This window comes from Gossypium arboreum, chromosome 10, assembly GCF_025698485.1.
Source record: "Gossypium arboreum isolate Shixiya-1 chromosome 10, ASM2569848v2, whole genome shotgun sequence".
NCBI classification, from domain to species: domain Eukaryota; kingdom Viridiplantae; phylum Streptophyta; class Magnoliopsida; order Malvales; family Malvaceae; genus Gossypium; species Gossypium arboreum.
This window is the reverse complement of record NC_069079.1, coordinates 115,029,661-115,099,866: the sequence shown is the minus strand read 5'-3', so window position 1 is coordinate 115,099,866 and position 70,206 is coordinate 115,029,661. Positions and strand designations below refer to the sequence as shown.

Here is a 70,206-nt window from a genome sequence, read left to right as displayed (position 1 = left end):
TATAGGTTATTTCTAAACCTCTGTGGGATAATTTTGAACCAATGCTTGAATTTTTATTATTTTTATTGTTTTATTTTAGATGAACCTTTTCTCACTTTCATTCAAAGTATTAATTCAATGAAAATATATGTTTCATAATTTTATAATCCAATTTTTTCAATTTACTTCATAATTTAATTGGTCATTAAATTTAAATCACAAAATGTAAATCTTTTAGTGAAAAGTAAAGGACTAATCATTTTAGTGAAAAGTAAAGGACTAATTATTTTGAGAAATAAAGTTTTTGTTGAAAATATAAATCAAATCAAAAGTTACTTGAACTCTAATAAATTAATAAAATGAATCATACTTTTATTATAAAATTATATCAATTACAATATAATTGTTGTATATAAAGAGGCTCTAAGTTGAGTAAAGAAATTGGAAGTAACTAAGATATGATCACAAGAAAGAAGCATCCTAAAATGAGAGTATATATAATAAAATAAGATACACAAACAAATTAAGAAATAATCTAAATGGCATCACAAGATCACAATAAGTGGTCACATTTTATGACTTAACACCTTATCTTTTTATACTTTAATATAATTGTTGAGCCCACATCTTAATCAATAAATAATATTTCATTTAATTTTATTTATATTTAAAATAACTTTCTCAAATTTGAAACCATTTCTATTTACCATGCATTTTAGGTTTTTCTTAAAATAAGAAATTTTATTTATGATTAAAATTACCTATAAACTTTTTATTAAGATAAAAACTTGTATTTTAAAAACTTTTAGCTACTCTAATTAACTTGTTTCTCAAATATGTAATTTCACACAATTTAATTAGAATAGGTCATATTCATAACTTATTTTTATAAATTGTTACAAAACTTTTAAATTATTAAAATAAATTAAATACATTGTACAAGCCCAATTTTGGGCCCAAAACCCAAGCCCACTAAATACCCACTACACCCAAAACAAATAACCTACCCAAATCACCCCAAAGACCCAAACCTACCCATGCCCACACACACAACAAAAGAAAAAGCTAAGGAAACCCTAGCCGTTCAGCACCTGCTCCCCATCCCATCCACCACCGACGTCTGCAAGCACTACCATTGTGCCACCACTCCACTTACACCTGCAAAAGGAAGAGAAAAGATAGATAATGTAAAATAAAGCATGTAACAAGGCTATAAAAGCATCAAAACACAATGTAGAAGGGACTTTTTTTTTCATCAATAAAAAGAATAGATTTAAACACAAGAAAGAGATAAAAATACGGGCATTAAATCGCAGCAAAAAAACAAAGAAGAGTTCAAAGGCTTCAATAAAAGGTTTATTATCTTCGTTTTTGTTATTTCATTTTATTTTTTTTAGAACCTATTTCCCTTTTACTAATTACATATATATACATATTTTAAAAAAAAATTACCTTTCGGAGTTCCGGCCACCGTGCGCGGTGGGCGACAGTGGGCGACGGCCGTGGACGGAGCTGGATCCATGGCCGGAATGAGGGCTGAAGAAGAGGGGGAGAGAGAGCTTCTTGAAGTTTTTTTTTAAAACAAGGGATGAAATGATTTTTTTCCAAAAAAATTGACTTATATAGGCCCCCAAAACGACGTCATTTTGGGGCTGGCCTCAAATGCCCAAAACGACATCGTTTTGCTCTTGGACCGACCCGACCCGACCCGTCCGGCTTTAGATCCGCGTGTTTTTTAAGCGGAGGGGTTATTTGCGCTTTTGGCCCCTCCGTTTTTTCATCATTTTTCAATTAAATTTGTTATGCTTTTAAATTCGCCCCTTTAATTTTATTTCGTTTACATTTTGGTCCCGATTAAAGTGTACCGTTTTGGGAAAAGGAAAAATTTCCTTTTTAGTCCCCCATGTTATTCGCGCACTCCAAACTGGTCCTTCCACTTATTTTTATTTTTTTTGATCCGGCCCCGAACTTTTACTCTAGGTTTAATTTAGTCCTCTTTCTTATTTTTGATATTTTAATTAAATTAATGAATTAAATATATTATTATTATTATTATTATTATTATTATTATTATTATTCTTGTTGTTATCTTTATTACTATTACTATTGTTATTACTACTTCCATTATTTTTATTTCTAACTATTATTTTTATGTATATATTATTATTTATATTATCGTTATTATTACTATTATTAAATATCTTTATTATTACTATTATTTTTGTTCCTTTTATTATTGTTTATCATCATTATATTATTATTATTACTCCTATTATTATTATCATTACTTCTTTTTGTACTACCATTATTGTTCACACATATACGTTATTGTTTATTATTATTACTATATTTTTATATTCTTTCTATTATGTATTACCCATATATTATAACTACTATTGTCATTATTTTACAATTGTATTTTAATGTACTATTAATATTACTCTTATTTTCATTATTATTATTACTACCATTATTCTTTATTGCCATGGTTCTTATTTTTATTTTTATAGCTATTTTTTTTCATTTTTATTAACGATATCACTATTGTTATATTTAGTATTATTCTTACTTTTATTATGACTACTACTATTATTATTATGGTTTCTCTTTTATACACTTACGTTTTATATATAATACTTTGATTTTATTATGTATTCGTTTATACTTTCACGTAATTTGAACTTTGAAAATTTTTTATTTTGTATCATTATTTTGTTTCATATAATACTTATTTATATTTATACCACTATTATTATTTTATCATTTTTAAGTTTGTTTATTTTCTCATATGTTTATTTGCTTATCCTCGATTTAAAATCAAATTTACACTACAATTTGTTTTGTTATTTCATTTATCATCATATTTATTTCATTTTATTTCGTTTTGTTCTCATTATCATTATTTCATTATATTTATTCGTTTATTCATACATGTATCTATATATCTGCAAGTTTATGTTACTCGTCATTATTATTGTGTTTATATCATCACCTTTGTTATTATTATTATGCATGTTAATGCTGCGATTTGTTTCTCATTTCACCATGTGATTCTGATGACGTTGGTCCTTTACTCGACGCATATAATTGTGCTTTCTAAAACAAAACAAGTTTCGTATTTAGACAATTTGAGAAAATTGTGCCCTAACTTACTGGGTTTCGATTTTTTCTCATTTAATTTAAATAACGGAACACTCTTTTAAATCGCTATACGAGTTTTTTTTTAAAAAAAATAATACTTATTTTCGGAAGTACGAGGTGTTGTGCCCTAACTTACTGGGTATGACACTTTGTCACCTCGAAGTAAGAATTTGTTTTAAAATAAAGGCAATATTTGGTATTAGGAAATTCGAGAAAACGTGCCCTAACTTACTAGGTTTCGACTTTTCTTGTTTATCCTAAATAACCGAACAACCTTTAAAAAAATTTAGAATATATGAATTTTAAATAAAGGCAAGCTCATTCTCGAAGTTTGAGATATAGTGCCCTAACTTACTGGGCATGACATTTTATTACTTCGAGATGAGAAAGTCTTTAACATTTGTTTTAATTTATTTGGTCATTTTCAAATTAGCGTTTTTACGAAGAAGGATTGTATTTCAGTGTCTTTCAAGCTTTCAATTTTTGACACTAAGACATTAATTAATCAACTAGGTACCAATTTTTGGGCGTTACGAGGGTGCTAATCCTTCCTCGTGCGTAATCGACTCCCGAACCTGTTTTCTTGATTTACGTGGACCAAAATCGTTGTTTAAATAAATCAAACCATTTATTAAAAACAACCACTTTTACAAGGTGATCCAATCACACCTAAAAAGATTGGTGGCGACTCCCAATTTTCGTTTCCATTTTCAAAACCAAAGTCGATCCTCGTTTTTTTCAAAAAAATGGTTACGACATACATTATAGTTAACTAGAAATTCTATCAGATGTTTATGCGTGTAGAAATTACATATTTAAAATATAGGTGTATGTTTGCAAATAACATACTACAAATAATGAAATATAAAATTGGAAACTAATAATAATAATAACACGTATAAAATATGTACTAAATTAAAATAAAAATAATTTAAATGGAGAAGTGGCAAAATATTTGTGTTTAAGGATATATTTATTTCATTGAAAACAACTTTCAAAAATGATTTTTGAAATATAAATTGATTTTTCTAAAATAAAATTATATTTTATGGTGTTTGGATGCTTCTCGTAAACTATTTTCCATTGTTTGATAAGTTTTCTTGAATTTAATTTCCAAGGCTCAAACTTGGTCCAACCTAATTTTTAAACTTGTAATGTCTTATATTATGTAATTTATAACACATAAAAATTAAATCTATAGTGATATTTAATGCTACTATAATGTAAACATTAAAAAATTAATATGACTATATATAAAACCATAAAATATATAAAATTTGTAAATAGTATACTAAAATAAATATAAATATATATTTTTTTAAAAATAATAATATGGGTGGCATAAAAATGGGCTTGGGCTAGCCATTTACAAATATAAGCGAGCTTGAGTAAAATTTAAAACTCATTTTTTGGATCAGATTAGGCTTGGGAAATCATAAAGCGTGTTAATATCATGCTTAAGTTCAATCTAGACTTGACCCATGAACACCTTTATGTTTGTGTATCATATATACACATTTAATATTTTTATATATTCTTTATATAGGTGCTCATGGGTTAGGCCGGGTCGGGCCTAAACATGATATTAACATACTTTACGTTTGCCCAAGCTCAGCTCGACTCAAAATATGAGCCTAAATTTTTGTCCAAATCTGGTAATATTTGCAAGAAACTAACCCAAGTATATTTTAGGCTCATCCATGTTATTTTAAAATTTTTTAACCAATGCCCGAGTTGCAGCGTAACTTGAAGTTAATTTTTGACTTGGCAGAGCTTGATACTTAGAAGATTGAGGAAGAGAACTTGTCTGGTAAATTGACCTTGGAGTCCCTTGCAAATAGTTTTAGGGATTTGCAGAAAAATTATGTTGATGATTATAGATTGTCTAACTTGTCCTGCATTGCATGTTCATTAGCTTTGCCTCTGTTTATAAGAATGTTTCAGGGTTGGGATCCTCTTGTGAATCCAACTTACAAGATGAAGGGGATATCAGCATGGAAGGATTTATTTCAAATAGAAGGTAGTTATGACATTTGGGAGGATACAACAACACCATATTGTTAGTTGATCTAGGAAGTTGTTTTACTAGCTATAAAGATATCTGGCATAAACACATGGGAGCCTAAGAACCCTAAACCAATGCTTGGATTTTTGGAATCATGGGAAAAGTTGCTTCCTTCACCTATTCTTCAAACTATATTGGATACTGTGGTAATGCAGAAATTGTCAAGAAAAGTTTACTTATGGAATCCCTGTAAGGAAACTGTTCCAATCCATGTCTGGGTTCATCCATGGTTGCCAAAGTTGGGGCCAAAGTTGGAGGGTTTGTATCAAACCATACGTATGAAGTTGAGTGATGTTCTTGATGCTTGGCACCCAAGTGATCCATCTGCTTATGCTATACTATCACCATGGAAGATTGAATTTGATTCAGTGAGTTGGGAACAACTTATGCGCCAGTATATAGTCCCCAAGTTGCAGATTGCTCTGCTGGAGTTCCAAATAAACCCTGCAGATTAGAAGCTTGACCAGTTTTATTGGGTTTCGTCTTGGGCCTTTGCAATTCCCATTCATCTCATGGCTGATTTGATGGAGAAATTTTTCTTTGTAAAGTGGCTGCAGGTTTTGTATCATTGGTTGTGTTCAAAACCCAACTTTGAGGAGATAAAAAATTGGTACATGGGTTGAAAGGGACTTCTGCCACAGGAGCTTTTAGCTGATGAAAGCATCTATAATCAACTTCACTGTAGTCTTAAGATGATGGCTCACGCTGCTGAACATGTACCAGTAGTGCAGCCTAGTTTGAGAGAGAATGTTACATATCTTTAAGGTGTGTGAGCAGAGGTAGTTTGAGGCTCAGCAGAGAGCAGACACACATGTACAACAGCCAGCTGCAGCCCCAATGAATGGTATTCCTGAGATGATTTTGAAGAAAGGTAATTGATAAACCATAAAAGTAACATATTTCAATCCCATGCTTAGTGTGTTTTTGGATGATTTATTATATAATTTAGTGAATTTGATGCTCCTAATCCTTTAATTTCATGTTTCTATACTTAGGTGAGCATAGGGGAATAAAAAGAGCGAAAAATGGGCCAAAAACGGACAAAATGGGCTGATTTTAGAATCCAAACGACCAAGACCATTCCCACACAGGCTAACCACACGCCTGTGTGATCCACATGGGCTGGCCACATGCCCATATGGCATCCAGTGTCAATATCGCTCCCTGTTTCCCAAACATGCAAAAAAAGCCAATTTTTAAGGTTTTTAAGCATTCTAAATTCTATAAATACACACTAGAAGAGGACCTAAGAGGACACGTAGAGTAGAACACAGAAAAGACTCGAAGAACGCCAATAGATTCAACTCAGAAGTAGGATCTCCTTCAAGACTGAAGATCTCCATTTAATTTCTCTCAAAGTTTTTGGGTTCTTTATGTTTTGTTATTTTCCTAATTTTGAGATGTTTCCCCTAAGAGAATGAACTAAATTCCCTAGATACCTAGGGAGGATGAAATCTAATACAGATCTTATTATTTGATTTTTCTGAATTACATGATAAATATTTGTTCTTGATCTCAATTATGTGTTCTTACTTCATGTTTTAATGTTTTCAGGATATTAATTCATGATTGATGTGCTTATTCAGTGGAGCAAAAGTCCTTGTTTAAAAGTAGATCTGGAATAATTGAGTGGAGTTGCATGCAATCCTAAAAATAGGATGACATAAATCTACAGGATTAAAGTCAAATCTAATAGGGGAATCCATAGATCGAGTTAATGCGACAATAGGGGTTTTAATTAGAAAGAGATTTCAATTAATCAACCTAAAGTCTGTTATTTTTATTTTCGAAAAACATATTAACATAAATTAGGGATTTCTACAGATCAAGACAAGTGAATAAATCGTTTAATTCAAATTTAGAAGAATAAATGAAGTCTAGGTGGATTCTTTCCTGGGTATTGTCATCTCTCATCGGTTTTCTTCAATATTTTCTACTTTATTCTCTGTTTCGTCTTAGTAATTAGATTAGTTAAGATTAGGTTAAAATAAATCCCTTCAATTTATTCGGCTAAATAATAAAAAGATAGTAACTACTAGTATCTTTAGTCCTCGTTGATACGATATTCTCGACTCACTATAGCTATACTACCATTCGATAAGTACGCTTGCCTTTGTCGTATTTTAGTTAGTTCATGACGTTATCAAGTTTTTGGCACCGTTACCAGGGATTAAAATATTAGGAACACTTAATTTTTATTATTTTAGCCATTTTTATTTTTATTGCATTTTATTTTTTTTATTTTAAATTACTAACTTTTCTTTTATTAGCTTCTAGCAAGTTCCTTTAGTTTATGACTAAAAGAAACCCATCAGGACCTCTAGTATTCGATAGTGAGATCGAAAGTACAGGTCACAAAGACCATAGAGAAGTGAGACAAAGTCGACAAAGTACAATAGAAGAGCAATAGGATATTGTTATTAATACTAAGGAGCTGGCAGAAAATCTTAATAATCAGCTACCTCATGTGGTTGCTGCAAATCCTGTAAATCTGAATCCTGCTCCTCGTACTATGTATGATTACGCCAAGCCGAATTTAATTGGGGCTGAATTGAGTATTGTTAGACCTGCTATTGTTGCCAATCATTTTAAACTGAAACCTAACATTATTCAAATGATTCAACAGTTTGTTCAGTTTGATGGTTTGCAAGAGAAGACCCAAATACTTATTTAGCTAATTTCTTGGAATTCTACGACACTTTTAAAATTAATGGCATTTCTGATGATGCTATTCGCCTTCGGTTGTTTCCATTCTCATTATGGAATTAGGCTAAACAGTGGTTAAACTCCCTACCACGAGGTTCTATCACTATATGGGAACAAATAACCGAGAAATTTTTGTTAAAGTATTTTCCACCGGCTAAGACAGCCAAGCTGAGGAATGATATCTCTTACTTCGTACAGATGGATTTGGAAACCCTATATGATGCATGAGAGAGATATAAGGATTTATTGAAAAGGTGCCTTCACCATGGGTTACCTCTATGGCTATAGTTCCAAACTTTTTACAATGGTTTGAACCCCTCAACTAGGCAATTGATCGATGCATCCGCTAGTGGAACCTTGAATAATAAAACATTTTTAGAGGCTTATGAGTTTATAGAAGAAATGTCACTAAATAATTATCAGTGGCAAGTCATGATGACAAAGCCATGAAAATAACTGGTGTTTTTAACATGATGTTGTCACCATGTTATCAAATCAGGTAGAACTTTTGAATAAAAGGATTGATGGTTTATATGGTTCTACACACGTACATTCGGTGATGTAATATGATGCAAATGGATGAAGAAACTATCCAAAAAGTCGATCTTACAACCCTAGCACAGAAGACGAAAAAGTTAACTATATAGGTAATAATTCTAGACCTTAGAATAATCTCTATAGTGATACTTACAATGTAGGTTGGAGGAACCATCCCAACTTCTCTTTGGGTAGTCAAGGAAATCAGAGACCACAACCCCCTCCAGGCTTTCAACCACCTTACCAGCAGGATAAAAAACTGAACCTTGAAGAGATGTTGACAAAGTTTATTTCAATGTCAGAAACTCTTTTTCAAAACACTGAGACAGCACTTAAAATTCAACAAGCATCGATTCAAGGGCTCGAGAATCAAATGCGTTAGCTGGCTAAGTTGATTTCAAAAAGACCAGAAGGTAGCTTACCGAGTAATACTGAAACTAACCCAAGGGAGCAGCTTCATGCAATTACTGTGAGAGATGAAGAAATGTTAGTTGAACCTGAACCGGAACCAAAGAAAGAAAGTGTGTTAAGTAAAGGTAAGGTTGAGGTAAGCCAAAATAGGCGAGAATTGATCGATAAAGTGTATAAACCTCGAGTTTCATATCCCAATGCGACTAAGAAAGACCACACCAATGAACAATTTGGTAAATTCCTTAAACTTTTGAAAAAATTACATATTAACTTACCGTATATTAAAGCTCTTTCGCAGATGCCCAATTCTGTAAAAATTTTAAAGGAGCTTTTAGCAAACAAGCGGAAGTTAGATGATTCGTCGCACGTGAAGCTCAATGCAGTTTGCTCAGCCATTTTGCAAACTAAACTACCCAACAAATTGAAAGATCTAGGGAGTTTCACTATTCCTTGTGTAATTGGTAGTTTAAATGTTAACAATACTTTAGCTGATTTAGGGGCGAGTATTAATGTCATGCCCTATAAAATGTTTAAACAACTAGGTCTTGAGAAACCCAAAAAAACTAGGATGAGCATTCAATTGGCAGATAAAACTATTAGATTTCCTAAGGGTATTGTTGAAGATGTGCTTGTAAAGATTGATATATTTATATTTCCAGTTGACTTTGTTGTTTTAGACATGAATGAGGACAGTGACGTAACTTTAGTTTTAGAATGACGCTTTTTAGCAACTACTAGAACTATCATAGATGTAGGTAAAAATGAGTTAATACTTTGTCTCGGTGATGACACGATTAAACTCCAAGCTCGTGATTTTGTTAGGATATCTAGTGATCGAGATGATATTACTATTTTTTTTATGTGAGTAACCTTGCAACTCAACCTTCTTTGCAGGAAATTCCTCAAAAAAAGATGATAGAGCCCTGGTCTAGCTCAAGTGATAAAAACAGAATGACTAATAAAGAACGAAGGCTTCAGATCGATGAACTAGACGAATGACGGACGCATGTCAAGGAGAAACAAAAAATACACGATGTAGAACCGAAACAAAGTTATGACGAGTATAAGGATAGAACACACCAAATTAAAGTTGGGGATAAGGTACTACTTGATGAAACATATCCTCAAATTGCTGATTCAGAGCTTACTCCAAACTGAGCAACTTCTTTCACAGTACTGAATGTTTTTTCATACGGCACAGTCGAGGTAAATCATTTTAAATTCGACACTTTTAAAGTAAATACTACTCGGCTCAAACCATGTGTTGATAATAGAATTGATAGTGAGGAGGAGGAGTCTCGACTCCACAAACCACTGTAACCATGCAAATACGAGGTAAGTCAAGCTTGGACTTTAAATAAGCGCTTTTCGAGAGGCAACCCGAGCATTAACATTGCTAATTTATTAATTTTATCTCATTATATTTTTAAAATTAATTAATAAAAAAAATTTAAAAATCCACACGGCCTGGACGCATGGGAGTGTCTCTGACCATGTGACTCATTTGACTTAGTTTTTAAAATTTGAAAAAATTGACAATGAGTTACACGACCTAGTGACATGGCTATGTAACCCACACGGCCTTGACACACAGGCATGTCCTTGGCCGTGTGGATCCTGGGACTTAATTTTTCCAAAAATCGACAGAGACACAGCCTAACAGAGTCTGCACAAGCGTGTGACACAGTCGTGTGGACCACACTGTCTGGACACACGGGCATGTCCTAGGCCATGTGAAAACTGGAGCTAAATTTTTCAATTTTAAAATAAGTCAGAGAGTTACACGGGTAAGACACATGGCCGTGTGCTAGACATGGCCTGGCCATACAAGCGTGTGGGAAGTCGCATAGGCGTGGGAGAAATGAACGAGATTGCACATGGTCGTGCGACATGACCGTGTAAACCACATGGCCTGAACACACGGGCGTGTCCGAGGCTGTGTGAAGACTGGGCTTGTTTTTAACGCACACGGGCTAAAACAGAGGCGTGTCCGAGGCCGTATGAAGACTGGGCTTGAATTTTTAACGGACACGGGCTAAAACAGAGCCACACTGCCGTGTGACACAACCGTGTCACCCAACACAAGCCTCACACGACCATGTCACCCATTAAAAACCCTAACCCTTTTTTTTTCTTCTTCTTTGTCTTTTTTTTCCCCATCCTTACCTTAGCCACCGCAAGCTCTTGTCACCCTATTTCGGCCACCACCTTCCTTCTCCGTCGGCCCCAACTTCCAAGCCACAACCTCTCTTCCCATCTCCTTTCGCACCATCCCCAACCTATACGCACAACTCCTCTTTCTCCTCTCTTTCCTCCCTTTCTTCTCCCTCATCTAACTGAATAGTACCCCAAATAACCGACCACACCACCCCCTCCATCATCTCTTCCCCTTCTTCCCCAAGCTACACGAACCTTCCCTTCCCTCCATCGGTCCTCCCTTATTCTCCCTAGTTTTCCTCTATCTAGCCGCCCTCTTCTCATCAACTCCCAACGAGCCCCAGCCCAACCGCACGACCCCTATTCCACCACCGACCACAAGACCCTTCGACCACCGCCATATCGACGTCGGTTATCCCTTTTCTATTTTTTCCCTTCTCTTTTCTTTATTTTATTAATTATTTATTTATTATAATTAGTGTTAGTTTTATTATTTCTTTATTAATATTGTTTTATTGTTATTTTTGTTATATTATTTCTTTATTATTATCATTAGTATTATCATTAATAAATAATCATTTTCTAGTCTTCATTGTTAGTGTTTATAATAAGTATTAGTTCTTTTCTGGTTATATTTTAAATAGTTATTGATATTCTTTAATTAAATTACTTGCTCACTGTTTCTATTACTATTTGTCATTTGTCTTGGCATTAGATTTGTTTCTTTATCTATTTATTTCGCCATCGCTTCTTCCATCAAATATGATTAGTCTATGTTAATTCCTATATATTTTAGTATTCTTAGTTACTATTGTTAATATTTTTAGTATTCCCTAATTTTTCTTTTAGTCATGATTCTTTTTTGGTACTGATTCTTTTCTTTTATTTATTATTCTTTCTTTGATCACTTTGATTCATACTCAGTTTCACTATATGGTTTTGGCATGCTTGAGTTTTTGTCCATATTATTTTAGGAGTAATTTATTATTTAGGATTACTTATATTTTTTCTTGCAGATTTGGTGATTATTTTATTTATTAAAGTCTCTTACTTGTAGACACATTATGACAAACATACGAGGCAAGGCAAAAATCATCGTTCTTGCTTCAAAAAAGCAGAAGGGTCCCGGCTCGACTTCTTCCTCAAGTGCATCCGCCAAGGCTTGCCATCCTTATCTTCGATTTGCAGCGGGCCTCCAGGAGGATCTATACCAGCTTCATCGTGTACAACCACTCAATCCAAGACGCTGCATTGATTGGGTTGTGTTAGAGCACGGTCGACTCATTGATGATGTGTGCTCCATTATTACCACAGCTCAATGGGATAGGTTCTTCGACATCATCGAGCCCACCTACACGAAGCTTACCTTGAATTCTGTGCTATATTTTCGGTCTAGCAAGTCATGACAATCCCTGATGACCTAGCACCATCACTTTTCGCCTCGGTGGTTTGGTGCGACATATGAGTGTCCCAGAGTTTGGTGCTGCTATAGGACTTTACATAGAGGAGTTCATGAGCGCCGATGAATTTCTTCAGCTTCATTAGCACACCCATTGCTTACTTTCGTGTTGTTTGATCGATCTTACCAATTTTCAGACACCATATGACGCGAGTCGCTCGAAGGTGACTTCTCTCTCTGTGGCCTTACGATACACCCACGCACTCCTCGCTCACACTTTGACAAGATGGAGAGAGAGCACCAGCGTCGTCAGCACTCATGACGCCTATTATCTCTAGAGCATGACCCACTTCTATATTATTGATTTGGCGTACTTCATCATGCTATCTTTCCGCCATCAGGCCACCACTACAGGAGGGGCCCCATCTGTTTAGGCCCTTATGTGACTCTCCTCACTCCACACTTGGGTCTTCTTGATACACTGGAGCAGTCCTCCACACTCACCCTAGTCAGCCAGATGTCCCCTCAAAGAGTAAATCCTCCTCAGTACAGATTGTTTCATTCTGACGCTCAAAATGACCTCAAGGACTTCACTGATGATGTTCCTCCCTATCATGAAGATCCACCACAGCCTCCACTTTCAAGTCACCGCCCTGTTTATTCTACTGCTAGCTTCCGAGGAGTATCTTCCGAGGAGTTCACTAGCTTTCGTCAGTATTGCGTTTAGCAGTTTGACAGTACTGATACAAGTTTGCAACAAATCTGTCAGCATCTCCATATTGCTCCTCTAGTGCCACCAGCTCACGACATTGATGAGTCTGATGATGAGGACCATTGAGTCCTTTTGTCTTTCTTTTTATTTTTTTATTTTTTATGTTTATGTTTATGTTTATTTTGTTTTTATATTTTGAACTATATTTTTATTTCTAATAATTGTTCCTAATCGAGTTTTAATCCTTTAATCCTCTTCGATATTTGTATTTATTTTCTTATCAGTTGCTTAGAATCATGCTCTACATTTAGCATTTATCTACAATTCTGCTTTTCACTATTTTGGGCATTTCATCCAATATTTAGGGCAGTTTCAATTCTCTCATTCTCTTATGATATTCTATTTATACTGTGATAATCTATTTTTGTACATTTTGGACAATGTACATCTTAAGTGTGGGGAGGTTATTTATATGATTATTTGAAAATCCATGAATTATGCCTTGTGTTTAAGTAATTTTCTCATATTACTATTAGAATGAATTCTTATTGATTTGTAATTATCATTAATGTGTTTTAGATTAAATTCATAGGTAATTGTGCATTGATTGTTTAAACTTTAAGACATGAGAGAATCAAGCATGATAAGTTTATTTTCAGAATTAAAAATTTGTTAGGTTGTTTCCTTAAATTTAAGTATTACCTTGAAGTTTGAAATTTGCAAGATTGACATCAAAAACCATAATTTTTGTGAGATTTTGAGCCTTTAGAACATACACTTTTCTTGCTCACTTTATTATTGGTTAGGAGCGTGTCAATATTAATTTGTTATTCTAAAACTTGCTTCGATTATACATGTCGAGATCACACCTTTGATTTGATATACTGAGATGATAAAGGCACCTAGGTTTTAACCCACTTAACCCATAAGCCTACCTTCATAATTAACCGTTAGTGAACCCCTTTGAGCCTAACAAACCATTTCTTGATTCACCCATTAATATTAACCCATAACTCATTTTTAATTCGTTGTTCCCGTTTTAATGACTCTTTTTTTGTCGAGATTTGATTTGGTTAGCTACCTAACCACGTTCTTTTGTTTCAGTTGTTAAATTTTCTCTTATTATCCATTGATTAAAAAATTATATATATTACATATATGTCGATTATTACTAGTTCTTTGGTTTGAGCTTAAGTAGTTAATTCCATATTCTGAGAAGAAGCTCATGTTTTTCTTTAATGATTTTGATTGATGTAATTATTCAGTATTAGTTTAATTTTCTAGTTAGGTAATTTACCAATTCGATCTCAATTCTAACCTTCTTTTTCAGCCTTTATCCACACCTTTAACCCAAGACCCATTACAACCCTTTAAAGACCTTTTGATTTGTGTATCATCTCATTTTATAGTGGTGGAGATTTGATTTTCATGCAAGTCTATGGTAATAACTTTTCATGTTTGACTTTTGAGTACTAAATTTAACCTTAAACACTTTGAGTGATTTGAGTGAATCTTTAGTGAGGATGTCAAATCTTTTCGGTTTTGAATTAAAGTTAATTATTTAGATAAGGGGAAATAGCTATGTTTTCATGCTTTAAAAATATGTGACTTGGATTGTTTGAATATTTAGTGTTTTTTTAGTTGAATTGTCAATGTGTGATTATTTGTGAATTATGATAAAACATTATTGATGAGAATTATGAATTGAGAAAGTTTAATTTTAATTGTGAGTTGAGGATTTTGCTTGAGGACAAGCAAACGCTTAAGTGTAGGAATATTTGATAAACCATAAAAGTAACATATTTCAATCTCATGCTTAGCGTGTTTTTGGATGATTTATTATATAATTTAGTGAATTTGATGATCCTAATCCTTTAATTTCATGTTTCTATACTTAGATGAGCATAGGGGAACAAAAAGAGCGAAAAACGGGCCAAAAACGGACAAAATGGGTTGATTTAAGAATCCACACAACCAAGACCATTCCTACACAGGCTAATCACATACCTGTGTGATCCACACGGGCTGGCCATATGCCCATATGGCATCCAGTGTCGATATCGCTCCCTGTTTCCCAAACACGCAAAAAAAGCCAATTTTTAGGGTTTTTGAGCATTCTAAAGTCTATAAATACACACTAGAAGAGGACTTAAGAAAACACGCAGAGTAGAATGCAGAAAAGACTCGAAGAATGCCAATGGATTCAACTCAGAAGTAAAATCTCCTTCAAGACTAAAGATCTTCATTCAATTTCTCTCGAAGTTTTTGGGTTCTTTATGTTTTGTTATTTTCCTAATTTTGAGATGTTTTCCCCTAAGTGTATGAACTAAATTCCCTAGATACCTAGGGAGGATGAAACTTAATACGGATCTTATTATTTGATTTTTCTGAATTATATGATAAATATTTGTTATTGATCTCATTTATGTGTCCTTACTTCATGTTTTAATGTTTTCAGGATATTAATTCATGATTGATGTGCTTATTCAGTAGAGCAAAAGTCCCTGTTTAAGAGTAGATCTGGCATAATTGAGTGGAGTTACATGCAATCCTAGAAATAGGACGACATAAATCTACAGGATTAGAGTCAAATTTAATAGGGGAATCCATAGATCGAGTTAATACGACAATAGGGGTTTTAATTAGAAAGAGATTTCAATTAATCAACCTAGAGTCAGTTGTTTTTATTTTCGAAAAAGATATTAACATAAGTTAGGGATTTCTACGGGTCAAGACAAGTGAATAAATCGTTTAATTCAGGTTTAGAATAATAAGTGAAGTCTAGGTGGATTCTTTCCTGGGTATTGTCATTTCTCATCGGTTTTCTTCAATATTTTCCTACTTTATTCTCTGTTTCGTCTTAGTAATTAGATTAGTTAAGATTAGGTTAAAATAAATCCCTTCAATTTATTCGGCTAAATAATAAAAAGATAGTAACTACTAGTACTTTTAGTCCTCGTGGATACAATATTCCCAACTCACTATAGTTATACTATCATTCAATAGGTGCGCTTACCTTTGTTATATTTTAGTTAGTTCGTGACGTCATCAGTAGTTGAGGCCTATGCACAGTAGCATGAGTTAGTATTCAAGGCCAAGCCTGGAAGGATGCATAATGGTCAACAGATATTGGCTTGGGTAACATAAGTGTAATAGTTGATTCACTTCACCAGAAAGTTTTTGCCCAAAAGGATAATGGCTGGTCCCTGGTCTCACTTGATGATTTGATGAAAATGCACTCTAATACTCTTGCAAAGAGACGTTGAGTTTTAGGTAGTTTATTAGAAAAGATGTTGCAATGAGAATTGTTTTTGAGTTTTAGGTAGTTTTTCATTTTTGTACCCGGACAATAAAATGAGCAAATTTAAGTGTTTTTATGAACTTTCGGGCCAATCCAGACTTAAAGGAATACTAATGTGTCAATTAAGTGTGCAGGATATCCAAATAGGTCAAGAAGTCAGTGGACTGCCTTTGATGTTGCAACACCAAGTTTGCACCAAAACCTTTGTTGTCGTGACATCTAACTCAAGCGAGGAGGAAAGGAGTATATTACTTTCGATGTTGCGATACCAGCCCTAAAGTACTTGTAGTGAACTGCAACCTATTTTATTTAATTTGAATTTAGCCGGTTACACACAACCAAAGAAAATCTTTAAGCAATTAATTTGATGTATTTTCTTTTACATTTTTAATTAATTATCAATTTCATTTTTGTGAGTACTTTATCCAAAACTAAACAAAATTTTACTGTTTGCTTAGATTTGGAAACTTTATGCTTATAATACCATCTCGATATTGTAATCTTAATTAAATCTCAATTTTGATTTTAAAAAATGGCATTTGATTATAAGGAGACTTATTTTTGGACCACCACTAACATTGTTTTCTTTTTATACAGCCAACTTGATCTATTTGGTCCCCGAAAGCAACATTCTATGTCTTATTATAAATTAAGTTGGAATTTGCTTTACACAAACAAAAAAAAAAAATTGTATATGTTATCGAATAAAACAAATACAATAACAAATTTGAAAATGAAATGTAGTATTGTTTGAATCTGATCGGTTGATTGAAATGAAAATCGGTTGATGTATCGGTTTATATGTACAGATTGAACCGACCTTTGAGTGTACTATTTAGAATCAGTAAAAAATCAAAAATTAGAATAAAAATTATCAGTTGAACTAGTTGAATCGATTTTATAATTTTTTAATTAATTTTTAACTATATTTAATTATTATTGGATTGATGATCAAATTGATTGAACCAAAAAAATTAATTTTCAGACCGGTTTGATTGCCAATCTGATTATTAAAACATTAATAAAATGATGATTTAACTAACACTGTTAATGACAATTAATGGCTCAATGATTAAAATGTTATAACACGTTAACGTAAGTGATTAAAATGTAACATTTCAAATATAAATGATTACAACGTAACATAAAATAAACAAAAGTAATTATTTTGATAGTTTACTCGTAATATTAAGTTGATATTCCCTATTCGTGTGGATATATATCCATATACAAAGTTTCAAATAAAAAAAAAAAAGTTAAACATAATTGCCACTAAAGTTTTGGCTTAGTGATAAAGTTGAAGTTTTGAGAATTTTGAAATTACAAATAACACCATCTTATGTAAATATGAGTTTTGTTTTAAATTTGCTCTAGTTAGTTAGAGTTAAGTCAGTTGTTGAATTCGTTTAGGGTAAATCCATAATTTTATCCGAAAATCAAAATTGAATTATAAAATTTTGGGCTTCACCAATTTTAAATTGATTAAATAAAAATCTTTTCATTTTAAAGGCTGGAAGTGGAAGGTTACTATATATAAATTTTTAGTTTCATTAACTATAAAGTGACTAAAAAGTGATTTTTCATTTTTGGGAAGCTCAATGCTCGTGCCTACCACTTGTATTCGTCTTTGAATAAATTATTCAGTTAATTGCATATAATGATTGTTTGTATTGAAACTATTATAATTTCAAACCTATCTATGGATTACAATTATATTTTTTATTTGGAAGAAATTATCTAAAAGAGTATATTAGTAAGGCTGAAATATAAAAAGTAAAAACCTTAATAATTGTAAGTTCAATAAAAAAATGCAGAAAATCTTCATAGATTCATAAAATTCTTTAATTTGAAATCTTTTTATTTATTTCCTCTGTAAAGAATATTTGATTTTATTTTCTTCTTTGAAAAAAAAGCAACAAAATCATTGTTACATCTGCAAACCACTTTTTTTTTAAAAAATATTTTTATAATCAAAAATGAATTTACCTTATATATAAATATTTCATACATTTTGGGATTTTAGTGATCCCAAAGGATTTCATTTCTAAACATTTTATATTTGTGATGTAATTTATATTTTAATTTAATAATCGTTAAAATAATTTTAGAACTAATTATTTTTATTTTTAAAATTTTCTAATTAAATATTAATGAATAAAAATTGAAAATGAAAATAAATAGAATAATAAGTTTGAAACTTTGAATATATATTTTTTTTCAAATTAAGTTCACATTCAAAGGTCATCATGGTTTAAATCAAATCATGGTTGTACAAGCTAAACTCATTTCAATAATTTGGTTTCAATTATTATCAAAGTTAGTCCAATTTTATAAAAAAAAAATTAAAATGCTAATTTTCAATTAAATTATTTTAAATTTTTAAACAGGGATAATTTAATTTAATATATATTTTTATATTAATATTTTTGTATACTTAATTAAAATTGTACATAAATTGTATTAAAAATAGGGATTGGAAATTTTGCATAAAAATGAGAAACCCTAAATTTTGAAAGTTGGATAAATTTTAATGGAAGTTTCCTACCAATTTTCAATACAATTGGCCCACAAGTGCTCCATTGAAAATAAGCAAACCATTCTGTCAAAATTCAAACAAAAACAAACAAACCATGGAAAATTTATGGTTTCAAATTACTCCTTTAAATATCTTAGCTCACGAATTTGACTCTCTGTTTATGTTAGCACGTGTTTGACTCATAAAATATTTAATTTTAATTAAATTATTTTCTTTCACTATCAAAGGTTTTAATGGAAAATTTAAGGGGCTGAGATCTTCGCCAATCTTCTAGCTACACCTAAAGGTGAGTATTCAATTGAGTCAAGTTGACGAATCCTATTATTTATACTGAATATTGTATTTATATAAACCGATTATTTAACTAGTAGACTAATTATAAGATTATTTAATTACATAAACAAATATAATAGTTTTACCTTTTAACTTAATGAGTAAACATTTATCAAAATACCGTAGTTTTACCTTTTAACTTAATAGTTTTGACTTTTAATTTTAGAAAAGATAAACATTTATCAAAACGACATAGTTTTGCCTTTTCTTATTCGGATTTTTCGATAACTCGAATTGTGTAATTCATATTCGAGTTAAACTGAAAAACTTAAATTTTTTATTCAAATTGATCCAAATAACTTCATTAACTCAAACAGCTCGAACTACTTAATTTAAAATTTGAATTTTTTATTACGCTTTTCGAATCGAATCGAATCGAATCAAATTGTACTTACCCTTAACTATACCCTTTGCTTAAATCCATTTTACATTTATTATTAATAAATATTAAATTATATCAACAAATAAAATATTAACAATATATCAATCTTGCTTTCAGGGAAAGGAAAAACCTTACTCAAACATTAATTTCAACCTACGGCGGGACTCATCACCCAACTTGTGGTTGATTCTAGGCATATTATTAGAATTAGATTAAATGAATTGAATTGTAAATCGGTTCATATAATTGAATAATTTAAATTAAATCGCTCAAAATAAAAAAAATAAAAAAATCAGAAATTAAGACAAAGGAATTGATGATTGAATTGTTTCAAACAGTTTATAATTTTTTTTAATTTTAATTGCTTATTTAATTATTCTTAAAACAAGAATGGAGCAAAATTTTAAAACATTGACTTCTTCTTATTACATGGCTTGTTATAGTCAAGACAATGATATTGACTCTAACATTTTATTGTAAATGTTGTAGTAGGTCTCTTTATCATCTTTACTTAAAACTGTTTAATTCTCTGTTATGCAATTAAGATATATTTATAATATAAACATTTTTAATGTTTGATTTTATTTTCAAAAATAAAAAATAAAAAGTCAAAATGTATGTACATTGCTAATATCTCATTTCCTTTAAAAAAATATATATATATTTGGAATCTTCACATGTAGTTTACTAAAATATTCCTATTGTGAAAGGCAAGACCTACTGAATTTATGATTGATGTATTTAAAATATATCAACCAATCAAATAATATATATTCATTAAAATAATCTTTTTTTTATTTGCTGCCATAATCTGGTCATTCAATAATAAATTGAATAATATGAAGTTTCCTTCTCAAAAATTACAAAATATATCTCATAATTAATTTGTGTATTTGAAATAAATGTATGATAAGAGAACATTTGGTAACTTTTCAATTTAGTTCCTAAACTTTTTTAGTCTATATTAGTCTTAAAATGTTAAATTTAGTCATTGTGATAACGTGACACTTTGAGATTATAACGTAATTATAATTTACAAGTGGTGATATGATGCGACATTTGAGTATCACATTATCACAGAAAAAATTGAAAAAATTGTCAAGTTGTAGAACTAAATAATATTTTACTACTCAAATTTAATAAAAGTCAGTTAATAATGTTACTAATAGACTAAATTATTAGCATTAAAAGCAGAGGGAGTAAATTTTAAATGTCTAAAAAGTACAAAGATTGAGGCATAATTAAACCACTAGCAAAATATCTTTTTCTCTCTCATATTTTCTTAATATTTGTTCCCAATTTCTACCGTATTTTAAAACTATATATGGGATTATTACACACCGTCATATCTATATATAATAAATAAAATAGACGGTCATAAAATATAAACCCATATTTCAAGTACAAATGTATAATGATTTTTTTTAATAATTTCGTTCCAGATTATGATAATATCTATTTTTTACATTAATATTTAAAAATGTTTATAATTTCACTTCAATTTATAAGTAGAAAGATAATATATTTCAACATATTCAATTTTATATCATCTTGTATTGATAATAATATTCATATCAATCACTCAATTAACCTATCCTATAAAATTAAAAAAATAAAATAAATAATAGACGTGCATGAAAAAGTCTGAAACAGTGGCCCCATGTAGAATCGAAAAGGCCATAAAATTAAAATAGAAGTTTGATTAACTTTGCCTTAACCACTAATCAAAAGGGTCAACACCCCATCTTTATTATTATTTTTTAAAATAAAAATAAAAAATAGGAAAAACAAAAGCACCATCTTTGCTTGTTGTCCAATTCAAAAATCAACCTAGAAGATCCGCAAGATTCTGTATGAAAATCTCCCCCCGATCTTATTTGCCTTTCCAAACTGTCAGATATCCCATCAATGGCTTCCCCTTTTATTAACTCACCCCATCTACCCCTTTCCCTTCATCTTTTCCATTTCCCTCCTTGTTCTTTTTCTGGGTTTTTGTTTTGAATCATAACAACAATCATGGGTATGGCTATTGATCGTGATGACACCCAGTTTCATGTTCTTGCTGTTGATGATAGTCTCATTGATAGGAAGCTCATTGAAAGGCTCCTCAAGACTTCCTCTTTCCAAGGTTGGTCTCTCTCTTTTTCTTTTCTTTTCTTTTTTTTTTATGGTATTTAGCAATTTAAGTCCTTATACATATGTGTTTGCAGTTACTGCTGTGGATTCTGGAAGTAAAGCATTGGAGTTTCTTGGATTGAATAATAATGATGCTGATGATGATGAAGAATATGAACAAAGGGATTCAAACACTGAATCTGTTTCGTCTGATGAAGATCAAGATCATCAAGATTTGGGATTGGGGGTGAATTTGATTATCACTGATTATTGTATGCCTGGGATGACTGGCTATGATCTTTTGAAAAAGATCAAAAAATCTTCATCTTTCAAAGACATACCAGTTGTCATCATGTCTTCTGAGAATATCCCATCGAGAATCAACAGATGTTTGGAAGATGGAGCTGAAGAATTCTTTTTGAAACCAGTTCAATTATCTGATGTAAACAAGCTCAGGCCTCACCTGATGAAAGGAAGATCTAAAGACATTGATTCCTCTCATAAAACAACATCCACTCGTTTGATTACCTCTGGAAATTAATTGGTCTAATCTTTTTATTGGTTTTTTGAGATTAACTTTATCGGGAAAATTTTCTTTTATTTTCTCTCCTTTTTGGTCCTTTTTTTTTTTTTTCCTTTCATCTCTATGCTTATACAGATTCGGTGTATATGATTTTAGTTTCATTTGAAAGCAAGAATCATATTTCCAATGTAAATTATCATAAGGAAAAACATAACTCAATTTTGTTTAGATTATCCTCACTGATCAAATCCTAAAATCTCGGTTTTGGATTTTTTTTTCTCAAAAATAGAGAAAGAGTTGGAGAGATAGAGATGTGTGATCCACATAATCAGAGTTAAATCCGGATTTTCCATTAAAAAGTTATTAGTTTGCTAATCATTTGAAGCCTAATTTCATGTCCAAATAAGATCGTACCTTTCCATCAAAAGAAAAGAACATTCCTTATCTGAAAGATACATTTGTGTGGTCATATTTTAACAAATTCTTGCAAACAGGCCTAAAATTGCGAACACAAATGTTCTAATGTGGTGATTGCAACTAGAAGCTCCTTCTTTTATTTAATCTTTAAATTTTTACATACAACTCAATTATCTAAATACCATTTTAATTAAGGATGAACAATATCCAAAATCATTAAATTACTAATTATGTAATAATTGAAAATCATATTCTCTTTAAATGGAAATCTAAACAAATCGTCACATCGATTTAAATATAAGATATGTTTTTAATTTATTGATGGCTACTAAACCACTATATTGGTAATCAAATAATCATTGAAAGCTCTTTAGCGAATTTAAAAAGAAATTTAATATCTTATTAATTTAAATAAAAATTTTAAATAATTCAAGAATTATTTTATAACTTTTGAAGTTAAGTGATAAAAATATAAATTTATTAATAGTTTAGTAACTGTAAAGATAGTTTTCTCTTGATTTAATGATAAGCGAATTTATTGGTAAAAGTACCATGACAATCCTTATACTAAAAGTCAGATTGTATTTTGCTCCTTTCACTCAAAAAATAAGCAAATTAGTCCCAATACATTAGATCAACCCATCATTCTATTAAAATTTCATTTATTTTTATTGTTAAAAACTAATTCTTGTACATGTCAACATGAAATATACATGGCACATCAAATATCCATATTTGATTATTCTGTTAGTCACACCAGTTTTTAACAATTTGATATAGATGTTTTCATTGAAAAATAATATCAAATAAGGAATAGGAATTAGAGTTTTACATTTATTTAATTTATTTAGGAGTTTTAGTTTTACTAGGTTTTTTATAAATTTAAATTAGAAATTCTATTAGGACTTTAAATTAGGAAATAGATTAGGACTTTCCCTTTGTAATTAACAGCCTATAAAAAAGCTGCCAATATGAGATAAAGTTAGCAGTTTATTTTTATCACAAACGTTAGTTTGGGAAAGGGATTCAGTCAAGGACGAATCTACCTTTTGAGTAACCATAGATCGAAGCAAGAACTCTTTCTCATCTAGACCTGTAACTAGATCCTACGCCAATGCGCATAACAACTTGGTATCAGAGCTAACTGTCATGGATGACGAAAAAACTTTAACAACCAAGTTAGAGACATTCATGGAACAAATGGCTACAAGGCAACAAGCATTAGAGGAGCAGATGGCGATGTTATCTCTTTCGGTCCAAAAGACAACGAAAGGGAATTCAAAAAAAAATAATAAAGAACAGGGCAACAGTGGAGCCAGGAAAAGAAATTCAGATTCGCAACACGGTAGGGGCATGGTGCCACAATAGTCTAAGATGAAATTTGCCACTTATGATGGTGTTGGAGATCCTTTAGAATGGTTAAAAAGATGCGAAATTTTTTTTGGCAATCAACGGACCAACGAAGAAGACAAAGTCGGCCTAGCTTCATTCCATCTCTCAGGAGAGGCGCAATTGTGGTTTGATCAAATCAAAAAAGAGGAGGTAAATCTAGATTGGGAACGCTTCAGAGAGTCATGTCAAGCTTGGGCCAACTATTAGTAATAACCCCTTAGGAGAACTTGCAAACCTGAGACAAACTGGGACAGTAGTAGAATATCAACCCAATTTCAATCACTACTTGCTAGGACTACTGATCTTAAACCTCAACAACAAGTAAACCATTTTACTGCTGGATTGGTAGAGGAACTTAGAATTGATATTGAGATGCAACAACCGAGAAACCTTGGAGTTGTAATGAATATGGCTCGAGCTTTGGAACGTAAACAAAAAGTCTTTTCCAAGATGTTATCTCAAACCAATCTAAACTGGTCAGCTTCCCAAAACGCTGGTAACACTTTAATTATTCCAACAACTAAGAGCTTTGCAAAGGGAGGAGGACAAACAAAGAAACCAATGGGGAATAACAACAAAATAAGTTCTTCCGCACCATTTATCAAGAGATTGACACGAGCAGAAGTGGCGGAAAGAAGGGCTAAAGGCTTGTGTTATAATTGTGACGAGTCTTACTCCATGAGACATAGATGTAAAAAGTTATTTTGGATAGAAGTATCAGATATTGAAGATGAGCAAGATGATGCTGTAGATGATCTTGAAATTTCTTTACATACCATTAGAGGAACTTGCAATTGATCTACTATGCAACTAACAGCAAAGGTGTCAGGAAAAACAGTGATAGTTCTCATTAATTCAGGCAGTACACAACTTTCTACGTGAAGGTCTAGTGCCAAGATTGGGACTAAAAATACATAAGAAATTTAGGCTGCAAGTATGTGTGGCAAATGGCGAACGGGTTCCTAGCATAAGCATTTGTAAATTAGTACAGTTTGTTGTAGCGAATGACAACTTTCAAGCTAATTTTTATACAATACCATTAGAAGGGTTCGATATGATTTTAGGGGTTAAATGGTTATGTACCCTTGGTCTAATTTTATGGGATTCCAGCTCCTTAACTATGCAATTTGCAGTAACAAAACTAAGATACTATGGCAAAGGCAGCACCAGATGAAGTTCCACGACTTAGTTTGATACAAGGACAGGATTTAACTAATATAATATTGGATAAACTCTTGGTAGAATTTGCACATTTATTCTAAATGTAACAATTGTATAACTCTTAAACCAGGAACGGGACCAATTGTAGTCAGGCCTTATCAATATCCACATTTTCAAAAGGATGAAATTGAGAAGCAGTATGATCAAATGTTACAACAAGTAATCATTCGACCCAATAGATCACCATTCTCTTCTCCAGTACTCTTGGTAAAGAAACATGGGTCATAACGTTTTTGTATTGATTATTGAGAGCTTAATGCTTGCACTGTTAAAGACAAATATCTGATTCCTGTAGTGAATGAATTGTTAGACGAACTTCATGGGGCAAAATATTTTACAAAATTGGATTTACAGTCGGGATATTTTCAAATTAGAATGGCAACTACAGATATGGAAAAGACAGCCTTCCGAACCCACCATGGACACTTTAAATTTCGTCATGCCATTTGGGTTTACCAATGCTCCTTCCACATTTCAGAGTTTAATATATGACATTTTCCGCCCTTACTTGCGTAAGTTTGTTTTAGTCTTCTTTGATGACATATTAATTTATAGCAAAACATGGACTGAACTTATGCATCATGTAAGATTAGTTTTTGAACTTTTATGGGATAACATGTTGTTCTTACAAAAAATCCAAGTGTTTCTTTGGAGAGTATCAGATAACCTTCATCGGTCCATGGTGAAGGAGTCAAGGTTGATCACACTAAAATTAAAAATGTCATCGATTGGCCAACTCCTAAAACTACCAAGGCTCTACGAAGCTTTCTTGGGCTGACAGGATATTACAGAAAATTCATCAAGAATTATGGACAAATGGTTGCACCCTTGACATCTCTTCTAAAGAAAAATGTTTTCAACTGGAATAAGAAAGCTGATGTTGCTTTCACCCAATTAAAACTTCTCTTTCAGCAGCCCCAGTCTTGCAATTACCCAACTTTGATGAGGAATTTGTGGTAGAATGTGATGCTTCGAACAACGGATTTAGAGCCATACTGCAACAAAAGGGACACCCCATTACCTTTTTCAGTTGCAAGATTGCAGATCAACACCTTAAGTTAGCTGCCTACAAACGTGAATTAATTGGTTTGGCAAAGGTAGTGACTCATAGACGGCCCTATCTTTAGGGAAGGCACTTCCTCATCCGTACTGATCACTTCAGTCTTAAGTACTTGTTAGACCAACGACTTACGACATCCCTACAACAGCATTGGATCAGCAAGTTAATGGGGTTTGATTTTTGAATGGAGTATAAAGCAGAAAAGTTGAATAGAGCTGTAGATGCTTTATCTAGAAAAGACGAAGACTTACCAAACCTCATGATTGTTTCATTCCCTCAAGTTGAAATTCTTAAAACCATCAAACAAGAAATAAAAGCTTCCCCAGAATTATCACAACTCCAACAAAGAATTCTACAAGGAAAATTGGGGTCTGATTGGGTCGCACAAGATAGGTTGATTTTCTTCAAAGGGAGGTTGTACATTTTACCTACTTCACCAATTATTCCCACTATTATTTCCTCTATACATGTTATGGCACATGAAGGGGGATTGAAAACATTGCATCATCTTCGTCAAGATTTTTTTTGGAAAGGAATAAAGCTTGCAACCTCAGAATTTGTGCAACATTGTTTAGTATGCCAACGCCACAAATGGAAAAATTTAAAGCTTGCAGGTTTACTTCAACCTCTTCCAATAACACAACACGTTTGGGCTAATATCTCTATAGATTTCGTTGAAGGTCTACAAAAAGTAAAAGGGAAATCGATACTTATGGTGGTTGTAGACAGACTATCAAAGTACGCTCATTTTTTACCCTTGTCCCATCCGTTTGCTACTATATATGTTGCTACCGTCTTCTTTGTATAGGTTTTTCGACTTCATGGCTTGCCGGAATTCATTGTTTCGGATCGTGATAAAGTTTTCCTCAGCTTGTTTTGGAAGGAATTATTTCGTCAAAATGGTTCTAAGCTCGCTTTTTCTTCAGCATACCATCCCCAATCTGATGGTCAAACAGAAGTGGTTAACCAAACAATAAAAATGTACCTACAATGCCTCTCTAGTGATCGTCCACGACAGTGGATCGATTGGGTTCCATGGGTTGAGTATTGCTACAACACCTCATATCACACTGCCCTAAAAGCCACCCTTTCCAATTAGTATACGGTACGGATCCACCTCGACTTCTCTCCTATTCAGCTGGTTCTACAAGGATTGAAGCTGTGGATAAGGCTTTACAAGATAGGGATGCACTTTTACAGAATGCTCGGGATAGACCCTTGCAAGCTCAGCAACGAATGAAGAACGCTTATGATTTGAGGCACGAAAAGTTGAATTTTAAAGCCGGGGATTGGGTTTGGTTACGGCTTCAACAATATCAACAATTGACGACAACTAAACAGAAGCATCACAAGTTGTTGCCAAAATATTTTAGTCCTTTTAAGGACTTGAACAAAATAGGAACAGTGGCCTATCAGCTTGAATTACCTACAGGCAGCAGAATACATGATATATTCCATGTTTCTTTCCTCAAAGAATACAAAGGACCTCAACCAGATGCGGTAGGAGACTTACCTTTAGTATATGACGGAAAGGCCTTGCCTACTCCACAAGCTATTATTAATACCTGGCTTAATTGAGGTCATCGGGAACTCGGGAACTATTAGTGCAATGGGCAGGATGTCCTCAAGAAGATGCCACTTGGGAACCAATTGATAGTTTTCGAGCAACTTATCCTGAATTTGAGCTCGAGGACAAGCTCAACTCCGAGAGGGAGAGTAATGATATAGATGTTTTCATTGGAAAACAATATCAAAGAAGGAATAGGAATTATAGTTTTACATTTATTTAATTTCTTTAAGAGTTTTAGTTTTACTAGGTTTTTTATAAACTTTAAATTAAGAATTCTATTAGGACTTTAAATTAAGAATTAGATTAGGACTTTCCCTTTGTAATTAAAGGCCTATAAAAAGGCTGCCAATATGAAATAAAGTAGGCAATTTATTTTTATCGCAAACGTTAGTTTGAGAAAAGGGTTCAGTCAAAGACGAATCTGCCTTTTAAATAACCATAGGTTGAAATAAGAATTCTTTCTCATCTAGACCTGTGACTAGATCCTACGCCAAGGCGCATAACACAATTATAAATGAATAAAACAAAAAATTTAATTTTCTCTTTGATCTAAGATTTTGCCCATTTTTTGAGTAGATGAGACAAAACGCAATTTGACTCCAACTACCGGAGCCTCATGGTACTTTTCTTGGTTTTATTTTTATCGGCTGATTGAACAAAATAAACCAATTATTTTCTTTCTCTTTCGTTCAGTTGCTCAGGAACCAATCACTCAAAATGCTCTAATAATGCACAACAATATGCTAAAAAATCAAAAAATAAAAACAGCAATTAGGAAGATTCAAAAGGAATTGTTTTTTCCTCAACAAACTAGTAGTAAATTAGCATTGACATAATGATAACCAAAGACAATTGTTTTGTCAATTTAAATCTGGACACATCCAACAAATCAAAATTTTCATGCATGGACTATGATGTTCAAACTAATTCATCTTACTGATTAGGTCATTGATTTCATCTCCGCGGTTTCCGGCATCTCCGCCTTCTTTGTACGGTTGTTTCTTCCCTTTGATTAATCCATCTTCCGGCTTGCTCAGCATAAGGGGTCCCATAAAATGAATAACCTCCTTGAAATGTGGACCGACATTAGCGATTTCGTGCACAATATCTTCTATGCATATGATTCCATGCTTTCCCAATGTCTGAAAAAGACCAAGCATTATACACTTTCGTACAAGGTTAAGTCGGAACTTCTTCCTTAGATTCAGTTAAGACAATTACGATACCTGTTCGATGATATTATTATCAGTCAGAGGAACCGCTTTCTTGTCAATCCTTGCATAGCCCTTCTTGTAAATCAGCTCCTTCATGTTCTTAAGATTAGGATATCTGCATAAAACAATCTTAGCAAGATAAATTGACGGCTTAAATGGCAACTTTAAGTTAAAGAAACAAAAGTACGAGCCATTGGAAATCGAACATAACCCTTATTAAATAGCTTAAGATTATAGTTAATGAAGATTTGGCCCTATGCCTACAACAGTTGTAAACCTCTATCATTTCCCAAAGTAAAGCCCGTTTCATACATGACGTCCATAGTTTCCAAAATGCCAAATAAATTTAAGATCATTTGTGTGAAATGCCGGCAATTAAATGAAACCTGGCTATAAGCAATGATTATATATCCTCTATATGAAGATGTTGGTAATTAAATGAAACTAGGCATTGATAAAACAATGATATGCATACAGTAGAGGATGAAAATAATCAACATACATGAGTTTTCATCTTATTTGATTCACAATTTTATATTAACTAGAAGAAAGAATAAACAAACTCGAAAGGAAAAAAGATTGCCTCCATACCCATATGTAACATAGGGCTCCACCTTTTGTAGCATTTCCATCACACCCTCAGTTGCCTTCACAAAGACACCACTGAAAAGTTTCCTCATTCCCAGATTGTATAGGATCTTCCTAGTTTTCGGATGCATATCATTTTTGCTGCAACGAAGGGAATAAAAAAAAAATCAGAGCTGGAAAATATTGGAAGCAGAGATACTGAACAAGACCAAGATGAAAAAGATCACCTACCCTTGTAAACGGATAACGAAAAGCAAGTTTGATCTCAGTTTTGGTATCATCGATTTTGGTCTCTTTGCCCTCTGTTTCATTCTGATCAGGTCCAATTCCTAAACCCCAAAAGTAGAATTAAGATGGCCTTTGCAATAAGTACAACTAAAAGGAGTGTAAATGCAAAATGTTGATCAAGCATACACAAGACTTAATTAGGATTATCATTACTTAAAAACAGAACTTGAAACTCGAGCTTGAGCTCAAGTTCGAACACAAAACAATGTTGAAAACATGTAATGAATTCATATTACATAGAAAACAACAGTTCAAAAACGTCTCTAGGCTCATGAGTTGCTCGAATCAAGTATTAAAGAACCCGACTCGAGTAGTTTCATTCATTTACAGTTACACCCTTTAACATAACCTGGTTAAAGAAAGCAGCAAAGCTTTCACAACAATAATACATTCAATCAGCAGTAAAAACCCATTTAAAAAATACAGTAAACATGATGGATAAGCTAAAGAGACTTAAAATATAGCAATGATTTACCCTGTCTCTGAACTCTTTAATGAATTGTTCGGGTCTTTTGATGTCGGAAACATCAGATTGCTTCTTGCTTTTCTTCGCTCCGTATTTACCCAACTCCAACTGGGTCCTCCTTGTAATAGCTAACTCATCTCTTATTTTCCTTTTCTTCAACACTATCTCCGATACATATGGTAATGGCAGTCCTTCCTCTTCCGTCATCATCTTTCTGTTTCAATATAATTTCTTTTATAAGAAAATTATACGAAAAAAATAGCAGTAAAGCAGAGAAAACCAGAATTTACTAGGTAAACGGCGTTGAAATTGGCGGCACAGCAGGGGAACAACGGTGCAAGTGATTCGATGCGGCGACGTAGAGTTTTGAGAGTTTGGGAGCTGAGTGGCGGCGGCGGCAAAAGAGGTGAGTATTAAAGAGAAGGTATGAAAATAGAAAAAAAGGGTATAAAAGATAAACTGTTAACCTTTAAGGGCATTTGTGTTTTTCGCGTCAAGTTGTGGGTGGGTTATTGGAAAAAATTGTCAAAAACGTCGGTCGCCCCGACCCGGGTTTTGGAAAATTGCGATGGAGGCCCAATACAAACATTTTTATTCAGCCTAGTCCTTAAGGCCCAAGGCCAAGCCTGCTAGGGTTAAAAATCTAGATTTCACAACTCTTACAAATTTTATTTTATTTTTTAAAATTTTATACCGATATTAAGGGTACGTTTGGTTCACTGTAATGGAATAGAGCTGTAATTGAATAGAGCTGTAATCAGTAATTCAACTGTTTGGTTGAATGGAATGGAATAGAACTGTAATAGTATTCTTGTGTTTGGTTGAATGGAATGATGTTGTAATAGCATAAAGAAAAAAACTAAAATGACCAGAATACCTTTAGCAGAATTTTTTTTAGGTAGATGATTATTGTTATTAAGTTTTAATAGGATTATTATTAAAAATAATTTAATAAAATAATAAATAGTTTAACCAGATTTTAACATAATTATTATTAAATATAATTTAATAAAATTCTTAATATAATTATTATTATATGAATTAAAAATCATAATATATAATACTATAAAAATAATATATAATCAACTTTATTATTTTTTAAAAACTGCAATACACATTTAACGTGCTAAAATATCATTAGTGAAACAAATAATTTAATGCTGGATATAATTTTAGATGATCTGGAATTTGCGTTTGCATTGGATGATCAGGAATTTTACTCAATGCGCAACAGCGCTCATCCTCAGTTAAACCTTCTACTTCACATAATGTTGGATATAATTTTAAAGCACTTTCTTGAATGGTCATTTCTAACTTTTGTTGAATTGTTGAATTTGCACTTCGAAGATAATACTCCTACTAATTTCAATGCCAACGGTCCTTATGTTTTCCGCCAATAAAGTTTTTTACTTTATACTGCAAAAAAAAATCTACAAGCAATATTGGTTTTCCCCTAATTTCTTAATATTACCATTCTCACTTACTACGCAAGTCAGAACAAAATCAACAATATTGAAAATAGACACTAAAACTCATTCTAGTTTGCAGAATCTTTTATAACTGTACAATAGTTATGTAAAAACTGATTCACATTTACAAGTGATGATCTTTACACAATTTGTGAAACATTTCAAAGCAAGATTGATTTATTAGAATGTACGATGAGATCCATAAATAAGTTGGTAGTGAATACATCTACCAACCATTTTCATAAGAAGTTGCATTGCCTTTGAGGTATAGTTGTTTCGAAGCAACCCCCGAATCATTACATTATAACAACAACGATTAGGCGAACAGTCATTATCTCCCATGCTCCCAAAAAACCTATATGCTTCATCTGGCAATCCCTCTTTACACAGTCCATTAATCATTACACCATATTTGTAAACATTTAATTTTAAACCACTGTCTGAGAGTTGACGAAATAATTCCTTGGCAACTTCAATATGCCTAGCTTTGCACAGCCCATCAATTAGGATAGTATATGGGACAATATCAAGTTCCAACCCACTGTTTTGCATTGCTTGAAAAAATTTCAATGCCTCTTTGAAATTACCTGTTTTAAATAAGCCATCCAGCAAAATCAAACAAGTCACTCGATTTGGAACTTGTCCAGAAGCAAGTATCTTTCTAAACAGTTCACATGCAGTTGAAACTCTCCCTAATTGAAACATACTTTGCATTAGAGTGTTTTGTGTGACTATATTCAGAAGGGTCTATTTTGAGATATTTCATGAAAGAGTTCCATTGCTTCATCTAGCCTTTTACCTTTGCAATATCTATTTATCATCGTGCTGTAAGTAACTATATAGGTGCACAACCCTTTTCAATCATCAACTGTAAAACTCTTCTAACTTTATCCATTTCATTCTGCATGCAGTGACCATTAACTAATGCATCATAGGTAACAACATTAGACTCAATGCCTTGCTTTCTCATCATGTCAATGGTCTCACAGCTTTAGAAATCATTCCTTCCTTGCAAAGTGCATCAATCAATATAGTATATGTGACAATATTTAGTGAAATATTGTTATCCACCATTTCATTCAAAAGCCTTGTTGCCTCCTCTTGTTGGCTCGAATCACACATACCATGAATTAAGCAACTATAAGTAATGATATTTGGTTTAATGCCTTTAACCTTCATTTCAGATAAGAGATCAAGAGCCTCCTTTAACAACCCATCCTTACAAACAGTCAAGGATGGTACTATATGCTACAATATTGGTTCAAAACCTCTGCCTTTCATCAGCCTTAGAAACCCAACAGTTCTATCAGTATTACCGCTCTTACACAACCCCTAAAGTATTGTACTGTAAACAATCAAATCAGGTTGATACCCTCTTTTAGTCATTTCATCGAATATACTAACGACCTCAGAAATCTTACTTTGATTACAAAACCCATCAATCAAATTTGAAAAAGTTACAGCACTAAGTTCAACACCTAACTTTAGCCCCAAAACAGAAAACCCAAAATCAATTCGACCTAATTGACAAAAGCAATTAATCAAGATGTTCAAAGAATAAAAATTACAGGAAACGCCTACTAAATCGATCTGTCTATGCATAGAAACAATAATGGCATAATGTTTCATCCTAAAAATGGCTCCTAATAATTTATTAAATTACACAATTGAAGGTTTTGGGTACTTGAGTATCATCTTATTGAACAAAATTAAAGCATCATCAACAATATCGAAGCGATAATCTTTTTTTTCCCTTTCCTCTAACAGGCATCGGTTTCTTACTTAAGGCTTTGATGTGGGTAGCAATGTTGTTTGAAGAAGAAAAAGAGTAGAAATTAGAAAGATGGCTTCCACCATTAACAATTGAACAAAGAATAAAAGAAGAAGGAAGCTTACCTATATCTTGAATCTATGCAAAATGGAAAAACAAGAGCTTAGCTTGAAAATGAAACCACAAATGGCGTCGGCACTAACACAAAATGGAAAAACAAGAGCTGAGCTTGAAAAAAAAAATTTACCCGTGAACCGAGGGAAAAGATGATGGTTGTAGTGCTTCTTCATTCTCTAGTTAGTGGTGAGGGCAAAAATTGAAAAAGGGCAATTTTTTTTTTTTACTTTACATGGGAATGAATAGCTATTCAGTGTTGAGGGAAGAGAATCACTATTCAGCCTTTTCAGCCTTTTCCTGTAATACACTCTGAATAGATTCAGGCTATAATAGCATTACAGCCAACTAAACTAATGTTTGGTGGTGGGCCCGCCGAATTAGGCTAGAATTTATTTATAAGCCGCCCAACCAAAAATGCTGTAAGCTTACCACTTATTATTAAGGAAACTAACTTGTTCGATAATTTTTTAAAAAAACAATCTAATTAAAAATTAAAATTTTAATATAGGTTGGTGCAAAAAGCTCTCAAGTTTTTTTAAAAAATTAATTAAGTTCCTATCTTTTTTTTTTTTACTCAGTTGGGTACTTGAACATTCAAAATGTATAAAAAATATCCTTGAACTTTTTCAAAAAAAAGTAATTAAGCCATTATTTTTTTTTTGCACTCAATTGGGTAATTGAATTTTTAAAATATAAAAAAAAGACACTCGAACTTTTTCAATTAAAATTAACAACCCTCAAATTTTTTCAGTTATTGCCATCACTATCGCAAAAGCGTTACACGTGGCAAAAATGATAAAATAAAATAAATAAAATTATAGAAAATTATAAAATACTTCTTCTTTTGGTGCGATAATTTTTATAATTTTTACTTAATTTTATAATTTTACATTTTTATAATTTTCTTACAACTTTATAACATTTTATAGTTTTTTATATTTCTATATATTTTATAATTTTTACGATTTTTATAAAAAATTCTAATTTTAATAAAATTATTTTTATTAAAATTTAATAATTTTATTTATTTTTATTTTTATCATTTTTGTCACATGTCACGCCATGATTGTGACACGTGGTGACTTTAATTGAAAAAATTAGATATAGTTAACTTTAACGGCCAACTATTAAATTAAAGGTTAAAATGTATTTTTTAATGTATTTTGACAGCTTAAATATCCAATTGAGGGCAAATAAAAAAAGACTTAGTTGCTTTTTTTGAAAAATTTAAAGACCATTTTAATATATTTTAAAAGTTCAAATATTCAATTAATTAAAAAATAATCACTTTTTTTAAATTTGACAGCTTCTAGACTCTTAAACTTTTAATATATTTGATAATTCATAATAAAATTATTTCATAAAATTTTGCAATGAAATTTTAAAATAATAATAATAAATAGATAAAAAAACTACTTGATAAAATTCTTTTGTCCATCATTTAATATTGGAATTTATCGAAGATTCTAAATTATATATATTATGTATTTATATTAAATAGTATTTTATAATTTAATATTTAATATTCAATATTCAATATTCAATATTCAACATTTTAACTTTTAAATCTATTAAACAATAATAAAAATAATCATTAACGATACTAGAATATTTTTAATAATTTTATAATAAAAATTAAAACATAAATTCTAATACAAGGAAAAGAATGTTAAATGTCATCCAGTTTATAAATTTAATTTATTATTAATAGAGTTAAAATGAGGTGGCAAAAGACTATTGGTGACCTGACTTTAAAAAAAAAAGAAGTCAACATGTTGAACGGTATTACATCCAAACAAACAATCATTTTCAACAAACTTTTCCATCAGATTCTTTCCTTTTTTTCTTTTCTTTTTTTTTTTTTTTTGCCTTTCACTCTACTTGAGCTCTCTCCTTCCCCACTAATGTCTCTTTTCAGCTGATCCGCCTTCCATTTTTCATTTTTTTTCCTTCGCATTTTCCTTCATTTTCTCAAAAAGAATCCCTTGAACCAAATGGACCTTTAAAGCACAAAGAAACACAAAAGTACAAAGAGAATCTTAGGATTTTTCACCTTTTCTTTATTTCTACCTTTACTCTCCTTTGTCTCTTTGCTTCAACCTAGTTGCCATTTTCCCCTAGTTTTACTCGATTTTTCTTTTTTTTTTTTAAAATTTTTAAATTGTTTCTATATTGTCTTTTCGATTTTAGCTCTGTTTTAGTTGTTAAATAAAACGATGTTAATTTTTGAAGGAAATTCCTTTTTCGAGTTTTGATTTGCTTAAGGTTTGTCGCCGACGTGAAACGCGGGGTTAGCTGCGATCGAACTAGGTTTTTTTTTTAAAAATGGTTTAATGTGGTGAAAAAGAGTGAGAGAGGTTTCGATCGTGTGTGCGCGGGTGCATTGGGAAGTGATGGATCAGAGTATGGTTCAGAAAGTCTATTGCTATTATTTGTAAATGCTGAAGTCGGAAGGGATGGCTGCGGTGAGGGCGGAGCAATCGAGGACGGCGGATGTACCGGAGAGGGCTATTGAGTTGGTAAACCTTTTTACTTTGATCCTTTTTAGAATGTTTATAATTATAAAAGGAAATTGATTGGTATGTTGCTATTTAGAGTGAATTACGCTATTACTTACCTATTTGAATGTCTTAGCTTGTCTGGTGACAAAATGGAGAATGGAAAATGGTTGTTACTATTATTATTAGCTTTGTTGAGTAGATTTCTGATTGAGAGCCGTTAAGCATGTTGTTAATTGTTTTTTTTTTTTTTTGGTGTGTGTGCGTTTTCTCTTTTCTTTGAATTAATGGAGTTGGATATGACTATGATTGTGGTTGGTGGATTTTGTTTTGTTGGTGGGTGGAATAATCGTTACTTGCTACAATGGATAGGGAAAACTTGAGTTTCTTGTATTAGGCAAGCATTTGAGTGTCAAGGATGTTGTAACCCATGATGTCCCACCACGCCCCGATTGATGAAGAAAATGTGTACATTTTAAGAAATAGAAGGAAGAAGAACAAATATTTTTGTTGATAAGAAAAGAAACATAGGGAATATATTTATGATTGGTAAATGTGGGTGTATTAAAACAAGAATGATGGAACTTGATGACAATACCTTACTTGAGGAAACTATGAAATCTTTTAATATTGAATATTGTTGAAATTAACTGGCATAATTAGCCATTGCTTAGATGGAGATTCTGGATGAAACAAATTTGATGTCCAGAATATTGATTTTCATAAATTTTATACGAAATCAGAACTTCAGTGGAATGTGGAGATTGTTATCCGATTAGTTTTTTTTTTTTTTTGCTGTCTGGTGAACTTCCTGATTTAAATGTGATGTTCTGCGTTATCTTTTTAGTTATTTCATACTTGCACATAGCATTATGATCATATTATCAACAAGCAATAGGTGTAGTGACCAATGTGTTGCGTTCCTTTAATCCTTGTTGACATTTGGTCCCTGGTTCAAACTTGAACACCCTTTTCCCCTACCCTTTAATAAATAAATAAAAAAGAAAGAAAACACATTGTGATCATATTTTCCTTAATAAATTCTTATATCAATCCACAACTAGAAATCTTTTCTTTCCATATATAATTCAGTTTGCAAGTTCGATTTTCTGTGGTTTAATTCATATTTTTCAATTTATTTATTTATTTACGACAGGCCATCACTGCCCTTAAAAAAGGTGCGCCATTGCTCAAATATGGTCGTAGAGGAAAGCCCAAATTTTGCCCCTTCAGGCTGTCTAATGTAAGAACGAATGCATTTGAAGATGCATATGTTAAGTGTTGTATGTATTTCTGTTAATAAATCTGCAGTCATTAACTATTTTTCCTGTTTGTAAAAGTCATCTTTGAATGCGGCTAGCTTTGTATCTGTCTTACTATTTATGTAAACTATGTTTCATGATGGAGTTGTTGAAAAGTTGATGATCTTTTTTACTTTTGGGAAGTTAGATGTCTGAAGAATTGTCATTCTACGACAGTGAGCAGAAATTTTTTTATATACCTGTACCAGGAAGGGGGTGTTAGATGATCTCTTCTTAGTTATGAATGGCTCTGATACATTTTATGCAGATTGTTTTAACAGATTTTAGATTAATAACAACAAAATGACTGTTTAGCGATCTCGACATAATTACTTTTTTGAATAAATTTTCAGAAACTCAATTTTAGAAGCCTCTTTACCTAGAGTTTCATAAACCTTACTGGAAAGATTACAAAATCTAGTCGTAAGTGATTATCACCGGAGCTTCCTGCTTCCTATATGTTAGACATGCAAGAAAAGTTAACTTCTAACAAAATGAAGGTTTTGAATTTACAGTTTTGAGCAACTATTTTTCTTGTGTAAACAGTTGCTGTTTAACATCAACTAAGTGTGGGGGCTTATGTTGCTTAGAGGTTGCAACTAAGAGTGTTACCTATGGTGAATGCATGTTGGCACTTAGGGTTACTTGTTTGAGAGGAAGGAAGGCTAAAGGCTTAATACAATGGTTAAACTACAGAGTAGGAAAGTGATAACGAAACCCAAGTATTATATTAAAAAGGTTTCTTTCCTTCCTACCAAGAAAGCCTTAGGAATGGGTTCAAGAATTCAGTCTTATAAGTAACATTGCTTACAAGAGTTATATGTTAGGACACAAGTGAAAAATATGGAAATTGTTCATTGAAACTTGTAAGTTGCTGTATCATTGAAGCAATGAACAAACAGAAGTGACATGTTAGGACACAAGTGAAAAATATGGAAATTGTACATTGAAACTTGTAAGTTTCTGTATCATTGAAGCAATAAGCAAACAGAAGTGAACCATCAAGCTTGTGATGATGTGTGAGGCTTACAATGGTAAAATTGCATCCCCCATCCCAACTTTATAATTTAATTTTGGCCCCAATATAAAATTTCCAGTTTCACCCTTACTTTCTGGAATTGTTGTATTACACAGCTTTTATCCTTTGCTATTTCTATGCTTTTACTAGATTTTGAAGAATCTTTGTGTGTCAATTTTATGGATAATAGCAAGCATGAGACTGAAATCTGACATGTAAAAACTAGGTAACAGTACTAAGAAGAAAAAGATAATACTATTTGTAAAGGGAAGGACAGTCCTAGGTGGCTTCCTTAAAATGCTTTCTTTATTGTTTGTATGCTGCTTTCCTTAGCAAATATGTGAGATAATTCAAATGTGCTCATAAGGTATGGCATTTATTCAATTTGTGAATGATGTTTTGCGGTTGCTTGCCAATAGTCTACCTCCAATATGTCCACACTGAATTTTGTTGGTTGCATTTTGTTTCTTTTGTTCCTTTCTGTGAAAACAGTCATCTTATTGGTGTTTGCATCAAGAGCCTACTGTAACCTAAAACTTCATTTCCCACATGTCTTCTCCTTCTTTCTTTCAGGATGAATCTATTCTAATATGGATCTCTGGGAAAGAGGAAAAACACCTTAAACTAAACCAGGTCACCAGAATTATACCTGGTCAGCGTACTGTAAGTTTATCCTTGTCTATCTTTTGTTACATGTGTTAGTTATATCAAGCACTAAAGACTAAGTCTACATAAATTCAAGTGATTCTTCATAGTAACAATTGCAATGTTTGAAGGTTTTTGCTTTTAAATATCATTGAATGAGAATTTTCTTTTCCTGAATTCCAAGTGATGTTTTACTTGTATTGTTTACTATCCAAATTCTAAATTTGTAAAGTTTTTAATGACGTGGTATGCTTGAGGTAGATTACTTTGTTTCATGCCTTCATGGAAACTGACAAGTGACGTAGCCTAATCTGGCAGGTATCTTAGCCACATGTTTATTTGTAGCTTAGCTTACATATTCCAGTTGCATGACTCCTAGGTTATAACAGATATGCATTTAGATAGCTGTTATTTTTCCAATTTCTTTCTGAAGTGAGTTTTTAATGAGTTGGAGTACTTTTATTCAAATAAAATATTTCAAGCTGGAGTTCATTAATTGAATTCCAATTTTAGTTTTAGCAATAATAAATGCAAATTCGCAACTGTTTTGCGTGTGGAATTTTATTTGATCTTTTTTTTTTTCAATTTTGCTCATTGCAGCCAATTTTTCAGAGGTATCCTCGGCCTGAAAAAGAATATCAATCATTTTCTCTTATATATAATGATAGATCCCTTGATTTGGTAAGCTTCCCATTTCTATTCCCTGCTAGAGAATTGTGCACATGTGCCTAAGTTCTAGTTGTTTGATTCTCCATACATGCATAATTATTGCATCGTTAATTATTTACCGAGTTTTTGTTGGATGAAACTGTTTTATAGTCCATGAGTCCAACTTCTATTTTGCACCAGATTTGCAAGGATAAAGATGAAGCAGAAGTCTGGTTTACAGGTTTAAAGGCACTGATATCACGTGGTCATCATCGGAAAGGCAGACCTGAATCTAGAAGTGATGGAGTTTCATCTGAAGCAACTAGTCCCAAAGCACCTACCCAAAGAAGTTCACCTTTGAGCTCTCCATTTGGTAGTGGTGCTAGTTCACAGAAGGTTTTTTTCCCCTTCCATTTTCTGTGTTTTACTAAAATCTTTTATATATATATAGTGAGAATTCTCTTGTTCCTGATATAGGATGGGATGGATTCTCTTCGCCTTCATACTCCACATGAGAGTCCTCCTAAAACAGGTTTAGAGAAGGCATTATCTGATGTAATATTGTATTCTGTGCCTCCCAAGGTGTTTTATCCTTCAGAATCTGCTTGTGGATCAATGCATTCTCAGTCATCGGCAGGTTCAGATGGAAAAGCTGGGTTCATAAAAGGTTGGAATGGGGATGCTTCCAGAGTTAGTTTATCTAGTGCTGTTAGTTCCTCAAGTCAGGGGTCTGGTCACTATGATGGTGATGCTTTAGGTGATGTTTTTATTTGGGGTGAAGGCATTGGAGATGGTGTGTTAGGTGGAGGAATACATAGAATTGGAGATTGTAGTGGTATTAAGATAGATTCTCTTCTGCCTAAAGCTTTGGAATCTGCAGTTCTTTTGGATGTTCAGAACATAGCTTGTGGTGAGCAACATGCTGCTTTGGTAACCAAACAAGGAGAGGTTTTCTCTTGGGGAGCTGAATGTGGTGGCAGACTGGGGCATGGTGTGGATTCCAATGTCTCCCATCCAAAACTTATAGATTCTCTTAAAAATATAAATGTTGAACTTGTTGCATGCGGAGAGTACCATTCTTGTGCTGTAACGCTTTCTGGTGAAATGTATTCATGGGGTGGTAGCTCAGGCAATTTTGGTTTACTTGGTCATGGAACTGAAACAAGTCAATGGGTTCCAAAGAAATTAAATGGACCTTTGGAGGGAATACATGTTTCATCAGTGTCTTGTGGACCGTGGCACACAGCTGTTGTCACTTCTGCTGGACAATTATTTACTTTTGGTGATGGAACATTTGGCGTTTTAGGACATGGTGACCGCAAAAGTTTGTCTGTACCCAGAGAAATAGAATCCCTCAAGGGCCTACGTACTGTCCGAGCAGCTTGCGGTGTTTGGCACACTGCTGCTGTTGTTGAAGTTATGGTTGGGCCTTCAAGGACCAGTAATTGCTCTTCAGGAAAACTTTTTACTTGGGGGGATGGCGATAAAGGTCGTCTTGGGCATGGTGACAAAGAAGCTCGATTGGTGCCTACTTGTGTTGCCGCTCTGGTTGAGCCTAACTTTTGTAAAGTATCCTGTGGGCATAGCATGACCGTTGCACTTACAACCAATGGTCATGTCTATACTATGGGAAGCCCTGTTTATGGGCAATTGGGAAATCCTCAAGCTGATGGAAAACTCCCTATCCGAGTTGAGGGCAAGCTTACAAAGAATTTTGTTGAAGAAATAGCTTGTGGTGCCTACCATGTTGCTGTTTTAACTTCAAGAACTGAAGTTTACACTTGGGGAAAAGGTGCAAATGGACGGTTAGGTCATGGCGATACAGATGATAGAAATTCTCCATGGCTTGTTGAGGCTCTAAAAGACAAACAGGTCAAGAGTATTGTTTGTGGCACAAGCTTTACTGCAGCTATCTGTCTTCATAAGTCTGTGTCTAGTGTTGATCAATCAAAATGCTCTGGCTGTCGTCTTTTGTTTAATTTCAAAAGAAAACGTCATAACTGTTATAATTGTGGACTTGTATTCTGCAACTCATGCAGCAGTAAGAAGTCTTTTAAGGCTTCGATGGCACCAAATACTAACAAACCTTATCGTGTTTGTGATAATTGTTTTACCAAACTCACAAAAGCTTCTGAAACTAGCTCATCAAACCATTATGCTCTGAGTAGAAGAGGAAGTATGAATCAGGGACCAGATGACAGTGTTGAGAAGGTGGAGAAGTTGGATTCAAGAACCCCTGCCCAACTTAGTCGAAATGCTTCAATTGAATCATCTAAAGAACTGGATGGTGGATCTTCCAAAAGAAACAAGAGATTGGATTTTAATAGTACTCGAGTTTCACCATTCCCAAATGGAGTTTCTCAATGTGCTCCTCTAAACAACCCCAAAACGTCAAATGCTCTATTTGGGTCATCCAAGAAATTTTTTTCCACTTCTCTTCCTGCATCACGAATTGTATCCCGAGCAACATCACCTACATCTAGACGAGCTAGTCCACATCGTGCTACTACACCTACACCAACTCTGTCAAGCTTTTCATCAAAGAAGGTTGTTGTGGACGATGTTAAAAGGACAAATGAAGGTCTAAGCGAAGAAATTGTTAAATTAAGAACTCAGGTAATTTTACAAGTTAAATTATTTGCAGGGAAATGTGTTTTTCCTTATAGTTCTTAGGTTTCCCTTTTTCTTTTTCTGCATTAGTTGTTTGCAGAAAATGTGCTGCGGAAGGATGGAAGTTTAAGTTAAGTAAATTCTGTATGCAAATTCATGCCTATAAAGTTAGTAATATATCAATATAAATAGCTAGCTCTGGATTTTAATATTGGGATGGATTGAATTAAACTGTTTTTTAGTCTTTAAACTTTTGGTCTTTGCACAAGGGTGTTAAATTTGTTTGCTGCACCTAATTGGCTATGTGATGTAGGTTGAGGAACTTACTCGCAAGGCACAAGTTCAAGAAGTTGAGCTTGAACAAACAACTCAACAGTTGAAGGAAGCCGTAGCAGTAGCAACAGAAGAGACTGCAAAATGCAAAGCAGCAAAGGAAGTCATAAAGTCTCTCACTGCTCAAGTAAGTTAATTGACTCATTCCTAAAGCCTATTTATGGAGGGTTTTAACTGTTTATTTATTATTTTCACATCATAATTGGTAATCTTTAGTTTCTATGACTTAAAATATTTGTGCCTGATCTTCCTATAAGCCATTGTGCATTGTCTCAGGTAAGTTTTGAATCCTTAAAAACTCTACTGTGCTAAAGTTAAGAACTTTTTGAAATATTCATATGTCTCAAAGAGACCTGGATAGGATGGAAAAACGTCTACAAATAATAGGTTTCATCGTCCCACACCCGCTCCATGTATAGTTCCCAAAACACCTACCTCCTGCCTCGCTCTTGTTGGGGCTTAAATGTCATTCATCCGAGCTTCCAAAGATGATAAGTCCTTGAAATACTAAGTTATTTTTGACCTACTAAATATCTCTTAATAGTATCATAAAGAGAAGGGGAAAACCTTTCCAAAATGGTGCTTTATGTCCTTGTCAACCTTTCTACTTCTGTGTCAAATCCCATAGTTTGACTACTTATATTTAACACTAGCAATACTATTTAGGATATTTATGAGATTCTCTATTGCTACATCAATCATGTATATGGGGATGCATGCTTAATATTAGTTCTGAAAGTTTCTATTAAATTAGGGGGAAAGTTAGCTCTTAAAGAAAAGAAAGGCTACTTCCAAGAGTACAAAAGCAGCTTGTTTAAGTATCTAGGTGGCCTGATTTGTATGATTTCCTTCGTGAAATTTGCAAACACCCAAGTCACTTATCAATTGCTAGAGTGTCAGCAGCTCCATAAGTTCTACTTGCTTGTAATTTGCAAATCTATGCACTTTTCATGACCATTGTTAGAAGGTATCTATATGAAGATGCAAAATGCTTGGTTAATTATTGTCCAATCTTGAACATGAGATCTTGGGTTCCTTAGAATTTCATGCATCACTTCATTGGGGCCAAAGTAGATTGCTTAGATCTCAAGACTTCATCCAATGTTTAACTAGTTTTCTTATTTTATTTATGGCAGTTGAAGGAAATGGCTGAAAGATTACCGATTGGTGCAGCAAGAAGCAGCAATTCACCCTCTTTTTTCTATTCTAGCTCAACTCCTCCTCGGGATGTTTCTTCTGCAGGCAGTGAGCAATCGAGTGGTCCAATAAGTTGCCATGAAATGGATTCAAATGGATCAAACAGCCTAGTGATTTCTAATGGGTCAGGAACCATTAATAACAACCTTTCAACCCACACTGATGTCTATCATTCCGATGGAACAGCAAAGAATAGGAACAGAACTACAAAAGTTGAACCCAACCATGGGGATGAATGGGTTGAGCAAGATGAGCCTGGTGTATACATTACCCTTGTTGCATTGCCTGGAGGTATCAAAGATCTTAAGCGTGTTCGGTTCAGGTTTGTTATGACCACTGCCAACTTTTTTGCATTTAAAGTTAAACAGCCTGAGATTCTGAGTTTTCATGGTCTGAAAAAAGGATTAGAACATCAATTAAAGGGATTGATTGAACCAACATGTGCCTGATTGAAACTTTAGTACTCAGTTCTGATTGGGCACAAGCATTAAGCAGTCCATAGTTCTCCAGCTGTTCCATGACTTAACAGATGCATTGGCCTCTTACTGCTTACTCTATGTCTTCCTTGTTTATTTATTCAAGTAAAACACAAGAGTGCAGGGTTGTTTTACTGAAGCGTTCTTATTCAAGAGCAGTGTAAATAAAAAACTTAGACCCTGTTTAGAAACATCCGTATTCTCTAACCTCGTTTTTTTTTTTTTTTTAATCATAAATCTATTTTTTTTGTTCTAGTTGTTGGTCTTTGTTTATCACTCCCACCTCTTAAACTACATTTGACTATGGTCATTGTTCTCATGATGGCAGTCGGAGGCGTTTCAGCGAAAAGCAAGCAGAACAATGGTGGGCAGCAAACAGGGCTAGAGTATATCAGCGGTACAACGTTCCCTTGGTTGACAAACCCACTCTTGGTGTGGGAAGGGAAGGGTTAGCTCATTGACTTGGCAGATTCAAGACTCTGGCTACTTAATCCGAAGTTCATTCCGGGCTACAGCTTTCAAGACTGAGCCAAGGTAAGATGCCCTCAATTTTGTTTTAGTTTTGCGAGGGTGTGTACTAGTTCTGGTTTCGGCACTCTAAATTTCGGCTGTAAATGTATAATTGTACTATGTTGGATTTTAGGAGATAAACTGTGAGGAATTGATTGAGTTCTTTATGACTAGGCTGCGGAGGGCTTTGTATTCGAAACTGATTGTAAATGCATAAGAAATTACTAACAGTCTGATTGTATAGCATTCATAAACTGAATGCATCATGCATGTGCTTGTTCTTTAATTTCTTTCTTTTTTTTTTACTAAACGGTTGGTTTAAGCAATTTGATTCTGCCAATGATGCCTTGTTTGTATTAGAAAGGCCGAGGTTTTGGGATTTGATAGTTCAAGTTTGAGTCTCACCATCAACAATTATTAGAATTCTGGTTTTAAGTCTTATCATGTGGATCATGTTAGGATATATTTCAATTTTTAGTTCGTTGTGATTTATGTAGTTTGCTATTCTAGTTATAGTTTATTAAACATGTATTATTTATGATTGTATTTGTAAATTTCTTCAAAAATAATTTGATTTTCATAAATTAAACAAAATAAACTTTCAACCCTAAGTTTTTTTGATGAATTATAAGAAAGGGTAAAAGCTTATAACAATGTGACTAGCTTGACTCGAACTAAAGTCCTATAGCAATTTGACTAACCTGACTCGAACTCAAATTATACCTGCGACAATGAACGCTCTAACTATCAAGTTAACACATGGGATTCTTCAACCCTAAGTTTTGACTATATCTAATTGAAATGTAACTTCCTGTGGTTTAATCTTTGCTGGTTATGTTGGATTACATCCTTGCTTTTTTCTTATCTCTTTTCAATAAGATCCTACCAGTACTATGATATAGATTTTTCATTTGTCTAGTAAAATTTTATTTAAAATTATTATATACAAATATATTTTAATTTAATGTATTTAATATATTGTATGTGATTTTACGCATTTAATATTAACTATTTTTAAATATTTTACTTTTAATTGTAGTAATTAAGGTTAATTAATATTTTTATTTAAATTATTGAATATAATTTAAATATTATAATAGAAAATTTTCAATTCATAATTAAAATATTTTTAACATATTCAACTTATGATATAGTTATATTTTATATAATTAATGCAAAGTAACATGATTCAAACTAAAAACTAATTAAATTAATTAATTTTAATATTAATTAAGTGATAATTAAGATTTTTATAATATTTTTATAAATAAAATTAGCACAATTTCTATTTTAAAATTAATATGAAAATTTTCAAATAAAGTGTAAATGAATTATAATTATTTTTAAATGTATATATATGAGATTATATATTATATATAGATTAATATGTTAAACTTTGAAAAATATTTGAAAACACTGGTAATATAATTAAATTTAATAATTTTAAATATAATATAAAAACGCGGTATTTTCATGGATTATTGGATGAGATTAAAAAGCGTTATATATCACTTTTAAATTTTAAATTCAAAAATATAACTAAAAGATTGTAAAACTAAGAAAAGTTCTTAATAAATATAAAAATAATATAATAATTTAGTGTATTTAGTATAAATATTATATTTATTTTAAATATTTTAACATGTTTTCTATATTTAGTATTTAAACTTAACATTTTTTTTTAATTTACTAAAATATTTCTATTCAATTTCACACTTGATATATTTTTTCTTAATTTAGTACCTAAACTTGACATTTTTAAATTTAGATAGAAAAATTATAAATACCAATTTGAGGGACTAAATGAATATCTAAGCATTGTAAAATTATCAAATCTAATTCTGACTATTTTGAAGTTGAGTAAAATTTCAAATTAAATATTTTAATAAGTTTTATAGTACAAAAACATAAAAAAGTTGAAGCATTCGACAATCTGAGCATCTAAGCCTAACCGAACTCGCAGAAAACCTAAATAAACAAAACAAACGGAAAACAAGGGAAGACGTTATACTGAGCCGACATGGCAAGGGACAGCTGCTTGGCTCGCGTCACCGCTGGGGTCGCCGTCGGAGGCGCTGTTGGCGGCGCCGTTGGTAAGTTTCCTATTCTTCCACTGCTCGCTAAAACCCTACGCCTCATTCCTCTGTTTTAGTTAGCTACTGAAAACATTGAAACCAATAATTTTATTTGAATTACAATAGCAATAGCTATAATTATGGCTTTGAATTATTTCCAGAAAGCAAAAATAAATTTTAAGAAATAGCTATAATTATGGGCTTAGAATTTTAGAAGTAAAATGTTTAGATTTCTGAATTTAAGGCTTTTATAACATATATAAAGTATTTTAATAGTACTTTTTCTTTTCTTTTTTCTATACTGATTTAGCTGATTGTTTGCAAAGAAAATTACGAGTAAAAGGAAAACCCCAAACTCGAAGAATTTTTTTTATTTATTTTATAAAAAAATAAATGTGAAACTAAAGCCCCACTTTTTGTTTAAGAATGGATGGTGGTTTTTTTCTTTTCAGTATTACACTATTACACTGTTACACCATTATGCATGCTATTTTCTTATTTCCTAGTAATAAGAGGGAAAAGAAAAACAAATAAAGGATAATATTTATGGTCTTAATTTTGTACAAATGTGGAAAATTGGTTCTTTTACTAACTTTTTTTATGGATGGCCAAAGAGGAAAAAGAAAGGCTGAACTAATGATTTTTGGTTAGCTAAATACTTGTTTTGACGTTTCTCTCTCTCTCTCTTTTCTTCTTACTGTTGATTCTTTGATTTGTTTCATGCTTAAGTGTCTATGCTTATTGTGACATTGAAAAGCAATTTTATGGAATATGTGTTTAAATGATCAAGCAATTATCTTCTTGATAGTATGTTTCAATTGGTTCACTTGAGAAAATATAGTGTGCTTAAATTGAAAAGAAATGATTCAGAGACAAAAGTATTGTTATTTGTAGTTTTGGGATCTAGAACTGTGCCATTGTTACTTTTTTGGCATATGTCAAAGCACAATACAAATCCCTTTACAGCTAATGACAGGGAGCTTGTCCTCTTGCATTTGGTAAATCTCAAACCGTCCTTCCCAAGGCTTTCAAACCCAGACCTTTAGTTGGAAGTTAAAGTTCTAAGCATTAGGGACACAGTGTTGGAATTCAATGCATCTGCACATAGTTTTCAACTATCGAGGAACATGCAACACCACTATTTTGTAGAATGTATTTAAAGAAATAGTTGGAATTCTAGGATAATGTGCTCGACACCCATGTTTGATCTATGGAGATTTGATCCTCCTAGGATTGTCCAAATTTAATAAAAAAACTTGAAAGAGTCGGCCTACCTGTGTCGGATATGTACTCGAATTTGACACTCACCTGAATATGAGTAACATAGATGTAATTTGAATGTCCTTAGAGGTTAGAAGAATGAAGATGATTAGCATAAAATTAGGCTGCTCGAGGGAGGTGGTTTCAAGGACACGGTATGCTATTAGTACCACCTTTTAAATGCAGCTACATTCTACCTTTATTGCAAATATTTCTTTCCAAGATCCAATATTTTTGACACAATTCTTTTAATTATTTATTGCACCATATTATATCACGTAAATTTGTTTATGATCATGAATTAGGCTCATTTATGTGACTTTGCTTGTGCAGGTGCTGTTTATGGGACTTATGAGGCAATTAGGTACAAGGTAATGTCCAATATTTTCCTTTTATTTCAAGAGAGGTGATAAAACTATCATGGATATATATGATTCATATTTCTATAGCCCATGAAATGATTATGTCGTGTTTTGCTGTTTTTCCTACTTCCATGGTGACGGAGATAGTAGTTAAATATATCTGGCCACGCAATGGCATAAAATGGCTTTGTGTATGTCAATATTCATATTTTTGAGTTGTGCAGGTTCCAGGACTGCTGAAGATTCGATATATTGGGCAAACCACATTGGGTAGTGCAGCAATATTCGGACTTTTCTTGGGCGCAGGGAGCCTAATACATTGTGGGAAGTCCTACTAAACCAATTCATTGTTTGTGTTGAAGACCTTGAGAATGTATTTCTCAGAATGGTGCTTAGCTTTAGATATAAAAAGAAATGGTGTTTAACGTTTGCAAGCCTCGGTTTTGTTCTTTGAGCTTCCTCTATTGCCTTTCTGTGGGAGGATGCATACTTGGGAATACATTTGACTTCAATCAATGTTGCATAAATGTTTCTCCTTTGTTATTTCAATTTTTATCCCCATAAAAACACATTTAAAACAAAATAAATCATTATTTTGTCAACCAATGTTCAATATTTCTTTCTAAGAGAACAACTTGAAACGTACAGTTGAGAAGCCGAGGCAAAATGAGGATTGAGCTTTCGAGCATTCCAATTTTCATATGATAACGTACAGCAAAAACAAACAAAAACCAATTGCTTGGTGATATCCCAACTGTTCCATCCACGTCAAACCAAAAACAGTTGTCTCAACGAAGCCAAAATAAATACTTGTAAACATTCTACAACCATAGGTCTTACTGCGGAGTTTGGCCATGTGGTGGGGGACCTGTTGGCGGTGGAGGCATACCAGACTGACCACCAGACTGCAATAAGCGGAAGCAATAACATGTTAGTATCATACGAACTTTGGTATTTTTACCCAAATCCAATTGCCTCAGATGAGGCTGCATGAAATGCAGGAGCGTTCCGGCCGTTATACAACAGTGCAGCAGAATCAAATGTGTGTTTTTATGAGTGCTGAATATAGATATGTATCCAAATATGATTATAATGTGGAAATCTAACGAGTATGGCAGCATCGCCTATAGGAAATAGGATGCATAAATGGTTTTATTCTCAATCCAGACAAAATGAAAATAAGCACTTAATCAAATTGGTTTTCAACAAAAGTAAAAGCACGAGCAAAGAATCTCAACAGCTTCCATTAACTTTTCATTCCGCTAAAACTGAAGGGAACATTGAAGTGGAACTGCAGCCTTTGTCCCTGTGGCTCATACTGATGATGCAGGGACAAGGTTCAAACCTCACTCCTGCTTAAGCTTTGGATTATCACCGATTACTATAAAGAGAAGGGAGCATCAGGAAAGAAGGAAAGTGACAGCTATTCATTCATTTACCAATCAGTCCCACTTAAGTGCTTCTGAATGCTGTTCTATCACTAATTCTGGCCATAAATCCAGTCAATGACATTAAATATAAGGGCAGAGACGAACAAGACAAAAGATTGTGAACGACATCATTTACCTGATATGGATTGTACCCAGGCATCATTGGCATCTGACCACCTTGTGCACGATTGAATCCACTACCCTGTGGATACATTTGGCCACCACCCATATTTCCAGGGCCCTGCATATTTTGCATACCATTTGGAAAACCTCCAACTGAAGGGCCACCACTGGTGGGTAATGATCCTGAGTGCATTGGATTCATGCCCATAAAATGACCTTGTGGCATTGAAGGAGGCATCTGATTCATTGTACCTTGCATACCCTAAAATTTTGAAATAAGTTTTGATCAAGCTTCTTAAATTTGTCTCTGGTAAAAGACTGAATCTAAACAAATATCTTAGCACCGCATGCTTATGGAAAAATCCACTTTCCAATCAAAATATGGAATAAATTTTGAAATTTTACAAGAGATGCTTCCATAACCCATACTCAAAAAACTAGTTTCAACAGAAATATCGACTGCATGCCATCCACGCATGCAGCCAGTCAGCAAAGGAACTGTAGAGAATAAAACAGCTTCCCTCTTTGGAAACAAATTAACTATGACCCATTTAGAGAACAATATACAAAAAAGAAAACCAGAGTTGCAGAAAGGAATGATTTATGTAGTAGAGCTATTTACAAAGTCATACCATTGGACCAGGCATTGGCATTGGATGTGATGTTGGCATTGATGAAGGTGGATTCAAAGATCCTGGCATTTGTGAAGCCATACCAAGAGGAGGCATTTGGGGAGGAGGGCGTTGTAAATGAGGATGTGGAAGCAGGGGCATGTGAGATGGAGGTTGTAGCTGCATATTTGGAGGTCCCATTGGCATAGGAGGCATTTGCTGTTGCATTCCCTGTTGCTGCTGTTGCTGAATTTGTTGAGGGTTTTGTTGATATCCATGCTGCTGATTGGCTAGAAGAGATGGATGTGGTCCAGGAGGAAGAGGAGGAGCTCCAAAAGGCAAGGAACCAGGATGAAGCTGCTTTTGATCCCCTTGAGAAGATGCATCAAGAGATGGAACTGATAATGGCATGGGAACTCCGATGCCAGGGATTGTTCCCTCATTCCGGGTTGCAAATGGCCCCGGAGTTGTTGGGCCTTCGGGTGCAGCAAAATTACCAGGCATGCGACCAGCTAATGCAGGATTTTGCTCACCATAGCCTAGAAACAGTTCATAGTGCTATTAAGTATAGAATAAGTATAAACAGTATACTCTGGGATAATTACAGAACAACATTGACTTTTGCAACAAATACAATGAATTGCACAACTGAATCATTCAGGTAGAGTGGAAAAAAAATATAACAGCTTAAAAATTTTTCTCTTTTCGCCTATTACTTTTCCTGATTATTGGGAAGAGATGAAAACAGTAAAAAGCAGTAGAATAAGTAGAAACCTTGATTTTGACCAATGTTAAATTTATCACGAGGGGTATCTCCAGGCCTATTTCTGCACCAAAACTTTGTGGTGTGATCATTGCTACCACTGCATAATTATGAATACAAGTTAAAACACCTGATGATGGGATTGACATATAATACAGATTGATAAGACTCAATGCTTATTAGTATACTGATCTGGCCAGGAATAAATCAAGTTCTATATTCCAAATACAGCTAAAAAGGAAAAGAACAGAAATCCAAATAAAATCAAATGAGTTCTAGTACTAAAAGCAGCAAAAAGAAAAAACAGTAACAACAATCACCATAAGAAACTTGATAATGTTCACTAATGAAATGGTATTGAGTCAGATGAGGATCAGATGACATTTTTCAGCTTTAGAGATTCTCCCAAACATTTCATTCAATTTCTATAGCAGAAAATCAAACATGATATATAGCCAACACTTTCCAGCTTTCAAACAGTGCAGCATGTCAAAAATAGAAGCATATGCATTTTAAGTTTCATATGGCATGCATATATTAGGAAATCAACAAGAAGGACGCAGGACAACCATAAGTCTAGAATTGGGCACCTGCATAGAAGATATCCGATAGGATGCCAGGCAATATCCCAGACGCTATTATCATGTGCATTGGGAAGCTCAATCTGGGGTGTTTCATGCCTGCACATCATAATAATCTTTAGCAAACATAAGTTAAAATAATAATAATAAATCAACTACCATTAATCTGAAAGACGCTAACATATCAAATGAACCACTGAACTTTCTCACTTTTTCTAAGTAAGCCTCTATGCTTTATTGTACCCAAATAAGTCTTTAACCCTAAATTTGTATCCAAATAAGCCCTTATTCTAAACAAAAACTTATATCTCGAATTTTAAAAAGTTAATTGGAACAAATTAAAGGCCAAAGGCTTATCTGGTTATAAATAAAAGGTTAAAAGCTTATTTGGGTGCAAATTAAAGGACTTATTTGGTGTAATAAATGTATAAGGGCTAACGTTTAAAAAAAAAAAAAAAGTGATAAAGTTCAAGACTCTTTTTGTTACTTTAGTCTTCCAAAGAACAACAATAAATATATAACTAATATTTGAAATAAGAGAGATAAATTAGCTTTGGATATGGAAGGGCATAATGGACCTTGCACGTGTATATTAAACAGATGAGCATGTTCCCAGATGAACATCAAAAATAAATTTTAATATGAAAAAATATATACACAATAAAATAATAAATTTTCTTTGGTAAAAGGTCTTGTTCCCTTATAGTATTATCAGCCTTAATGATTATAACTACAAGTTTAACCCCATCAAGGTCTATAAACTGAATGTTTCAAACGTTTTGATGTCTCTGATAATTGGCATTGCCACACACCAACTTAATAATCCACCCTAAATGTATATTCCGAAAGATAAATACCTTATGTAGAGTAAAACAAATAAAATCAGACAAGCTTTGTGACCTGGAGCACAGAGGAAAGGACAAAACTAAAGAATTCAGTAATGCAGCCAGTACTTTGAATCAGAAGACTTACCCAACCAGCCAATGGAAAATAGAGCCATCAAAGCTCCCACTGACAAAGTATTCTTCATGGAATGGGTGCCAAGCCAATGCTGGCAAAATTGGAAATCAATAAGTTTAAGTACCATCCTTATAGAATTCATGCAAGAAAAGAACTAAATGATCATGCACAATAATATCGATAAGCCACAATCAACAGTCTTCTCATCAATTCTATCACAATGGTGACCAAAATCCTGCACTCAAGCATATATTTGATGGGCCAGATGCTTTAAGCAAAAAGGGTTCCACTAAGACTGACCAGTCACATCCTTCCTGTGGCCTCGGAAAGATTCAAGTTCCTTCATAGATCTAATGTCATAGAGCTGAAAAGGACAAAGTGAATATGAAAAAGAAAATATTAACATATATGTGTTTATATATCTACTCCCATCAATTAAATAAAGCAGGGAGAAAAAGGATAGTGACCTTAATGATTTGATCCTTTGCAGCAGTCAACACCCAGTTCCCATTCTGGTTCCATTTGACACAAAGGACTGTATTTTTATGGCCATGACTGCAAAAGACTTGCATTACTTCTCAAAATAATTAAAATTGTTAGCATTTCTATTAGTTTCACCAAGATATTTACTCACAATGAGCAAAGCTCTCTCCCTGTCTTAGCATCCCAAAGTTTCACAACGTTGTCTTTTCCACCTAAAGAGAAGCCAAGCATGGCATTACAATGACAACTTGCAAAATGATCGTGCAAGAAGCTAGGAAAATCAACTTGACACATACCTGAAACCAGTAAGGATTTTGTAGGATGCCAATCAACACTTTTGACATCCCAACCATGGCCTGCCTGAGTTCAAACCATGTAAGAAACTCTTAGGTGAATCCATGCATGCAAGAAATATATGTGTGTGTGTGTATATGCATGTATATACCAATATATGTGCATTTTGACAATCTTTGTCAAAGACAATGCTTTGCAGGAAGATAATGATATTACATATGTAAGTACAAACACATCACCATAAAACTGCCCAAAAACCAGAATACCTAGCGTAATCAATGAGGCAAGAGATTATGCTGCTTCACCATGCCATCAAGAAAATACCTACTACAAAAATATACTAGTTCTTATAGTTGATACTTGATAAGTAAAGAAACATTACCAGTTAATGAACGCTCCTCCTGGCACCGGGCAAAGTCCCATACTTTTACAGTAGTATCATCAGAACAGGAACAAAACTTTAAATCTGTCCTACAAAAACTGTTAAAACAGTACATCTTAACTTCCATACAGATAAAACTTTTACACAAAAAAGAAATGTCAGAAAAGGAACCTTAAGTCACGAACTGATTCTTTGTGAGCAGACTTATTGACCTTAACATTATTCATGTTGTTCTGCCAATACCTGTAAAGTCACGAACACAATTATATCAGCACAAAAGTATGTCTAATTCAAACAAAAGTCCACAAGCATGAAAGCAGTGAGGCTAAATAGCACAAAAGAACAACAATAATATATACTTTATTGCACCACCATCGTCACCAGAAACCATCCAGTTGTCATTGTGACTCCATACCATAGACCTGATAGCTTGATCATGGGCCTAAATATTTTACGGGGAAAATGAGTCCAAAAGCCATCAATATGGATTCTTTAATGAGTAATCCTAATTAAATAAGATAAACATCTCAATTAATAAAAATACCTGAAGAATCATTTCAAAATTGAATGATTGTCCGTTCCATAGAGTAAATTCTCCACTCTGAGACCCTGTGATAAGACGTCTACCCGTGGGAGTCCACTAAGATGAGGAAAAAAACGGGTATAGCAGCTTAGCCAATTTGGTAACTTAAAACAAAAACCATTTTCCCTTTCGGGAACTGGGTGAAACACATTGTTATTCCAGAGAAAATAGATAAACCAACAGTAGAACCAACGCTGTCCTATACAGATACAATTTCAAAAAGAAGTGTCATCAACAGCAATAATGACAAGCTAACCTTTTGCACAGCATAGGCTTAGCTGTGATCATGCATAAAACATCAAGAGATGAGTAATGAAAGCATGCAAGTATAAATACAGGTGCTACTTGCTACCTAACTACACCTAACAGTGATTTGTGGATAAAGATGCACTGAGATAAGTTGAAGGGTTCTGGCTTTTTAGCCATCTGATATCACCGCCTCCTTTATTTTCAATTTGTTGGGTAAACAAAGAAAACCCGAAATTTTAGAAGTTAATTCAATTGGATTTGTATGTATCATGTTAAACACATTACAGTAACATGTGTCATCATTTCTAGCAAGAAAAGCTAGTTATGGAACCTTTTAACTGAAAAACAATAGTCCCAAAGTCAGATGCCAAATAAATTTGGGCTCCATTGCTTCCTCCAAGTGAAGCTAGACCGAAGCATTTAATCACAGAAATAATAGAAAACACTTGGATAAGATTGATTGTAATCTAACTTGCTAAGGAAAAGATAACCCTACTTAAAAAAGATTATTCTAATAAATCTCACCAAAACGCGATTTATAGAACACCGGTTTTTGTTCAGAGATGTATGAACAAATTTGGCAGCAAAGCTTGTGGATGGATTATCTAAATAAGCAGCTGTCGGCAACATCTGCATGGAGGATCAACCAAGTACATATTTATATCTTGCAACTCATAATCCAGGAAATAACAGAATAAAGAAAAAGCATGTTCAGTAACATCAATTGCTGCTGCTGGTGTAGGCTGCAATGTTGTCCTGTCCCGTGAATCCCGCTGTGACATTCGAATCTGCAAAACCACTGCTATTAGATATAAGGACGTCAACATCATTTGAGATTCAAAAGGGAAAAAATTGCGTTTAATATCAATAGAGGAGAACATGTATTCAAACAAAATAAACACCTTCTCACCTTCTTCCTAAGGATATAAACCATTACACCCCTAAGCATGAACAAGGATTATAGGTGTAATGATAGGTTCTACTCATGAATTATGAACTGAATAGTGATGAACACAAAGTCGTTTGGCATTGGTCCAAACTATGATAAAGAGGAGCTACTCTTAGCAACTAGGAAAAATATGACATAAAAAGACATCAAGTTAATATTTTTCCCATGAAGCAAAAAAAAAACATCTTAACACCATACATCAATGGCAAGCAAGACCAAGTCATTTTGCCTCCATATTAATGGATTTTCCAGCAGCAATCTGAAACACAACTCCATAAGTTAAGCTATCATAAAGATACAATTATGGCTATAACAATGCTACAGAGCTTTATAAACTTTAAAATACAGCAGTCAAGTACATTGAATAATAAACTTGAGCAAAAGGCTACAGAAGATAAAAGGAAACTGATATCTATGATAAAGAAATCAATGCCCATATTGATAAAGAGAAGGCCAACAAGCACAATAATGAAGAGACATTTAAGCCATCTAAGAACAAACATAAGCATCGATGTTAATCAGAGTTACCAATCTGACCATGCAACAACTTATTGAAAGATATAGAAAGAAAAACGCTTATGAAAACAACTAAACATGAAAAAAATACCTGCATATATCGCACAACAGTACTAGTATAATCAACAGCTCTCCTTTGAGTCAGCTTTCTCATTCTTTTCGCAGCAAAATTGTCACCATGAGCTGAAAGAAGTATTTAATAGAAAAATAAAAGAATTTTGTCAGAACTAAAATTTAGATAGCCTAACTTCTCTGAATTGTAACTCATCTAAACGGGCAGTTGAGAGTAGCCATACTTTTAGACCTAGAGGGGTTACCAAAAGATAAGGCTCATGGTAGAAAATGAACATCAGAGTGTAAATACACAAGGCTTAGAGCCAATAGAAGCAAACTACAATAAAAGCCTGTAGTACAAGAACATCAAATATCCCCACTATTAACTAGGCAGACAGTTATAAAAAAGCGCAAAAATTAATTGAAGCCTAAAGAACTTGTTTGTTAGAATTCCAGCAGCAAATATGCCTTCCAGAAGAATCTATAAAGCAACCATAAACCTAGGAGCGAAGCCTCTCAACCTTAAGCGCAGTTCCCCTCCCCCCGGTATTCTACGAATTTCTAGACGTGCCTTAATATGAACCAACTTGAACATTGAATTTCAAGAACCAAGTAACTATTTTTCGATAGAATTCTTACAATGCCCACCAATTCGAACCAAAAGTAACAGAGATAATTACTCTACCGTCATAAGGCGGCATCTGAGGAGGAGGAGCACCAGGGTGGTGGTACTCTGAGTTAAGAGTAGTGGAAGATGCAGATGGCTGCCGCATCATTTGCGGAGGCGGAGGACCTCTCTGAAACTCCCCAGCTTGCGGGTGCGGCTGGTTCTGCTGCTGCTGTTGTGGATCACCGTACATCATTGTGAAACCCCAGAGATCCTAAACCCTAAATTCAATTGGAGTGACTGTACTTGGAAAGCGCTGAATAAAACCCTAAACCCTAAATTCTGTTGTGAAATTGGGAGCGGGAAAGCTAGTAGAAATTTTCTAGTGACAAGGAAAAGAAAATAAGACCGGGTTCTGGCCTTTAGTCTTTACCCATTAATGAAAATGGACTAGGATCATCCAGTTTATGAAAATATGCTTAAATCATTCCTTTATTTGATTGCCACAATTAATTTCATTTTAGGTAAATCAAACCTTGCTTGTTTCTTGATTTTAAGATATTAAATTTGAATCTATCGATTAAAGGTTGTTTCAGATCTGATTAATTTGGATTTAATTATTATATATTCAATTTTTCAAATTCAGATAAATTTAAAATTGAATAGGGTGAATTGAAATATTTAATTTTTTTATTGAACCTTAACTCGATTAGCTTTAGTATCAAAGCCCTCGACAAATGCACAAAGAGAGTCTCGTAAATGTCAATTTGTTAAATAAGGTACATTCGATCAACTCAAACCGATTCGATTCATAGAATACGTAAAGAAACTCATCTACTCGAAGTTTTGATGGTCCAATAAAGCACTTAATAAAAATAAGGGTTGTCATAGTAAATATAAAAACTTATATTAAAAGATTTGATTTTGTAACCCTTAAGAATCTCAATCGTAAATAAGTTTTAATCTTGATCGTCGATATAACTCAATTTATATCGTTGAATCTAAGGAAGCTCAACTATAAACAGAGATCTTTCATCTCAACTATAAGCTTTAACCTGTGACAAAAGGATGTAAGTTCCAAACATGTATTAACATCCCGTCTAAGAGTAAAGAAGGACTATAACTAGTTAAAATTAGAGTGGAAGTGCATGGGTTTTTTACGGATATAAGTTAAAAAAAATTATATACCAAAATAGGTTGTCAGCTGGATTATTTACCAAAATAGGTTGTTTTTTTTAATTAGCGCCTATCGGCGACAAAGCGACTCTTTTTATATTAATATATATATATTTTTAAATTCAAAAGGGAAAAATTGCGTTTAATATCAATAGAGGAGAACATGTATTCAAACAAAATAAACACCTTCTCACCTTCTTCCTAAGGATATAAACCATTACACCCCTAAGCATGAACAAGGATTATAGGTGTAATGATAGGTTCTACTCATGAATTATGAACTGAATAGTGATGAACACAAAGTCGTTTGGCATTGGTCCAAACTATGATAAAGAGGAGCTACTCTTAGCAACTAGGAAAAATATGACATAAAAAGACATCAAGTTAATATTTTTCCCATGAAGCAAAAAAAAAACATCTTAACACCATACATCAATGGCAAGCAAGACCAAGTCATTTTGCCTCCATATTAATGGATTTTCCAGCAGCAATCTGAAACACAACTCCATAAGTTAAGCTATCATAAAGATACAATTATGGCTATAACAATGCTACAGAGCTTTATAAACTTTAAAATACAGCAGTCAAGTACATTGAATAATAAACTTGAGCAAAAGGCTACAGAAGATAAAAGGAAACTGATATCTATGATAAAGAAATCAATGCCCATATTGATAAAGAGAAGGCCAACAAGCACAATAATGAAGAGACATTTAAGCCATCTAAGAACAAACATAAGCATCGATGTTAATCAGAGTTACCAATCTGACCATGCAACAACTTATTGAAAGATATAGAAAGAAAAACGCTTATGAAAACAACTAAACATGAAAAAAATACCTGCATATATCGCACAACAGTACTAGTATAATCAACAGCTCTCCTTTGAGTCAGCTTTCTCATTCTTTTCGCAGCAAAATTGTCACCATGAGCTGAAAGAAGTATTTAATAGAAAAATAAAAGAATTTTGTCAGAACTAAAATTTAGATAGCCTAACTTCTCTGAATTGTAACTCATCTAAACGGGCAGTTGAGAGTAGCCATACTTTTAGACCTAGAGGGGTTACCAAAAGATAAGGCTCATGGTAGAAAATGAACATCAGAGTGTAAATACACAAGGCTTAGAGCCAATAGAAGCAAACTACAATAAAAGCCTGTAGTACAAGAACATCAAATATCCCCACTATTAACTAGGCAGACAGTTATAAAAAGCGCAAAAATTAATTGAAGCCTAAAGAACTTGTTTGTTAGAATTCCAGCAGCAAATATGCCTTCCAGAAGAATCTATAAAGCAACCATAAACCTAGGGCGAAGCCTCTCAACCTTAAGCGCAGTTCCCTCCCCGGTATTCTACGAATTTCTAGACGTGCCTTAATATGAACCAACTTGAACATTGAATTTCAAGAACCAAGTAACTATTTTTCGATAGAATTCTTACAATGCCCACCAATTCGAACCAAAAGTAACAGAGATAATTACTCTACCGTCATAAGGCGGCATCTGAGGAGGAGGAGCACCAGGGTGGTGGTACTCTGAGTTAAGAGTAGTGGAAGATGCAGATGGCTGCCGCATCATTTGCGGAGGCGGAGGACCTCTCTGAAACTCCCCAGCTTGCAGGTGCGGCTGGTTCTGCTGCTGCTGTTGTGGATCACCGTACATCATTGTGAAACCCCAGAGATCCTAAACCCTAAATTCAATTGGAGTGACTGTACTTGGAAAGCGCTGAATAAAACCCTAAACCCTAAATTCTGTTGTGAAATTGGGAGCGGGAAAGCTAGTAGAAATTTTCTAGTGACAAGGAAAAGAAAATAAGACCGGGTTCTGGCCTTTAGTCTTTACCCATTAATGAAAATGGACTAGGATCATCCAGTTTATGAAAATATGCTTAAATCATTCCTTTATTTGATTGCCACAATTAATTTCATTTTAGGTAAATCAAACCTTGCTTGTTTCTTGATTTTAAGATATTAAATTTGAATCTATCGATTAAAGGTTGTTTCAGATCTGATTAATTTGGATTTAATTATTATATATTCAATTTTTTCAAATTCAGATAAATTTAAAATTGAATAGGGTGAATTGAAATATTTAATTTTTTTTATTGAACCTTAACTCGATTAGCTTTAGTATCAAAGCCCCTGACAAATGCACAAAGAGAGTCTCGTAAATGTCAATTTGTTAAATAAGGTACATTCGATCAACTCAAACTGATTCGATTCATAGAATACGTAAAGAAACTCATCTACTCGAAGTTTTGATGGTCCAATAAAGCACTTAATAAAAATAAGGGTTGTCATAGTAAATATAAAAACTTATATTAAAAGATTTGATTTTGTAACCCTTAAGAATCTCAATCGTAAATAAGTTTTAATCTTGATCGTCGATATAACTCAATTTATATCGTTGAATCTAAGGAAGCTCAACTATAAACAGAGATCTTTCATCTCAACTATAAGCTTTAACTGTGACAAAAGGATGTAAGTTCCAAACATGTATTAACATCCCGTCTAAGAGTAAAGAAGGACTATAACTAGTTAAAATTAGAGTGGAAGTGCATGGGTTTTTTACGGATATAAGTTAAAAAAAATTATATACCAAAATAGGTTGTCAGCTGGATTATTTACCAAAATAGGTTGTTTTTTAATTCGCCTATCGTACAAAGTAGCGACTTTTTTATATTAATATATATATATTTTTAAATAAGATATTATTTTTTATTTTCGGATCAGTATGACCCGTGTATAGATACGAATACAGGTTGCACCTATCTCTGGGCGACTAGTTGAGCCTTTCTCAGAGGCGCGACTAATCGTGCCTATCTTAGAGGTGCAAATGGTGGGGCCCACAGGAACGTTTGTTGCTTAAAATACAAAACACTAGAAACATTGATATTTGTGGGCATTAAATAATTTATATAACTTAATTTTGATATCCAGTTGATATAAAAAAAATTTAAATGAGTTAACAACAACCATTAACGTACCAATACTTAACAGTAACTTAAAAAATTTAAATGAGCTTAAACATCATTTGTCCAAATTCATTTTCAAATTGAAATGATTTTAATTTTTTATAAACTTATATGTTAAACTCACCAAATACTAAACTAAACATAACAATTTATAACTTAATCCTAAATTACTAATAAATTAATTTTAAAATAATTACAAACACAACAAATTTTAACATAATCCTAAATTACTAACAAATTAATTTTAAAATAATATTAAAAAAATACATTCATACAAAATATTAATCCAAAACTATAAACACTAAACATAAATATTTTATAATTAATAATTAATAACAAAAAATTACATGCATGCAAAGAAGAGGTGGTAGGAGAGCTCTTGTGTGCATGGTAAAGGGCAGCAGGGTGGGCGGTGCATGTCAGTAGGAGGGAGCGTGTGGGCAGCCCATTCGCGCCTACCTATCAGGCTCGATTAATCGTGCCTATCCGACAGGCGCACCCGTTTTTACCCGTATTTTAACCCGTTAGACCGTATTTTTACCTATATATATATTTAAATATTTTTAATAAAAATAAAAAATAATATTTTATTTAAAAAAATTAATATAAAAAATTGAATCGCGTCTGGCAGGTAGGCGCGAATGAGAAAAACAACACATTTTAGTAAATAATCGGGCTCAGAACCTATTTGGGTATATAATTTTTTTTTTTTTAACTTATGCTTACTAGCAAAAGGAAAATGAAAATGAAAAACTGAACTCTTTAATAATATCTTTAATTAACCAAAACCCAAAAATACTTTTGGATTTTAGTTGGCCCAAATATCATCAAGCCCAATAACTAATTTTTTTTTTTTTTTTTGTGCATCTTCTTCATCTGCTTTCTCCACTGACAGCCACCCATAATCGCCCGCTTCAATTGAATCTGACACAGTTCAAACATCGGCGTCAGTGTCTAATCGCGTTGGCACCGGTGTGCCGTCGAAAAAGTCGAGTCGGATCAACGGAGCTTTTAACTTTTAAGGTACTCCACACTAGGAAATCATCCAGGAGACCAATTTAACATTGTTTCCCCTTTCTGCACAATCAATTTTAGGGTATTGGTTAAATTGTTAGAAGAAAAATACATGCCTGGTTTCATATTACCAAACTTGAATATCTAAACCCGACTTTAGTTGTTCTTTTGAATGTGTTGATTTGAGAACTGGGAATGGGATAGTAACAGTTTAGTTATTTTTTTCCTTCCTCTCTGTTAGGGTTAAGGTAGGATCTGGTTGGCAAAAGATTGGTTCTTGTTCAACCTTGTATTTTATTACATTTTAGGCGTTCCTTTCAGCTATCATCATAGATTTTGTTCTCCACCTTAAAGCGAAGATGACATCAGATCATGTTGCTGTATTTCTTGTTTATGTTCCTCATCTTCATATTAGCGGGAAAGCCAATTAGGCTATGTGATCCCTACTGCAAAAAACTGTAAAAAAACTGAGCCTATGGTTAGGGATTGTTGCTTGACATGATAATCGATGTATTCATGTCCTGTTCGTGTTATTGTCTCTTGTGGCATAAACATTTTTAAGATATTATATGTTTGACACTTTAAGAAAACTAGAATTCCTTCACATTTGAACTTTATGAGATTTCAAGTTCTTTATTTTTCCTCCATTAGAGTAGAGCTGACTCGGGATCTTGTTTTTCTCTCAAATGCATCATTGAAGTTACAAAACATGAAGCTGGATGAGCATGATTGGCTTTAATTTGGAAGAACTAATGCTGGTTGTCTGGCATTTTGAAAAACCTTTTTCTGCTCTTTAAGTATTCCAATAAATATGTTCAACTTAAATTCATCATTCAAAAGTTGTTTAAAGTGTAAGAATGTTGTAGCATTGGTTGTAATGCTATGTTGCTCCAATTCTTCATATTTCTTGAAGTACTCATGTCCAATGCATATACAGACGTAGGTATGAAGAAGTGGAGATATGAACCTCTAAAGATCCTCTAAAAACATGCAAATCATGGTAAATAAAATAAAATTAAACATGCCAGTCTCTGATACTCACACCCGAATCAAACTAACTTAGCATGCAAATGTGTCTTGCCTGTGTATTTGTGTTGTTTTCCTTCCGCTGCAATTCTATATTTACATCTGATTAAGATTCAATATTTGCAATAATGATAATAGGTGCAATCATCTCTCCCCGTTGTGAAGAAGAGTTTTTTGCATAAGTTGATGTAGAGTCATATGCTACCCACTACTCCCCAAGATCTTAACAGTACTTGTACTTTATTGATTTGGGGAAAAAAGGCGGATTGTCAGAGACAAGAAAATCTTTGTTTTGCCAATGGCTGCTTCTACAAAAGTTCTCGCCCTTGAGAGTCCAACTCAAACCGGAGAGTGGACAGTTGTTCTACCCCGTAAGGGTAGACATAGAAGGAATTCCCGAAAAATAACAATTGCAAAAGGACAGCAACAAGAACAACAGCCGTGGGTTCCAACCGATCTTGAGATTGACCCTGAGAGACAATCAAAACTTATGCATAAGATACAAGCATGTATGAAGAAAATTGAAAACTCTCAATTTTTCCTGGCTTTCTTGGATCAGATGCAAATTCCGAAAGTCTTGAATCACTTTCACAGGGTTTTGGGATCTGAGTCGCAACTGCAAATGGTGATATATGGTATTGGCAGCATTGAGTCTCATGAAACTCCTCGACTTCAACTTAGCCTTGCACTCTTGATGAAAAGAAAGTTCAGCTGGATTGGGGATATTGAGGTGTTTGATCCTGTTCTATCTGCAACTGAATCTCAGGTGTTAGAAGACCTTGGCTGTTCCGTTTTGTCTTTAAATGAGCAAGGCAGGCGGGAAGCTAAGAAGTCAACACTTTTCTTCATGCCACATTGTGAAGCAGAGTTATACAACAATCTTTTACAGGCAAATTGGGGAGTCGAGTCATTGAATCGAATTGCGCTGTTCGGAAATAGCTTTGAAACTTACGAGCAGCATGTGTCATTTAAGTACTATGATCAGGAAGTGTCACTTATGAACTCATCTGTAGCTGAGTCAGTCACACACATCTTAGATGCTCGAAGATTCATAGATGAATTCAGGATCGAGACAATTTCAGACGATTATTTTGCAGCTTTTCATGATTCAAGTTGGCATTTTTTCAAGCTTGCTTGTGAGAATGAGCTGCAGTTGAATTAAGTTACCGATTTTTGTTCTGAATTTATGAAAAACATATTGCTTTTTTTCTAAAATCATTTTGGTGTGTGGTTTATAACTGCATAAAGGATTGATAGCTTGCTAAATGCATGAGCTATAACAATATATATCTTAAATCTTAGTTTGAGTTCCTTGTATCTATCTGAGTTTTTCTTCTTTATCTATAAACATCATATAAAAAGAGGATGTATGGTTGGCACTGTAGATCTGTACACCCATGAACCCTCCAGGTGTCCTTTTAATTTCCCATTTAATATTTTAACTTTTGGGTGCTCTAGCCTGTAGGCAAGGGAAAAGATGAGAGAAAGGAATTAGAATAGAGGGAAGGAAAGAGAAAGAAAAAGAAAAAATTCTCTCTTTCTTCTTCTTTTTTATTTTTTATTTTTTTCCTAGATATTGTAGTATTGTAATTTTATCATTATAAATAGATAAATTCTTGAATTTATATTTTTATATATTATGTTGAAGTTATTTTTGTTTCGTGTTTTAATTATTTTCTCTGTATTTCAATTCATTTCATATTTTACATAATTTATCACAATAATTTTTTATCAAAATTTCTTTACATAAAATATTAAAATATAAAAATCTAATAATTTGTTATAGTGATTTAATTTAGAGAAAATGTTTTATTACTTAATTAGTTTTATTACATTTTTAATTTATATATTTAAAATATTGTTTTGTATGTTATTTCAAATGTCGATTTAGTATAGGGGTGAAGTAAAAAAAATTAGGTGTCGAAATTAAATTGTAATTTTTCACGATAGTAAAAATATAATTTCATCATTTTAATAATCTATATCTTTATAATTTTAAATAATTAAATTATAATTTATTATTTTTGGGGCTACAATATAATTTTATTTTTACCAATTTAAAATTTTAAAATTTTAAATAACTTTAGAAGAAAACTTTCTATTTTAAGGAGACCAAGCCGCAGTCCCTAACTATATCCCAGATTTAGCATGTTTAGACTAAAATATATATTTAAATAATTATTATTTTAAATTTAAATGATGTACATCTACTCACAACTCCATTTGCGATCTTGCGAAACATTTTTTTCAATGATGTAAATAAGAAATTTATCCATACATTTACTCAAAGATGAATTTAATATTCATATTTGATTGGTTAGAAAATTACCAGATAGGATTTTTTCTACAAAAAGTGTAAAAATGATAAATAGATAGACATGTTTATTATTTAATACAAAATAAATAATACTTAATTTTCTAATACTTATTTTTCAACACTTATTTTTTCAATTCATCAAACATAACCTTAAAAAATTAATTTAAATTAAAATTTCCATAAATTATATAACTTGAAAGAAATTTTGGAACTCATTGCGGAGTTGTTAATACTATATAATATAAAATGAAAACTGAGTTTAACTCGAGCTGGAGCAAGTTAGAAGTTTTGAAGTTAAGTATGTAATAAGATCATTGAACCAACGACTCAAAGGTCTCACCAATTTGACTTTGTAAATAAAGCTATAAACTGAATAGCTGGAAATGGTAAAACTATACATTCCAAAACACAAGTCTATCATTTTTGTTACATCTTTTGTGATGTTAAATCACAAGACAAAGAATATAGTTGCAGATTTTAACGTGTTTCATAAACATACAATTCTGTAACCTTTATCTGGAAATCCAATGGTCATAAACTAGAGGAAGTAGGAACAGTTGGTATTCGAAGAAGTTGTTGCAGTAAGCGAGCTGCAAGTCGCTGAGTGACCCCCCCAACTACTCGGCCCCCTAGACTGCGTCCCTCCGGCTGTTGGAGGACCTGTTCCACAACCCACCCTTCATTACCCAACTTCATTCAGTGTAACAATTGTATAAAGAAAATGGTTTCAGCCAAATGCAACACTTTCCATATCAGTGTCACCCTAACCGTCGCCTGTGAGTGCGGTTACACCGAAAGTATTTTTCTTTTTACACACTCACCGGCCTTTGAAGTGCACTTCCCTTAGTTCGAACCATGGGAAGAATGTCTTTGGAGATTAACTTTTTCAGGGTTCGATAAGTGCTCAAAGAAGACAAGACTTCTAATGTTAGCACAACCGGAGGCGATTGCCAAGTCTCAGTGCAAACAGACATTTTAGACTCAAGTCGTTACATATTTTGATATAGATACAAGAATATAATATTCCTCTTACTCATATATGATATTCACCCTTGAATTTGAATAATCTAAATGAGTATTCAAGTAAGATGCCAAGGAGAGCAACTTATGCAACTGTAAACTCTCTATTAACAATTAATCCCAGCCCTCATACAGGGTGTAACTATGTATCAACCATTTAAAACATTTTGAGAAAAGAACTTACAAAAGACATTAAAAAAAAAAAAAAGAATTTCTGACATAAAAATATAACATCGTTGCACCAATGAGGCTTCCTGAATATCTGTGTTTTTGTATATTCTTTTCTATTGTAGTAACCTATGGTATTCAGACTTTAATGAGAGTATCGGATATTGATATGCCTCTAAGATGGTCATATTCAAATATTATAAGGTTTTTTTTCTCGTATTTAGAGCGTCTATGGAGAGTCATATTCATATTTTTATACCATGTTAGAATTTGTGTCACATATAAGTGCTAGACATAAAACAAACTATACCAGAAAAAGGTTTACTTACCTGTAAAATAGGCTGCAAAAGTGCTGGATCGAAATTTTCAGAGGAACTCAGAAGCCCCCAGATTCTGAAAACCTGGTTCCGAAGCTCCATCGTGGCTTCCAAATCAGCGGTGCTCATTGCAAGCGCTCCATTTCCATTGCCATTGATCATTAGAGTTTGAATAAAAGAAGGTGCAGAGTTGTATGTATCGGCGACTGAGCCTAAAATAATGGCTTCAGTGACACGAACTGCCTCTTTAATTGTTAAATTTCTAAGTTCTTCACCGTCTGGTCCCAAAAGTAGCTTTAAAACAGGTTGTAATGCATCTTTTGCAGAGAAATCTCGGTCTTTTCTTCCCTCAATAAGAAGGTCTTCTAGTCTATTCCACCTGTCACAAACAAAAATTTTAGGTATTTCAAGCTATCTTGTTTACAGACTCTTCACTTTTCAAGTACCCTAATCTGATCTCGTGTCCAATTTATATTTCGACATGGGTATAATGATATAATACTCTAAGGACCTTCCGTATGTATGAAAAAGAAGTTTATAAAACTAAACATACTCGTGTCAGACATGTACATATATCCAACAGATTCCCAGTAGCTAGATTTCAGGAACTCAAATGCACAGATAAAATATGATGCATAAATAACTTGGTTAGGAAATACATGCCTGAACCTGCCATCCTTGAAAAGCAACTCTATGAGAGCATCTCTCAAATATGGATTAGGATCAGTGAGAAGCCTTTTAGCAAAGTAAGGATATGAGGCAGCCAACACTTTAAAATTAGGATCAGCATACAGGGCTAACCCTTCTAGCACTGTAAGCGACCTCAATATCAGTGCATAATAGGCAGGTACTGCAACAACATTAAAAACCAAACCATTAGCCTCCATAAAATGTTAGTAATTACTAACCAAACTGAATTATAGGGCTCAAAAGTAAATGGACAAAAAGAAATATCAGCTCACCATTAAAAGGGTATTGATATAAAACATTACCCAAACCATCAACAAGTGTTTTGAAGTTAAGTTCACTGACAGTGTAATTAAGTGCATCATCAAAGAAGTCCCTAAGAGCTGGCACAATGGGAGAAACGTCTACATCAGTCGATAAGAAATCCAAAGCATAATAATCACGAGCCATTGCCTCATAATCCCTATTCACCATATGAACAACATGCCCTACTATTGCCGATCTTGCGTCCTCTGGTGTCTCACTCATCATTCCAAAATCCAAAAAAGCCAGCTTCCCTTCGGGGGTCGCCAAAAGATTACCAGGATGAGGATCGGCATGAAAGTATCCGTATTCTAGTAGTTGTCGTAGGCTGCATTGGATGCCTGTTGTTACTAAATCCAAAACCTTTAAACCTTGGCTTTCAATGGCGGCTTGTTGGTTTAGTTTCACCCCGTTAACCCACTCCATTGTTAGTACTTTGCCACTTGTGTAATTCCAGTATATATCTGGGACAAGGATGTCCTCTTTGTCAGCATATAACTTCTTGAATTTTCTTGCATTTTGTCCCTCCTGCAGGCAACCTGTTAAAATTAACATCTCATAGATAGAATAAGAAACTGCACATCATTTACTATTTTCTTTTATAAGATCACTCGGACTCGAATGTGAATGTTTAACAAGGATGTGTATCTTACACAAGTAATTTTAACTTTTTTCTATGTTTTTTCATGCTCTTAGAATTGGGAAACGTCCTGTCTTGGGATCATACCCTCATACTTGCATTCAAAATATGTGTGGTAGAAATATTTTAAAAAAAATAAAGAGTTTAAGTAACATGAATTTTGTTTCACAAATTCAAAAAGGATACAAGTAATTAATTTTACTACAAGGTTTTAACTATGTTGCTTAGATACCATGTATGAACATAGATATAGAGATTTGACTCCAACTAAATATGTGAACCTTTTTTTATATAGTATGTGAATAACATTCAAACGATACAATACAATACAAAACTAAATCCAAACCCACTCTTTGGAAACATAGAAAACACAAAACAAAAAAAGAGAAATTGATGAGTGGTTAAGGATGTTTCCTTATTGAAAACGAAATTGGGAATCAAAAGCATAATGTTGTAATGAGGTTGCTGAAATCATCGTATCCAATACTTTAAACATGAGTGTGCAAAATGTAGTCCGATATATAGAAGACTTAAAAACACGCACCATATCCAACATTACATGTAACGTAGTAGAGAAACTAACCTGGACATAGTTGAGCTCTTGGTAAACCCGGCGTGCAAATTCATCGCTAAGGGCGATAACATCGGTTGTGATGATATCAACATACTTATTGATGAAAAATCCCAAGCCTCTTATAAGGTAAAAATCAAGTCCAATGGCTTCTTCAATACCAGGTCGTTGTACTTTGACAGCAACAGTTTGGCCTGAATACTTAAGTTGAGCTTTGTAGACTTGGCCTAAACTGGCCGCCGCAATAGGAGATGGAGATATTGAAGAAAAAAGGGATTCGATCGGCATCCCCAACTCCGTTTCGATGCATGAGAATGCATCTGCATCCGGAAATGTAGGCAGCGCATCCTAGTAACATACAATACTTAGTAAAGTCGAACCAACAAACTATTTCAAGTAGCGATAGGCATTTGCCACACCAACATAAGCTATAGTTGACACGTCATATGCTATTGTCTTGCATCATTTGTCACAATCAACTTAATTATTTCAAGTAGTGGAGGGAATTTGTAACATCAATATCAACTACAGTTGACATATCATATATTATCTTGTGTAACCATTTGTCAGGATAAACTTTAACGATAGAGCTTAATTGATTTTCAGGCA

General features: G+C 33.2%; 9 protein-coding genes, 1 non-coding gene and 1 pseudogene across 12 annotated transcripts in view; 5 read left to right on the top strand and 6 right to left on the bottom strand.

Moving 5' to 3' along the window:
• The first annotated feature begins 4,845 nt into the window (after positions 1-4,845).
• Positions 4,846-16,373, top strand: LOC108488027 (septin and tuftelin-interacting protein 1 homolog 1-like; annotated as a pseudogene).
• On the bottom strand, positions 8,057-8,163 carry LOC128283360 (small nucleolar RNA R71). The gene has a single exon (XR_008273702.1). It is a non-coding gene; the product is annotated as a small nucleolar RNA R71 (small nucleolar RNA).
• Positions 16,374-21,390: 5,017 nt separating the features above from the next.
• On the top strand, positions 21,391-22,525 carry LOC108488454 (two-component response regulator ORR10-like). The gene is made up of 2 exons (XM_017792732.2): positions 21,391-21,787; positions 21,870-22,525. Exons 1-2 carry the CDS (start codon positions 21,676-21,678, stop codon positions 22,313-22,315), a joined length of 558 nt encoding a protein of 185 aa, XP_017648221.1. The 5' UTR covers positions 21,391-21,675; the 3' UTR covers positions 22,316-22,525.
• Positions 22,526-28,748: 6,223 nt separating this feature from the next.
• Positions 28,749-30,968, bottom strand: LOC108487460 (60S ribosomal protein L7-1-like). Its single transcript, XM_017791814.2, has 6 exons — positions 30,804-30,968; positions 30,523-30,727; positions 29,991-30,088; positions 29,763-29,900; positions 29,184-29,286; positions 28,749-29,099 (listed from the first exon to the last, which is right to left on the bottom strand). Exons 2-6 carry the CDS (start codon positions 30,721-30,723, stop codon positions 28,881-28,883), a joined length of 759 nt encoding a protein of 252 aa, XP_017647303.1. The 5' UTR covers positions 30,724-30,727; positions 30,804-30,968; the 3' UTR covers positions 28,749-28,880.
• A 1,071-nt stretch (positions 30,969-32,039) lies between these two features.
• LOC128282294 (putative pentatricopeptide repeat-containing protein At1g12700, mitochondrial) lies at positions 32,040-34,190 on the bottom strand. The gene is made up of 2 exons (XM_053020444.1): positions 34,001-34,190; positions 32,040-32,569 (listed from the first exon to the last, which is right to left on the bottom strand). Exons 1-2 carry the CDS (start codon positions 34,041-34,043, stop codon positions 32,163-32,165), a joined length of 450 nt encoding a protein of 149 aa, XP_052876404.1. The 5' UTR covers positions 34,044-34,190; the 3' UTR covers positions 32,040-32,162.
• A 1,477-nt stretch (positions 34,191-35,667) lies between these two features.
• On the top strand, positions 35,668-45,416 carry LOC108489503 (PH, RCC1 and FYVE domains-containing protein 1-like). The gene is made up of 9 exons (XM_017794100.2): positions 35,668-36,389; positions 37,525-37,611; positions 39,261-39,350; positions 39,933-40,013; positions 40,182-40,376; positions 40,458-42,596; positions 42,904-43,050; positions 44,060-44,442; positions 44,925-45,416. The coding sequence occupies exons 1-9, from the start codon at positions 36,309-36,311 to the stop codon at positions 45,055-45,057; spliced, it is 3,336 nt and encodes a 1,111-aa protein (XP_017649589.1). The 5' UTR covers positions 35,668-36,308; the 3' UTR covers positions 45,058-45,416.
• A 1,580-nt stretch (positions 45,417-46,996) lies between these two features.
• LOC108489266 (uncharacterized) lies at positions 46,997-49,352 on the top strand. The gene is made up of 3 exons (XM_017793673.2): positions 46,997-47,199; positions 48,775-48,812; positions 49,028-49,352. Exons 1-3 carry the CDS (start codon positions 47,127-47,129, stop codon positions 49,139-49,141), a joined length of 225 nt encoding a protein of 74 aa, XP_017649162.1. The 5' UTR covers positions 46,997-47,126; the 3' UTR covers positions 49,142-49,352.
• A 99-nt stretch (positions 49,353-49,451) lies between these two features.
• Positions 49,452-57,937, bottom strand: LOC108489265 (flowering time control protein FY). 3 transcript variants are annotated; one of them, XM_017793670.2, is made up of 18 exons: positions 57,467-57,933; positions 56,819-56,910; positions 55,982-56,050; positions 55,788-55,892; positions 54,975-55,070; positions 54,790-54,872; positions 54,602-54,673; positions 54,431-54,528; positions 54,051-54,110; positions 53,906-53,966; positions 53,739-53,826; positions 53,572-53,635; positions 53,284-53,362; positions 52,321-52,410; positions 51,742-51,830; positions 50,989-51,506; positions 50,370-50,618; positions 49,452-49,708 (listed from the first exon to the last, which is right to left on the bottom strand). In XM_017793670.2, the coding sequence occupies exons 1-18, from the start codon at positions 57,642-57,644 to the stop codon at positions 49,640-49,642; spliced, it is 2,160 nt and encodes a 719-aa protein (XP_017649159.1). In that variant the 5' UTR covers positions 57,645-57,933; the 3' UTR covers positions 49,452-49,639. The 3 variants fall into 3 exon arrangements, with proteins under 3 accessions (XP_017649159.1, XP_017649161.1, XP_017649160.1); XM_017793672.2 differs by having other exon boundaries at positions 55,982-56,061; positions 57,467-57,490; XM_017793671.2 differs by lacking the exon at positions 49,452-49,708 and adding an exon at positions 49,851-50,184 and having other exon boundaries at positions 57,467-57,937.
• Positions 57,938-59,227: 1,290 nt separating this feature from the next.
• On the bottom strand, positions 59,228-60,505 carry LOC128282543 (flowering time control protein FY-like). The gene is made up of 2 exons (XM_053020701.1): positions 60,048-60,505; positions 59,228-59,496 (listed from the first exon to the last, which is right to left on the bottom strand). The coding sequence occupies exons 1-2, from the start codon at positions 60,223-60,225 to the stop codon at positions 59,312-59,314; spliced, it is 363 nt and encodes a 120-aa protein (XP_052876661.1). The 5' UTR covers positions 60,226-60,505; the 3' UTR covers positions 59,228-59,311.
• Positions 60,506-62,386: 1,881 nt separating this feature from the next.
• LOC108487551 (protein SENSITIVITY TO RED LIGHT REDUCED 1) lies at positions 62,387-64,789 on the top strand. Its single transcript, XM_017791924.2, has 2 exons — positions 62,387-62,557; positions 63,713-64,789. Exon 2 carries the CDS (start codon positions 63,873-63,875, stop codon positions 64,734-64,736), a length of 864 nt encoding a protein of 287 aa, XP_017647413.1. The 5' UTR covers positions 62,387-62,557; positions 63,713-63,872; the 3' UTR covers positions 64,737-64,789.
• A 1,445-nt stretch (positions 64,790-66,234) lies between these two features.
• LOC108487292 (protein ACTIVITY OF BC1 COMPLEX KINASE 3, chloroplastic-like) overlaps positions 66,235-70,206 on the bottom strand; it is a 5,462-nt gene continuing 1,490 nt past the window's right edge. The window contains exons 3-7 of the mRNA XM_017791594.2: positions 69,610-69,945; positions 68,359-68,914; positions 68,060-68,246; positions 67,409-67,775; positions 66,235-66,551 (exon numbers count right to left, since the gene is read on the bottom strand). Coding sequence (XP_017647083.1) covers positions 66,423-66,551; positions 67,409-67,775; positions 68,060-68,246; positions 68,359-68,914; positions 69,610-69,945 — 1,575 coding nt within the window. The 3' untranslated portion in view covers positions 66,235-66,422. The remainder of the gene's footprint in view (positions 66,552-67,408; positions 67,776-68,059; positions 68,247-68,358; positions 68,915-69,609; positions 69,946-70,206) is intronic.

Excerpts from the sequence above, each read along its gene's own strand:
- LOC108488454 (XM_017792732.2), top strand. The coding sequence starts at position 21,676 with ATGGGTATGGCTATTGATCGTGATGACACCCAGTTTCATGTTCTTGCT. Across the intron at positions 21,788-21,869 it reads CAAGACTTCCTCTTTCCAAG|TTACTGCTGTGGATTCTGGA; the intron begins GTTGGTCTCTCT and ends ATGTGTTTGCAG.
- LOC108487460 (XM_017791814.2), bottom strand. The coding sequence starts at position 30,723 with ATGATGACGGAAGAGGAAGGACTGCCATTACCATATGTATCGGAGATA. Across the intron at positions 29,901-29,990 it reads TTCGTTATCCGTTTACAAGG|CAAAAATGATATGCATCCGA; the intron begins GTAGGTGATCTT and ends CCTTCGTTGCAG. Across the intron at positions 29,100-29,183 it reads ATAATAATATCATCGAACAG|ACATTGGGAAAGCATGGAAT; the intron begins GTATCGTAATTG and ends GGTCTTTTTCAG.
- LOC128282294 (XM_053020444.1), bottom strand. The coding sequence starts at position 34,043 with ATGAAGAAGCACTACAACCATCATCTTTTCCCTCGGTTCACGG. Across the intron at positions 32,570-34,000 it reads TCTTTTCCCTCGGTTCACGG|GTAATTTCAAAGAGGCATTG; the intron begins GTAAATTTTTTT and ends TATTTAAAACAG.
- LOC108489503 (XM_017794100.2), top strand. The coding sequence starts at position 36,309 with ATGCTGAAGTCGGAAGGGATGGCTGCGGTGAGGGCGGAGCAATCGAGG. Across the intron at positions 40,014-40,181 it reads ATGATAGATCCCTTGATTTG|ATTTGCAAGGATAAAGATGA; the intron begins GTAAGCTTCCCA and ends ATTTTGCACCAG. Across the intron at positions 43,051-44,059 it reads TAAAGTCTCTCACTGCTCAA|TTGAAGGAAATGGCTGAAAG; the intron begins GTAAGTTAATTG and ends TATTTATGGCAG.
- LOC108489266 (XM_017793673.2), top strand. The coding sequence starts at position 47,127 with ATGGCAAGGGACAGCTGCTTGGCTCGCGTCACCGCTGGGGTCGCCGTC. Across the intron at positions 47,200-48,774 it reads CGCTGTTGGCGGCGCCGTTG|GTGCTGTTTATGGGACTTAT; the intron begins GTAAGTTTCCTA and ends TTGCTTGTGCAG. Across the intron at positions 48,813-49,027 it reads ATGAGGCAATTAGGTACAAG|GTTCCAGGACTGCTGAAGAT; the intron begins GTAATGTCCAAT and ends TGAGTTGTGCAG.
- LOC108489265 (XM_017793670.2), bottom strand. The coding sequence starts at position 57,644 with ATGATGTACGGTGATCCACAACAGCAGCAGCAGAACCAGCCGCACCCG. Across the intron at positions 52,411-53,283 it reads ATTTTCCATTGGCTGGTTGG|GCATGAAACACCCCAGATTG; the intron begins GTAAGTCTTCTG and ends TATGATGTGCAG. Across the intron at positions 50,619-50,988 it reads TGCCAATGCCTGGTCCAATG|GGTATGCAAGGTACAATGAA; the intron begins GTATGACTTTGT and ends TCAAAATTTTAG.
- LOC128282543 (XM_053020701.1), bottom strand. The coding sequence starts at position 60,225 with ATGATGTACGGTGATCCACAACAGCAGCAGCAGAACCAGCCGCACCTG. Across the intron at positions 59,497-60,047 it reads TCAGATGCCGCCTTATGACG|CTCATGGTGACAATTTTGCT; the intron begins GTAGAGTAATTA and ends TACTTCTTTCAG.
- LOC108487551 (XM_017791924.2), top strand. The coding sequence starts at position 63,873 with ATGGCTGCTTCTACAAAAGTTCTCGCCCTTGAGAGTCCAACTCAAACC.